General features: G+C 32.2%; 1 protein-coding gene across 1 annotated transcript; it reads right to left on the bottom strand.

Moving 5' to 3' along the window:
- Positions 1-35,092: 35,092 nt before the first annotated feature.
- On the bottom strand, positions 35,093-67,825 carry LOC108560289 (slit homolog 3 protein-like; the record flags this gene model as incomplete). The annotated part of the gene is given in 3 exon segments (XM_017917775.1): positions 35,093-36,482; positions 40,489-40,611; positions 67,777-67,825. Coding segments are annotated over 2 exon segments (1,215 nt in total). The 3' UTR covers positions 35,093-35,390.
- Positions 67,826-72,089: the final 4,264 nt, after the last annotated feature.

The raw sequence follows: 72,089 nt of genomic DNA, 5'->3' as shown, positions 1-72,089 counted from the left end.
ATTCACGTCATCATAATTGACAGCTAGTCAAAAATTATCAAAAAGTATTTGAATTAAGTGCTAAATTCATCATTGTCTTTTTTCAATAATTAGTGTTGCATATTATAACACAGGTGGTAAAATGTAAAAATGTTCACCTAAATCCGAAGTCTTCGACTTTAGAATTAGGTTACTTCTGGGGGAAACGTCTGAGTCAATATTATTGCAGATCTGAACGCGTGTTTTTATACATCAATGAATTATGCATGAAGCAGGAAAAGTTTAATTCCGCCGTTATTATTAAGTTCGTTATTGTTGATGTGGCCAACTCGGAAGATGATGATGAGGATACGCACCTTCGTGCATCCTGCTGCAAACTTCAACGGGAATCGCATCAATTTGAATAATACCTCGTTCGAAACGAGATTTTACGAACTTGAATTAATAAATATTTACCTTCTGCTCGTATTAAACTTTTAAGGACTCCTTTCGTGTTTGTCTCATTTTATTAATTTTATTTTGCTCATATTTTTATTAATTCCCAAAAAGGAAAATTCAACCGAAATCTTCATAAACTCGCGCCGGGAGATTTATGCGCCCACCCAAACGTTCATTGCGCCTTTTTTATTGCGCCCTTCCAATTCGGAAACCCAGAAAATGCCTAGAAATGTTTTGAAGGGCGGCACAATAATAAAAACAGCAAACGAGAGCAGAGGCAACGGAAAGGTACGACGGAGGTGAATTTATTATTGCCGCGTTCAGATTCTTTATATGGAAATTGTATAATTTACTGCTTCCCGCTTTTCCCTCAACCAAAATTTAATATGGGATTAAGATTTTCAACGCGAAAATTAATATGTTTTTTTTTCTTTATAAAGAAAGAAAGTTTATTACCTTTTTGTTGAAATTAAATTATAAGTAATGAAAATTAGACAGCAAACAAATATATACGTAATGACAACAAAAAATTGTAGATTTGTAATTCTGAAAAAAAATCATCACAATATGTTTGCTTTACATAAAAAGAAAGTTTATTACTTTAAGTAACCAAAATTAGACACCAAACGTACGCACGTTTGGTATAAAATATTAAAAATCCACCAAAAAAAAAACATACACGCAATGTAATAAACTCTAATGAAAATATACTTAACAGTTAAGTAAGAGCTATAGTTTTTTTTTTATAATAGTACGTAAATCATTCATTTTGCCTATTTGTTATTACATGTAAATAATTAATGTAACTGAGAAAAATGTTAAGTAATAAATAATATAGATTTACTTATTTAATTAAAAAGATTTTACGTTCAATATTTTTTTTAACTTGAACAATTATATAATTTAACGTAATTATATTATAAAAGTGAATGTTTATGAAATAAGAATAAGAAAATAAAAATAATAACCCGGCGCATCCACCAATTAATTAGATATTAGTTTTATTGTGTATTTTTTTGTTTGACTTTCGACACATTGAATTATTTGTGAAAGCTTGACGTAATTAACTGGCAAAACCAACGTCAGATTCGCGTGATCGAAATGCATTAATTAAAACTGGTTATCGATTTTTAAACCGGAGACACAACAGTTTTTCATTTTCTGGATGTATACATGCAGTTTGGTATAATGATGAGTGTGTTTGCATGGACGTGCGTATGCGGCCGCCGTCCAAACCATAATTTATATTATCGACGCAAATAGAGTTATAGCTTAATAATTGATATTAATGAAGTGTGGGCTAATTTAATTATGTAATAAATCGGGAGGAAGCAACAGCGGAAGCTCCGTGCGTGTAGATCTGTGTGTATGATAGGGTGTATGCATGTACGAGACAGAGAGAGAAAGAGAGATAGGGTAGGTGGGAACCACTTTGTACAGACATCTCCGGAATTTATACCGAAACTATAAATCGGGAACGTCGGCATCCTTATGTAACGCAAGGACCAAAGCTGTACGCTATCTACTGAATAATAGAAATATCGAAGTCTCACGGAGAGAAGCACAGGCTCTTCGGATGCGCATAAAGGATTGTGCACTTTATATAATGTATAAACGAAATCAATTGATCTATTAATTGAGAATGAAGTGTATGAATACAATTTGTAGATTTAAAACTCAATAGTTAAAATATTATAATAACACTATTTTGTGAGAAATCATTGTTTTAATTTTCTTATATATAAATTGAAGTTCAAGTTTCCATTGGTAGTTAAGAAGACACTGACACTCAATTGTTTTTGTATTATTCTTTTATTAAAGAAAAAGCCTTGGAATACTATAACCCATAGGGTTTATACAAAAAATAAACTAGAGAAAAGGGATTTTCACAACTTATTTACGTATACAAAATTTCTAGAAATAGAAAAAAGTCCCACTTGTTAAAGAATTGGGTTTAGAGCATTAAATAATGAACAAAAATATTGTTTTTTTTCTTTGTACCCTCTAATACTGAAAGTTCCTTTTTTAGTAGGTTGGGCAGGTTTTTTGCTTTGAAAACTTCACTAATTTACCTATTCGCACTTCCATTGCGTTACTTCAATTGCATGCAAGAGTCTATTCATAGTCAATAGTTTAGTAAAGGCAATAAAACAGGTGTGGATATTTCTTCTGAATATGTATTCAAAATTGTACCATTTTTCTTTCTTGAAAAGTGTATTCAAAAATAAATTCGTTATCAATTCAAGCTTTATTCAAATTCATGATTTGGAAAATATACATTTTTTGGAGATGATATTGAATTAAATAATTTGTAACTTCTTTTTCAAATTCAACCATTTGAGAATAATTTTCATTTTCATCGCCTCTATTTTATCTATTTTATCTATAAATTTACTTAGTTTAGAATGTAGTTGATGTCTGCCAAGTAAGAAAGTTTCCAATCATTTTTTGACGTCCAAATTTTGCTAATTTTGATTTTTTATCATTTAAAAATATTTCATAGCAATGTGTCGCACATATGTAAAATGCGAGGAATAAAAAAATGCAGATAGTAATTAAAATTTTCATTGAAAAATAAGCAAATTAATGTATATTTACTATAGTCTTTTTTTGTAGAGAAGAGGAAACCTCATATAGGGACCACAGGCAGAATTCAGTACCACGACTCTTACTGCACTAAAACCTCTCCTCTTTTTCCTCAGCATACAGGACCTGTATCACTGTACTACTCTGCATTACTGATTGTCTTTGCCAGTTTGGCATTTCCCATTCCCATCTTATTAATGCTGTCCTCCACTGCTACTGTCCTCGGCAGCCTCCGCTCGTCTTCTTCTTTACTTGTAGCACCTCTGATATGTACGCCGCTATAATATCCCAGATCTCCGCACTTTTCAATATTTCGCTGACAACATTTTCCGGCTCCAGTAGAACTCCCAATTCTGCCTCCGCCTCGAGCTTCCTTCCAAGCCATCTGCAGCACCTAAAAAGCGTGTGCTCAGGGCTATCATCCTCCTCACAGTACCAACACCTTTCGACTTCCTTCTTTGCGATAAAGTGCAGGTACTTTCCAAAGCATCCATGACCAGACAGCACCTGGATCAGCTAAAATGTTGTTTCGCCGTGCTTTCTGTTTATCCACGGCTCTATTTGTGGGATTAAGCGTCGAGTTTAGATTTGTTATAGTCTAAAGATCATAAACCTAGAATTATAGAAACTATTTTTATATGTAAAGATATCAAAACATTAACTGTTAAGAAATGCTGCTATAACCTTTCCCAAATGATTACTTTTGCGTAATTGGTTTTTCTGCTATAGCTGCTTAAAAATCTAAATATAGAAAAAATATAAAAAAAAGTATTAAATCTGGGATAACTAAATCAATTAAATTAAATTATAAATGAAGATGGAAGAAAAAATGTATAATCAAAGGCTACAATAATAATTACCAAACGAATAATGAATGTATATTAGTTAACGTGATTTAGGTAATGCCTGGAAGGTTGGATTCTCTTCGGAATTAATCTTGGTGGGATCGCAACGAGATGCGAAAGAATTATAAACGGGAAAAAAATTAAATGAAAGGAAACGTTGGAAAATATGGAAATTCTTAATAAAGGGAGAAGAATGCAGGACGGCTCCGGCAATCGCGAAGTGAAATGAGATTTATGTCGTTCTGTTTTGGGTCCGCGTTTCGTTCCCTTATTATAACTTCTTTCCTTTATTATTTTTTTGTTATTTTGTTATATTTTTTTTGTTCTTGTTTCTTTCGTTGTTTGTTTCATTATTTACATTAGAGACAAGAGGACGAGCATCGTTTTTAATAACATTTTGCTGCGTTCCCTTTGTGCCTTCACCTATCTCGCAGTTTGTTTTCATGTGAAAATAGTTTAATCAACGTAAAATAAATGAAATCACAATTAACAAATATAAATTTTTAATTATAAACAACCTTTTTGAAGAATTAATTAAAAACAAATTCGCTAAGAAATAAAAATATGTTTCAAATATATTTTTTGTTTGTTAAAAAAAACTATATTAACTTGAAATCGAAGAAATTATTTCAAATGTTAGTGTGTAAAATCAATAGTATACTTATTTTTCTGAACCATTTTTTGATAATTTATTTAAAAAATAGTAATAACTGAATTTACAATTTAGATATAAAAAACAAGGTCTTTTCACCCTATTTTTTTAATATTCTTCCATAATTTACAAATGAATTGGTAAACCAATAAAAGAAAATATAAATTATATAATTAAAATCTTCCTTCTAAATACCATTACTACAATATTTTTTTCTTAAATAAAAAAATAGAAAGATATGCTGAACTTATTTACATCATTGATAATTTATAAACACATAACGCTGCACATATTCATTACTGTAATTATATTTTAAGTTTCTATGAAATAAAAAATTAGTTAATATTTAGTTTCAGTGTATAAAGGTTTTAACACTACTTTATATAAACGAAGTTTGATTCCTATAGATTAGATTCAACTATTCACATTTAATAAATATCTCTAAAAATTGAATATTATTCATTCATTTTTATAACAAACAAATGGGAATACACGTTGTTTTTAAATTTGTTTTCTATATGAAAATATTCAATTTATAATATTATAAAAATTATAATTTATTGCATACATAAAATACACATAATTACCGCAGTATTTTTAGCCTTATAATATAAATAATTAAAAACAAAAGAGACTTTTAAATTAAACCATATTTTTTAAATATTTATTTATGTACATACTTTTTTTAATTGTTTATTAATTTTGCATAAAAAATATATAATTTAAAACAAAAAATTTGATTATTTTAAAAATGGTTTTATAATTTAATACATTATTATTATCATTTATATGATGGAATTATTTCAATGTACTGATAGTGTTTTTAATAGATGGATTTTATAGAATCTTAATAGAATTTATAAGATCATTTATATTATTTTTTGTATTTTTGTCTCAATTCTTAAAATAATAATATCATTTACTGCAATAATAAATTATAAAATAAAAAAAAATACAATAACAAAATTAAAATTCTACTGCTGCAAATTCTATTGACCATATGTCTTTCTGCCAACACAATTGTTATTTGACATATACAGTGGATTAAGGGGTTAATCGGGGCACTTTGTACATTTTGTCCCGATTTTATTCCGCAAAAATTAAACGGAATATTGTCCTGATAAAGCGAAATAAATTTGTGTTATTTCCTTAGTTTTGTTTTCGTTCTTTAGGATTTGTCACCAATGTCTGTGTCAGTGTCCCAAATAAGCGGAATCGACTTATGGTACCAAATGTATAAAAATTATTCATCTTAATACCAAAAAAATCAATTCCTTTTATGGTGTAAATTATATTAAAAAGTAATCATTGAAATAGAAAAATTATATTAATGAAATGTAGTGAGTTTGAAATTATGTGCAGTTAACGGATTGCTCTAACAGCTAAGCATTTTAGAGCTGCAGAGCAGAGTTCGGTTAGGTCATTTTTGACGTGTATTAGATGGAGCAGCGGACGATGTGCTTAGGTGCGAAGTTGGCAATTATAGCAATCCGTTGCATTTATAACTAATGCCGCCAATTTGTCGTAATTATTCAATGGTTACCGTAATGGGAGCTTGGGAGCCGTACAAATGGACATGTTGATTATCTGTTCGCTTCAGTCGCACTACTGTCAGTTAGCAAAGGAGTGAGTGAGATGGAGAGCGAGAGAGAGATGGCCTCACAGGCCCATACCTCATAGCTAGAACCCAAGCCTAGGTTCGAACGAAATTAAACTACACAACCCCAGAGCGAAGGCGAGATGGATCGTCCCGAGCAGATAAACAAATAAAATAAAAGAAGAAGGTTGAAAGATGAAGGAAGAAAGGTGTGTATGTGTGTGTGTGTATGCATAGAGATAGATGTATGATTTCGTGGAGACGGGAATCGATTTAACAAATACGCTTTCGGTGCATTTGAATGTTATTTGGAGCATAATAATGCGGCCGGATCTGCACGGAGGGATTTATTAGTTTACATGAGACCGGCGACTTTGGGCCCAGTGCAAACAGACCGGACCGCATATAAATTGCTAAGCCCACTCCTTCCTTCGTCTGATTGTCCTCGCGGTGGACGCGAATTAATATAATGGGGAACCGTTTTACGCTACCATTGCCCCCGGGCCACTTCCAAACAATGAGCGGCCAAGATTTAAGCAAAAGGAAACCGTAAAGCGAGTGAGTGGAAAGGAAAAAAAATATCCGCAGAAAGGAACAGGAAAGGCAAGGAGAATGAAAGCGAATAAAAAAAAACGAAGAGATTGGGCAGAAACGATTATGCGAAAGGATCGCCTCCTCTTTTATGCGCTGCGTCTTTTTGTCTAGAATCCTAAATTGCCTCTATCCCCGTTTGCAAGCCAGGATTCAGGATTACGCATCATACGCTATGTCATATTTCACTTTGGTTTTGTTTTTAATAAGGCTCGGGCCACCGGGGATCTAATAGTATAAGTTTGCGTTTCCTCTTACATCGAGTATATCCAGCAGTATTTAAATCACAGCAAACTACTACAGTTTTAATATACATGAAAGCTGTTTTGTAAGTTGGAACGTATATACGACGACGGGCAACTTTATAAACAGATATGAGAATAACATTTATGCACTGTTTAACTTTATACATACATTTGAAAAGGAAACTTTTTATTGACTATTATTCAAATATCAATAATTTATATACACACATTTTTAAATTTAATCGATCTTTAACAATTCTTGTAATGTTCAATTATCGCTTATTCAATAATATAGGTAGCCCTCGGTTTATACCGCACTTCGGTTCCTACGAAAGCCGACGTAAATCGAATCCACGTAAAATGAATCCATAATTACAGTGAGATAGGTATAGGGCTAGGTTTAGCATAAGGGAAACTAAGCAAATAATTTTGTATATTAATATAATGGCAAATTGTACCTTAATAAACCATTTCAGTATATAAAAAGGAAATATCTAAATGTCTTGGGAATTCCCGGGAAATTTAAAATCTTTGGGTGAGATTGTGAATAATGGAAAAATTTTAAACAAATAGTAAATAAGTAAACAATGTTGGCTATTCAATAATATGTATATATAGATTAAAGAGAAAATTAAAAAAAAAATACAAAAATTGTAATTGCATTTATATTCTCATACATTGTACTATAATGTATTTGCTTAATTTATTTAAAATATTATTGCTTAAGACAGAAAGACCTATGGTCAATAGCCCTGTGTATCAGTTGACTTTTTTTTTTAATTTATATATTTATTTTGTTGTTTTTTTTTAATTAATTAATAATAATAATTTATTGGCCAAGCATTATGTTCTCTTATCACTGCTTATATATAATAAATACTAACTATAAAAATAAAAATGAATATAAAAGTAAATTACTTTTGAAAAGTTTGTAATGTTAATAACACTCTAATGTTAAATAAAGTAGATTGGTTGAAATAGTTCAGTTCTTTGTGGTTTTACATATTATTATTTCTCTCTTCGATTCGATTAGAGTCAAGTATGGTATTTGCCTTTTTCTTTTCGACCTATATTTCCAAATCCCTATTTTATTATTTAAATGTTATATCAATAAGTGACTTGTTCGAACGTGTTACTGAATAGGATTGTTAATCCCGTTATTTCAACGTTTATCGACGAACGTTCTTATGCAAATGCAAGAAACGTATAACGCGAATAACACATGTTCAGGTATGCGCGTTTGTGTGCGACGGTGATGTAATCTGCTGTTTTTCGGAGGAGAGCTTTCGCTCGAGGAACAAATGGGTTTTGTGTTGTTCTCGAAGTGGATTTAAAATGGATTTGGGAGCGGAGACAATTTTTCTATATTTGCGATTGGAAAAGTTTCGCGCTCTACCTCGACGGCTTACGACCGTAAAATGGACGATCTATTGAATAACGTATCTAAAGTATACAGGTAACAAGAAAATATATAAATAAATAAATTTGGAAATGACCCAAAAACATGATACAAAAATGAAGAATTCGAAGGATAATTGATGTACAGCGTTAATAACCTAGGATGCACGCAGCGGGAGATTCGAAATAAAAGGAGCGTCTAGTGGGAAATCAGTACAATTGTATAGAAACCCTTGTGTGCATCGAACACACGTCGAATATATTGCATTTAACGTCCTACATGCGCCCTTTTATTCGTTACGTCTCCTTGGTATCACTTGATTTCTTTCAATAGTTATTCTAATACAAGTTCTAAAAATCTGATTGAATTTATACCAGATGATAAATGATGCAATTCGAATGTGAACAATTTCCTTCGATTTAATTTAAAAAAAATATATTTAAATAAGTAAAATAATGATTTTTTTGTATATAATTTAAACTAAATTATTAATATTGTTTCAAAAGATTAAAAAAAAATAAAACAAATGTGTATTTGTTAATAATTAGAAACTTTAGTTTTAAAGTAAATGTTTTGGAAGAAGCCGTTCGGTGTGAAACCTAATGGACTTTTGTGTACCCTTCTCCTAATTTCTTCAAACCTTTCTTCTGCTTCTTGTTTTCGCCCCCTCTTCTTTTCCTTGTCTGATGGATCAAAATTAATTCTTGAAGTTTCTGCAGTAATTAGATTGATTAAGTTGGTATTACTCGTGGAGAAGGGTGAGTCTTTGGATGCTTCTCCCCTTCGCCGTAACAGTTCGAAGCAGTTAATTTATCATGACCCGAAGGTACACCGCGACCCTTGTGTGTGTGCGCGTGGTGGTTGTAGCCTCTTTCTCAAACTCAAGGAGAGCTCACGTTTAAGTGGCCAGATTAAACACAGGTTAGCCGAAAATTATGAGCGGACTCCGTTTGACTGACATGTTGGATGCAAAATTTTCCATCGCAGTTTAAACTGGAAACATCGTACGATGGAAACAACGCAACCACACTGTTTCAATTACATGTATTGCAATTATTATGACTATTCCCTAATGGAATTTATAATGTGGAAAATTATTATTTTGTGATTATTAATTATTGTTAATGCGCATAGGAAATTTCGGTAACTGCACATTCGGTGTCGGTCATGGTGCTGGTCGGCTCGGCTCTTCTTTCAATTAAAATCGCACACAAACATTCACAATTATCCGCAATTTGACAAACGTGGAACGACGCCTTTTTCTGCTCGCAACGTGCCGATGCACCGAATCGATATTGCATGCACATCGAACATGAAATTTATCAATTGAATGTACACTTTATAAAATATTGCACATTTCAATGATCAATTCATATCAAGTACATTGAAACCTTGCTTAACGAGTTTTATACGTTCCAAAATTTCCGGATTTTTACTCGTACAGTCAAACATATTCAAAAATACACATAGTAATCCGGGATTTCTCTTCTCATCATTACTCGTAAAGCGAGTCATTTTTCTTACAATTAATTTTGTATGTTAAGCGAAATGCTCGTTAAGCCAAACGGATACAATTATTTGAAATTAGCAGTTCATGCTTATCTGAATTAGTTTCAGTCAAATTAAATAAAAAAAGTTTCACTAAAATCATGTTTTTTTATACAGTAAGACCTTGATTAGAGCTTAGAAATCGTTCCTAAATGTAAGCGCTACAAGCTTGCAAATGCGCACTTTGTTATATCGAAATTTCGTTATCAGGTGTAATATAAAGGTATTACTGTATAATCATGATATTGTTAACTAATTCAGTTATGTAAATTACAATAATAAGTAATTTTTAAATCACTTCCAGCGCAAATCTCAACGGAAGAAGTTGAAGTTTATTTATCTTTTCCGTTTCAAATGCTCATGTCAATCAAATCCAAGGAAATTACAGCGCCAGACTATGATTAAATAAGAGGAAAAGTATTGGAAGAACTTTCATTGAAAGAAGTTATATTGATTACCCAAACATTCAATATTATACTAAGTACAGGCTTTTTTCCAGCACTGAATTACACAAATTATAATAATACTAAATGCTGGAAAACCGATATTATCAAAAGTATTTAAAAAAAAAACTTTTTGCTAAAAGATTGCAACCTATAATAGCGCCAAAAAAAAACTTATACCAAACCAACCTTGATTTTCATTGCAAACTCGGTATAATTACGCAAGTAAATAGAATACCATCTATCAAGATCTAGAAAGAAAGAGATACTACTCGGCTACCGTTTAGAACATATCGCAAGAACTTGACATTTTGAAGTACATCTACTATACAAAATATAATGAATATAATGTTTCAGGTAAAGATTGAAGATGAATACTTTACACGACAGACATTCCTAAAACTATGAATTGCAACATTTTCTGACGATACATCAATCTTAGCATCCTATGATAATCTAGTACTAGCATCTTAATATCTGCATACTTTTTAGATAAGCTACATGAATTACTCATAAAATGTAGAATATCAGAATATTCGATAGAAAGTTTACATGGGAAAGGTCAGAATTATCAGTGGAGAATAAAATACTAATATACATACAATATTGGAATCCTGGTTCATCACGAATAGACAAATACTTGAAGATCATAGATCTGTTGAGGATACAATACCAAAGTTTAGTAGACTGATACCAATACAGTGGAACCTCGCTTTACAAGCATCTCGTTTAACGAGCAAAATAAATTGTAAAAATTACTCGCTTAATGAGCGACATTTCGCATAACTAGTGACGAGTAGAGAAGTCTTAGATTGTGCGCCTCCTCCTACAGTATTTTCAAAACTTGTGTTCATTATTTGTATTTTCATATGATATTTGTGATTCTTTTTGAGAAAAATTTAATAACACTTACCTTCGAAACTAAGTTATACTTTTTCTTCCGACATCGAACGCATTATCGTATTTTAGATTAGTTTATATGGCGAAAATTATTTCATTATACAAGTATTTCATTATACGGGTAAAAATCCGGAAATTCTGGAACAGATTATGCTCGTTAAGCAAGGTTCCACTGTACTAATATTCTGGCTATTAACCTGATTGATAATAGTAAAACAACATATAGGCATAAGCGATGTAACCTACTAGACATTGAATATAGATTTATGTAAATTATTGTTATTCTTCATAATGGTAAACATCTATTGAATATCACTCGTTATCAAATTTACTTATTGTTCACATTAAATAGATTATAATAGATTACGACATAAAAAATGTTTATAAAGTTTTTCTTTATTTCCATATTTTCAATTTAATAAAAATGCTCAACTATTTTCTTCTTACTGAAACTATATAGTTTTTTTTGTGTGTATTGGATTGAATCAAGTATACAATAAAATATGTCTGGAAACATTTTGTTATAAATCTTTGTATGATTTAAAATGTGGTTTTGTTGAATTATACGAGAATATAGGTCGAGATTGGTTTATTTATAACTGGAACAAAGTTATTAGCAAGCAAATTCACGGAAGATCAAAGACTAGACTATTAGTAAATGAAAATTCCTGGTCATGATGTAACTTATAATTTAGACGGTGCAATTCACAAGAGGATGCGGTGCCGCCTACCGCCGAGGATGCTATATTTTGCAAGACAGAGAATGTGAGAGAGAGTGAGTGAGCGAGAGCGAGGGGGTGGTTTCATGGAAAGATTTAAACCCGATGGACCAAACGCGGGCTCAGCAGTTGTGGTCAGGGGTCAAACTACAATAAAGAAGGAGCCTAGCCAGCCGTTCCTACCGGGCTTAACTCTCTCTCTCTCATCTCTCTCTAAGCTTAAATTATAGTGCATAGCCGGTAGTAGTTGTAGTACACACTACAGCTGCTTCTACAGCTTGAACGAGATCCGCCTTACGTTTCCTTCCTAATTCCGGCAGTTTATCTCGCGAATATCAATTAGCCATTGGTTCCGCATCCCCCGGCAAATTTATTTTTACGGCCGCACCGCAACAGGATTTCGATCCAGTCCCGAAACAAATTGCTTTTATTACCGTCTTAATCATTGCCTCGTCCTTAATTCAATTTTTTTTTAAGGATCCAACGATTATCGATCCGCCAGTCTCAACCATTTATAACTTCTAATTAAACGTATCTAAATCCCCTGAAACGAATTACAATACGGTTGAACAAATCCACAATATCGTTGAGAAACTACAATATTTTGCTATGGTACTTTTACAATACGGATAGAAATATTCAGTGGAATTCACTGGAAAACCCATCGCGTTGGAAATAATCCAATGAAAAAAGGAAACGCACTGGAAACAATACAAAATTCGCATTTATAAATGGAACCCTGTTTGAATGAACTTGTTGCAAGTTCATTAGTAGCTTGTCTATTGAATATTCCAGACAATAGATTCCTAATTGTTTGGAATTGCCAGGATCTGCTCTATTTTTATTACGTTTTTCGTTTATTCTACTTGTTTTACATATGTACGTATTCAAAATCAATATTAAATATTTCAAATTGAAAATGATATACATTTGTTAATGTTGAAAATTTTTGCGCGTTTTTGCGATAAATTGTTCTTAATTACAGCAAATGCGCGGTAATTAAGTTTAAGTGGAAGAATGTAGGAAGTAATAAAACAATGTACATCAGATAAAACGCTTAATGGTCGATCGCAGATCTGAGAAAAGGGAGACGACCTAAGAATGGGGGGAATAGCCGAAATGAAAAGTTTCCATGAATTAGCAAAGCTAGAATTCCATTATCATTTGCACTGTGCACGTTCTTTACTAATATTAACTGAAAATCCTCCAGCTCCAAATTGCTTACGGGATTTCCCTGCTAACGCCGTCGCCGCTGTTGCTGCTGCTGCCACTGTTTCATCCTCTTTCCTTCAATCTACAGATCCCATGCGAATTTCATATTTAATCATTCCGCAAATATAATATACACGTTTACGATTTCCCATCTTCATAACTTTTTGCATCATTAGTTTTCTCCAAGAAATCCATCCGTAATCTCTTGCACATTCTGAACGAGCGTCGCCGTCGGATTCTAGATTAGTTATTGCTATTAGTTGCTATTGGCGGAACTTGTTAATTGGATTTTCATAGCAAACATTTGGTTTATAGACTTGAGTATAATGAAGACAATAGTATAATTTATTGTTGACACGTGAATTTATGGAAATTGCAACTACGTAGCGAGAGTATTGAATGCAATTGGTTTTGGTGGATTCATAGCATAAGTGTCCTAGTTATACACGGCTTATAATTAAGAGACGAAGTTAGTATTAATCAATTACTACTAATTCATAAATAAAGCTAAGCTATTTCAATTGAATTACTTTTTAACGAATGCTTTTTTTTTCTATTCACAGAAAGAATCTACATCGACGGATCGTCTCAGATCGATTCGCGGAAACTTCTTTGAATGTAATACTTCCAATTCGCAGATTAATTTACAGCGAATCTTTTAGACTCGAACCTGTCGATAACAAACGGACAAAGCTCCTTTCCTCCAAATCGAGTTTGCTTTGTAACCGTAATCAGATTAAAACCAACGTGTTTTAATCGCACCGCCTTCGCTCCTCCGACGACCACAAAGAAACACCCTTAGACCTTCGTCCCTCGCATATAAAACACACAAATACAAATACCGGCGCATCAATGAAATCATTTATTATTAATATCATAAACTATTTACAGATATATAAGAGAAGCAGACGAAATATGATCGTATAAAGTAATTAATAGAATGGAATGAAGCGAACAAAGTAAGTTTATTTAGCTTTTCAGCAGTCTGCACGTACTTTCGAAGAATTATTTTCTTCAATAATCGGTAATGGAACTTAATGTATCGAAATGCTGAGAAGGAGCGTGACAAAAAAAATGTTAGTCAACATTTTTTTCATTTCTCCTACTAGTTAATTGATATATATTTCTTTTTCATTTCATGCTGTAGAACCGTAAATAATGATATTTATTAGCCCCACAAATTATGGATAAATATCATCTCTATGTTTTTAATAGATATGATCTGTTATGATATGAGCTGTTAATGACTCGTTATTTTACTTTTCCTGGTTTAGTTTATACCAGGGTTAAGCAATTCGTGTCTTTGTGAAAAAGTAATTCTGGATCTTTGCATAATTAAACTATTAGTTGTATTGGGTTGTTAAAAAACTTCTTCAGATATTTTTTTATGTCGACTAAAAATTAATCGTTTTTGCTGTTAATAGAGTTTTGTAAAGACCCAAATTTGTGGAAATCGCAAAGTGCATTATCAGATAAGTACTACGAGTGGACAAATACAACTATGTCCTACTCCAACAATTTCTTGAGTAGTAAAAGAAATATAAGGGCTGATATTGTCGTTATTTTTAACGGACAAAATTATGCAAAACTTGTATATCTTAACGTTTTATGTAAGAAAGCTTCAAATACGATCGTCGATAGTTGTTTTTGATATTTTGAATATATCTGGAATTGTGCTGGTTATTCTCGATCAATGTCTTGATTTCATCATTATTACTAGCAGAACTTTAAAGCTGAAATTATCAGCTCTAAGTTTAGAGAAATATGTTTCTGAAGTTGATTTAGCTAAAGCAACTTCTCCATAAGCAAAATATATCTTATTTAATGTTTTAGTGGTACTTAGTTTTCTTCCATCTTCACGCGGGTACTACGGTTGAAATGACACTTTTTGGAATATACACAAGTTCATTGGTTTTCACAACCCGATATATTACTGAGTGCGTCTCCCAGTACTGTACCAAGTTTATGTAATAAGTAAGCTTGCTAAAAGTTATAGTTATGGATATTATTTATATAATGAAAATGTGAAGAAAGTGATTTGAAGTTAAGTTAAAATTTGGAATGGGCATCAAATGTAATGTACAGTGTAATTGTATCAACTACAAAACTAATATTTGTTTAAAGTCGTTGGGGATGAGCTGACTTTATTGGAATGTATAATGCGCTGGAAAACAAAGCGCGGAACGCGGTTTCTGGGTCAGCAGTTTTAACGCGAAACACCAAACAGATAAAAAGAAGTGGCCCTAATAATCCTAATTCCTTCTTTAATTGCGCCAAGTTTGCAAGTGCTCTTCCGGATTATTCCTCTTTAAAGCGCCGTTAAGTCGTGGTTTAAGTTACATAATGCGTGGGCGGGCGGACGCCGAGGGTCGTTCCGAGGGTTCAGGGAAGGTAGATGAGTTCGAGGTGAGGGGTGGAGGTGGCGCGCGAGAAGAGTAGAGGAGCAGTCAGGGTCCTTAGCCTATATTGATGTTGATTAGTGCACGGTATCACGGGCGCGCTACAAACAAGCCTTTGTCGCCGGGATTAGAGGGTGTAAAGGGAGCTTATTGCTTATTCCGGACGGGCCTTCTTCGACGAGGGAGCCGCCACGCGTAATGAACCCGCGACGGCTACGCCCACCGTCAAAATATGCTAATCTAAGCTCATCCGACCACTACACTTTAATTGCACCTTTTCGAATTCAAAATCAACCGTGCTCAAACAAACAAACAAACAAAACAAAACGAACAAACACACACTTCCACTTTATCCTCACAGAGACCGCACGTACGCCTCTTTACGTTTAGTGCCAACTTTCATCAATCTAAAATGTCACAAGTCAAGTCAACCATGAGAAGAATTACCTATACCAAATAACTTCAAATAACAAAAACTACACAACTAAATTAAGTAAGTTATACTTATTAATAAAAACAAATTATAACGGTTTTTATGACAAGCTTTGATATGTTATTTAAGTAATGAATTCGCTTTTCTTGGTACATCCTTATATATAAAAACATGACAATTCCAGATTGTTCGTCGCCTCTTTTCCATTCATATTGGATGTTGGCATTAAACGAACACACGTCCATCTTAATTCTGCTCCGCTCAAGCGGAAACGAGTGTTGTGTCACATGGAGTTCCATTAATTCTCCTCGATGCCGCCGTCGCCTTCCCTCTTCGTTCGATCCGTTTTCACTTTCACGACCGACCACACACATTTTCGTGTCGGAAAATATTGCGGTTTCCTCTTATTGAAACGATAAAATGTAATATTTTATTAATTTTCAATAAGTGTAACCGCCTTCCGACGGCCGACGCCACTTCCGCAAATCGCACCGGGATCGTTTCCTACCCATTTTCTTAAGTGACAAACCTAATCTTATGTATAAGTTTATGAATCCTTTGACATTTTCTTATATTTTCAAATATCTTTTTGATTAGATATTTAAATTTGTTATGTTTAAATATAATGTATAGAAAATTCAACTTCTACAAAACTAATAAAATTTACCAATAACCTACATAAATTTAAATCATATATAGGTAATATTTTTTTAACAAAATAAAACTTATCAGATTGATAAAATTGAATAATCATTTACTAATTACTCTAATTCTATTAACTTATTTTAAAAATATGGATTGGAATTAACGGTCCGACAAAATAGATATTGACCGACATTTCTCTTAGTAAAGACATCTGAACTGGCATGTCGAAATAGAACGTTTGAACGTCAGGAAATCAGACGATTTAAACAATTTACCTCAAGTTTGGTTTTGGTTGTATTTAAAAAATATATAGGCAAAAAGTCTAACAATGGTAATATTTTAATCAGATCTTGTCATTTATGTAATACTCAACCCATTGTAAACTCACATTTGCACTATGCTTATTACGTTAACATAGTCTATTGTCCGCTGGTTTCATTATTTTGAGTTGTCCGTGAGGTCCAAAAGCTTGGCAATCGCTGGTATATATAACACTTGTTTAGATAATTTGGAGTCTAGGTTATATTACTATATTCTTGGTGTGTTTTGGTAACTCAAGTATCGCCTCTACAGAACTAAGGTTAAAGCTTAATCAAAAACAAAGATTTATAACCTTAACATAATGGCTCCGTCTAAAAAAATACTAGTGGCCTTGCTAAGTACTACCGTTAAACTAAGATTTGATAACTGCACCACCAGTGTAGCCACACATAATATTTTCATATGCTTATGTTCACTGCAGTAGGTAAAGTTTAACTTTATATTTAATACTCTTGGCACCTTCTCTTGTTTCCTTTCATTTCCAATATCATATAAAAAATATTGGATATGTTGCATGGATGCAAGATTTTCATGATTACAATTCCCTTTTTGAACCTCCACTGTTTGGAAACCGCTGGACTTCTAAGTCTACTAGGATTGGGCGGCTATTTGCCGGCACTCGTCCGGAAATGGTTTAATATAATTTTATATGTTTTTCAAGATTAATACACGTCATTTGTTGTCAAAATATGTTTAATATAATATAATTATGATTGTAAAACTAATTTTATAAATGTTCATAGTGTGAATATTCATAAATTAAAAGTACAATAGGTTTATAAACGCATTGACAACTCGAAAAGAATCGCAAATAAAGTATGGAAGTAATTAAAAGGCGAAAGCAAAACTGGCGTCATGTGTGTGATATACATAATTAATGAAATGCAAGTGTCGAGATTAATGAATAAGTTTCCGGCGTTGACGTGTAAACTGTTTTGATGTGTTTATGAAAGTGCATTGTACGGATAAAGCGCGTTAATTACAAAAAAAAATCAAGAGAGAGAAAAAAGTGGTGAAATTAGTGAAAGAGAAAAGCGTGGTTGAAAGCGTCACTTTCCGTAAGTCCGAAAGCATTTACAAAACACGGGATTCGGAGAGCTGCTGTTACGTAAGCCGTTCGATGATGTCGGTATGCGAGAGGCGTGGGGGAGAGGACGGTCGCTGTCGCTATCCAAAAACGAATATGAGTAACTGCTTGTATGGATGTGTTCTGTTCCATCCGAATATCATCGCACAGGACACGTGACCCAGATGCTGACCCGTTTCCGGTTCCGGAACGTTATCACCTCCCGGCCGGACGAGAAAAACGGCGGAACCACGATCACGGCTCATTACGGATATGCAGCAGCCGCTCCGCCGTTCGCGATATGAGGACAATACACAGAAACGTACATATGTACGTACATACGAACATTTATGATGGTATGGCATCATACTGAACAAAGCGTGACGCGCGATTTTTACGCGATTACGCGCAAACTGACCGCGACAGGGAAACGGTCGGTCTCTGTCATGAATTTATTGCGCAACGTTCAGCGAGACGTAAGTGTCACTATCCAACTGTAATGTAACAAAAAAAATGACACACAAACATTTATAAACACAAAATGTGCATATAGTATATGTTACCCAGTGTTCAACCATTATTTTACTTTTTTCATAATTAATTGTTACTGCCGTTAATAACATTAACATACGTAATACATCATTTATGAGAAATGATCAATAGCCCTTTGCAATAGTTAATCATTTTTATTTTATTATTATATGAATATGATTTAATTTTTAATTTTGTATATGCTCTAACTGTGATAATAAATATTACTATTTAATTGTTTTAATTGGGGTAAATAATCCAATATCGTCTATTTACCCCAAATGGGTAAATGTGAGTATTAGGAGCAATGAAGATGTTCAGCAATTAAAATTATACGCATGTATCCATAAAAATATTGGAATTCACTCAGATACCCTCCTTCGGTCATTATGGGGTAACAGAGTAACCAATAATCGTACTTAGTAACCACATGGAGTCATTAGCAACAGACATAGCATCCCTATAAACCGAGAAGCGTACTTAGTGACCATAAGATGTCATTATCAATAGGAGTAGTGTCCCAAATAAGCAAGAAGTGTTCTTAGTTTTATGGGACATAACATAAATCATCCTTAACAAGAGTCATAAACTCTTTACCAAGGAAATACATTAGATTCAGTAATAGATTATCAATTATATATCAACTTAACTTATATTCATCGAATTTGAGAATAGAAACTTTATAAAACATTAATTAAAAACAAAGACAACATTAAATAATTTCATAACAACCTGATATATTGAAATAATTAATAAATAAATTAGTAATTAAAATATTATTTAAATAAGTTAATTAAATATCAATGAATATTTACATTTAAACGTCAAATTAAATTATGTAATCCATTAAAATAGAGTTTGTAAATTATAATTATAAGCTAAACAAAACGTGTACATATTTTCTGTTATGTTTCATGTACATGATTACAGATGAATTGAGAAGAAACTGGAATTGAGCTGTGGTTAAATTTACATGGAAAACGCATTTGCATTCGAAGTTTTGATGGAGACACGCATCCCGAGCTGAATATCACCGGGTTGACTAATTATTTCGGTTGATTGATGATGAATGGAGAAGACGGAAATTCAGCTGCGAGCAACGAAGCTCCTCCAACCAGGCGACACCGCCACCGACAACACACTTGCACCTAATTATATTTACTCGTTGCTTCTTAAGTCTTCAATTAATTACTGCAGAGATAATCTCTTGAGCAGTTATCCGTTTCGGTATATGAAATCAGCTTTGTGAATGTAACCACGAAAATCCCACGTTTGTCATAATTAGTTACTAAAATTTTACTATACTGACAAATTAATAAATTTCCTAATTAATTAAATATTCTACGTTTAGTAAACAACTTAACTTATAAAAATGTAGATTTATGATTTAATTTCTTGAAGTATTCTCTTCAAACATTTTTTAAATTTTTGTCGTTGATTTTACTGTTTTTAATAAATAGATAAATTTTCATAAATTAAAGTAAGGCGACTAATAGCCGAATGGTTAAGTCGCCCTACCCACGTGCCAGTGGTCACAGGCTCAAATCCTGGTCAAGCCAGGACTCTTGTGAGCCCTCTCGGTGCTTGCAGCAATAGAGCCATCGTTCATCACAGATGGACAGTGAAATGAATGAGTTTCAACATATATGGACCTTCAGCCAAGTCGATAGATAATGACAGTGCTAAGGATAGCAGCAGATTCATAGTCAGGAAATAGTGGAATCGCAGAGCATCAATATACTACTGAAGTTAACCTACAAATTAAGAAATCAAATTACCATAATAGTAATATCCACCGGGAAAGATACAACCGCGATCTTAAATTTACTTAATGTGCATTGATGAACAGATTGTGAATAAAATTATTTGCTTTTTTCCTGCATTCTCTTGCAGTCATCGAATATAGTATGTTTTGTCATATCAATATCCTCCAAAATGTATTTTACATGAATAAATGCATTTAATACTGTGGAAGGAATTAATATTGGCAGTGGCGGATTAAGCACTTGAGAGGCTCTAGGCTCAATTTAATTGTGATGAGATCATCTAAATATTACCAATTCAAAAATTATTTAGTTAAACAAAAAAGGTTTTTGAAGGACATCCCGAGAAAGATCACAAGAAAAAAATGTGAGAGCGGGTAGGTATTTGAGAGACTCTAGGCGCGCGCCTTCTGCGCCTATGAGCTAATCCGCTAGTGAATATTGTAATAAAGAAAAGGGAGATTAAGTATTAACAGTAACGGACCCGGCGACGGCTTCCGCTCCCATGGGCTACTCAAAACCTGTCCAGATCGTACATTAGAATTGCATGCAACACACTTCGATAGCAGAGGTGAGATACATTTAAATGTGTGATAAGGACACTGACATTTGACGTATTTGCTACACTGTCCACAGGGCACAGGAAGTGAAGATGGTGAAGCTACAGCTGAAAAATGTTTATTCTTAAAAAATATAATTTCCCAAAAGATGAATTTGAATATGAGCAAGTCATTTGCTCTGCATGTAATACATTTATAGAACTTATTGTTTAATCCAAATACTTTCACGTGACTTTCTTGGCGGTGATATCCAGATAGACCTTAATCAAGACACAGATGAAAGACAAAACCATTACATCGTCTTACTTTGAATGCGTTTATTGGCAACCTCGTTGCTCTGTTATGTAGATGTTGAATATTATTTTAAATGGAAAATAAAACTCTAAGCGCACAAAAAAGAAGAATATCTTCTTCTGGTGTTGTCGTTGTGGAGTCTCAGTTGTAGGAATTAAATAATTCAATTGGTTTAAAACAAGTTTATTATAATAATTGGTACTCTTGGGGTACTTTCCAAGACAATGTAGATACTTTAAGAGATTTACTAAGACTAATTACAAATATTTATTGTACTAACAAAGTTAATTCGTATTAATATGGACAGGGTGGGTGTTTGAAGAGTAGGGCACGTTTTAAGAAAACGCTCCGCTTCAGGTTACTATGGGATCTGTCTATTCTGCAGGTTGGTCTTCAGTTGAAAATACAAAGAAGCGCCGCAAACGATCCATGTCTTCCGTGATATCTGTCTACTCTGCAGATTGATTATGTTAATGACCTATAATAGGTCAGTGGTACCCAAACTTTAGTGTTTGGACACAACAGCATTTTTCTAATTAAATACATACAGTTTATTAATATATAAATATTTCTTCGTTGAATATCGAATCCTTTTTTGAGAAAGTAAAATCTTATACTTTTTAATTACAATTTAAAAAACAAATTGTTACATAACCCAAGTTTCGTTAACTGTTTAGCAAACTTATCGAGTTTGTAATTTTATGAATTATTTAATTTACTTATTTCTTTCTTATGAAACTTAATTAATAAATTTCAATATTTACATGTGTAAGTTAAGTAAAGATCAAATTCAGTTATTTTTAAGTTAGCTATATGTGTTGATGATGGCTTTTGAGCAAAATGGAAACGTTTATGTTCTGGAAAAATATTTTTAATCATCCGAAATGTAAGAGACATCATTAAGCTAATTTAGTTATTTCATTAGTTTGGACGGGAAAAAGAGTGAGCAACATTTCGAGCATATATTAGTTTAAAACGGGGGAGCCCTTTCTGTCGCTCATAAATAGCTCTTGCAGCGGACGAAAGAAGAAATATAAAAAAAACGATAGCAGGTCGGATAGATGGTAGGAAAAAAAAGGAAAGAAAAAGCAGACACACCGTCGAGCAAAAAGGGCACGAGACACGCGGAGGGAAATAGAGAAACGTGCCCCAGTTTCCGCCCATCTGGCATCGCGACGTCGTCTAGTCAGCGATTAAAACGTACGACGTGCCGGTGAAAAAGCTGAAAACTTCCCCCTGTTTAATTAAATAGTTTAATAAAGCGACATCAGCACCAATTTTTTAACTACCCCCTAGACATGTGCGATCTGAACGAAGGGCAGCGAGAGCTAATTCCGTGTAATCGGAATTTTTATATTTTCGTCCTCTCGACGATGACAAATATTATGTAATTTGCGGTGGAGCGCGATGCATTTAAAACGGAGACGCTTCCCCTTGTTTCATCCTCAAAGAGCGTCACGAGGCGTAACGAGGAATTTCTCTTTTTTTCCATCGATCTCTCTTCTTCTCCCACTAACTCTAACTCTCTCACCCTTATTCCTTCGTTTTTCCTTCTGCGGTATGTCGTTACTCCATTTCGTTCCCCGTTCATGACCGTCGAAATAACAGTATTATTTATTCCGAGTACATTTCGTGATTGGAATGTCAAACGGTTGGGGAATATTCAATAATTTAATGTCTCTGCGAATAATGAGCAGCAAGGGTGGAAGCGTAACGCAAGGGTTTCATTTTTTCTCTCTCCCAACCGGCGTAAGGGATGAAAAAGATAGGCCGAGTGAAATTTATTATTTACAACTTTTTTACTTCAGATTTTACTGACATGACAATATAATAAAAAAAATATTGTCATTTTAATTACATAACAAATTCAAATACAATAATAACTCTCATAGTGCGGGTAATCGGTTCCGTCAATATGAGGACTTTAAAACCACATAAAAAAAGAAAGATATAAAATATATAATTTTGTGCACTAATTTTTTATAATTTCATTTTAATTTTGCTAAAAATCATTATTGTGTATTAGCATGAAAAAACTATAATGTTTAATAATATTAACATAAGGAACATATACCGAATTCTTGTATTTAACATTTTATTAAATGCCTGTGTAATGATTACTAAAACCAAAAAGAAAACAACAGCAATTAACACAAAACAATTCCACCTTTAAGTCCTTTAAGCACTAAATTGTTGTTTTTTATGGTTTAAACATTAAGAGGCGCACCCTTCATCTCCATTTAAGCACTAATCCTCATCCTTTCACGAAAGTACAGTCCTAAAACAATCTCTTGAAAAAAAAAATGGAAGTGAGGAAAAGAACCGTAACAAAGTAGCATTTTTCCATGCACAATTTTACTGTTCCACGTGAAAAGTCCTCGACTACAAATAACAACTTGATCAAATAATGCAAAAAGTGTAGTATCGCTATCGGTGCGAACTATAAAAAGTAGCCACAGCGAAAGAATAACGACGAATGTAAAAACGAAATGCAGTAACGAAACGATTTCTATTTATATTAAAATGCGATGACTTCTTGAAGGACTTTTTACTTCCGATCCAATGAAATGGGATAAAAACAAAGAAGAAAAAAGTAGAGTGAGAATTGGAAAGCATTGGTAAGAATGAAATTGAAGTCGAGCGGTTTTACGTGTTTCTGAAGGATCGGATCAGTATCGTATTTAACCAATTTCATATTTAAATTTTTTATTTCTTTTTACTTTACAATAATTTATGGTACAATTTGTTTGTATATTTAAAAGTAGTTAAAATGACATAAGTAAGTAAGCTTTTTTTTTCAAATAAATTGAAAATATATTTGTATTTATTACAAATATTTTTATATAAATAATTTATAATATTTTTTTCGACAAACATATTTAGCTAACTATAGCGCGAACAAGTACCAACCCATGAATTCAAATATAACGAATACTTCAAATACAATTTTGTCCAGATTCTAACCGTGCGCGAAGTAATATTGACTCAAGTAAAAACAAAATGAACAATGCGAACTAAATAAAATAACATCACGTAAATAATTATCGAATGAAAATGGGGCCGAAATGCAGGGTAGAACCGTAAAAGTCGAGCAATTTTCCGCACGCAATGCAAATATATATTTTATACATACATACATATATAGATGAGACCTCGAACCACAACAATGTGCGGTTTATTATTACGTTTTAATGGCTTTCGTCCCCCCAAAAATCGTTTATTAATTACGATGAAATACCGAAAATCGGAATCTAGAAAACATGCCGTGTCGTTATTAAAATAATAGTCGATACGAGCGCTTTATTATTGGACCATTTCAATTTATCAAAGTGTTTTTCAATAAATCAATCGGTTAAGCCACATCGTGCACTTGCCCTACGCAATTTATAAAATTGCACTGCTTCGACGACGCCTATGCCGACGTCGCAGGAGTTCAAGCAGGAAGTACAAAATGCAAATTCGAATGCATCCGTGTTATAAAGTAATCTCCATTTTAATGAATACCGCGTGTAAACTGTTTATAATACATGGAATTCGGTAGGAAGCAAGGAAACTTCGCCTTTCGGGCCACCTAATTTCGAATCTAATAGATGAGAGAGGGAACTGGAGGCTCCGGTACTTGATGGATTTGTTTACGTCTTGAATTGCCAGAAGGGCGTAATTGTAACTCGTGTTTCATTTATTTACGAAATCATTAAAATACGCGTCGTGAATTTCCTTCTGCTTTTGCCTTGAATTACTCTACGAAATATTTATTTTTAAACTGTAGCTGTTATTTCTCTACAACATAAAAAAAATAACAACGCTTGTAATGTGTGTCTAAATATGCTTCTATTAAATGTTTCTATTAATTAGCAGACTTAGTGTTGGATAAAATGTATAAATAAAAGTTAAAGTTTTGTTATCTTCTTTTTAATGTAATACTCTCGCCGTTCCAAAATAACTGTCCTATTTAGAAATTTTATTTGTTCCAAAATAAGTGTACAATTACATAAAATAATATCCAAAGGGACATATAACGTGTATTTTCATAACTAAACAATAACATATAATGGAAAACATTTGTAAATTAACACATATGAGTAACATTTAACAAATTAGTAACTATAAACGGTTAAGTTCCCTGCAAACGCAGTTTGTCCTTGCTCATGTGAGAAAGCTTGTAATCGTTTCCTCCTTTATGAAGCATGGCGAATTCCATACAGCAATATAATTAAAACATTCGTCCCATTTTTATACACGGTCGCAATGAGTTCATCAATACTGGAAGACTCTTTGTGTCGTAATGATTAAATGACGTTAAAGAAACCAAAATGCAGGACTTTAAAAGCGGGATTGTTTGGTAGTTGACAAATCATTCTTATGTTCCACTCATTTTTAATACCAGCGCGAACAACTTCCTTATCATTAAAACTGCAATGATGGTTTATTGATTTCACAAGTTAATAATAATTTCCATTAATAAATTATAATAAAAAATATTTATTTTATAAACAATTCTCGAAATAATTTATTTTATTTGTCTATTTTTATAAGTAATAACAATATTTATTGCAAATAAAAGTGATTAGCTTTTCGTGTTGTTCAGGTAAATAAAAGCTCAGAATTTTTTGTTAATTATCTTGACTCCTTATCTTTGTAGAGTATACGTATGCTGATTATTTTTTTTAGTAGGTGGAATGCGGTGTGAGTGGCGTGATAAAAGTGGGACCGCATTGTTGTTATCTTTGGTGCGTTAATTAAGAGCACTTCGTGAGCTGTTAACATATTCCGCCAGGAGACATAATCTCTGCCGGCTTATTTCCAAGCATCAGAATTCATTTCGCCGTGCAAGGGATGAGAGGGCTCTCACCCTCCTAGGGCGCGATAAGTAGACACGTCTTGGTTCTTCTTGCCTACTCTCTGTCTCCCCGAGACTACATGAATTGTATTCGTGTGCTTCTAGTTACGTGTGTAAGAGAGTGTGTGTTGGAGGGATGGGTTTTCTTAGGTGGGTGGAATGAAGTCTTGGAGGAGGCTTCCCGCCACCGCCGCCGCCTCTACGCATCTACACGCCACCATCAAAAGTTCTCTTAATTAAATCTTAACCTCAAGTTGTCAGAGCTTACTGACGTGTACCAACGCGATCCCACATCGCACTATACTCAACGAGCATACATATACATAAAGGACAACCGAATCAAAGCGAACGAACTGTGTACAACTTTTACATTTGATTAATTTGTATAATTCACTCTTCCAAATGGAAATTTTGCTGTGTTAATTTCATATGACACAGTAAAACCACATTAAAGAAAATATGTTCAATTTATTATCAAATCCAGATCTTAATAATTATTACTTTAGGGATCTTCAATTTTATTATCTAATCATTTATATTTTCAAATCAACAGGAAAAGGTATATGGAAAGATCAAATATGTTTATGCAACATTTCACAAAAAAATGCAGTAAATTACGAAATATTTTCAAACAATTATCTTCATATATAATTATTGTTTTTGTACAGAATACTTATTTTACAAAACAATTTCGAAATTATGTAAGATCAACTTATATAGTAAATTCTGATCTTAAATAATCAACATTTCAAGATTATAATAGAAAACAATATTTAAATTATAATATATAATAAATCTAAATTAAATAAAATTTATTGAACTTCCAAACCCATCAAACTTAAAACTAAAATCATTGAATTAATTGTTAAAAAAATAACAATAATTACATAATATCATACAAAAATAGATTGAAAAGAAAAAAAATCATGAATTATTCTTAAATGCCAAGATTTTTTTAAAACACTGCATTGATTGAATTGTTTGAAATTACTTTTGAATTATTCAACATATTTTTTTTTAAAGGAAAAAAATATGAATATTTTCTTCATGATATAAAATATTATAAACATTATCAAATTGTATTGTTTTTTAGAAATCAATAAAAATCTAAGTTCAAAATTGACATTATATTAAACTTTTAATTTTAAGCAATAAATTTGTATTAGTTTCATAATGGTCTAATGTATTATGGAACACAGAGTAATTCAGTGGAATTGTTGAAACTTATTAAGGATATTACGGGAAGCGCTATGCAATATGACTAATTATGAGGATTATGCGGAAAGTTACCAGCAACTAAGATTTCGGAAAGAAGGATTACTGCGCACCAAGACGCAAGTAAAGCGTGTATCCTTCGAACAATATATTGGAGCTGCCTCTCTCGTACACCTGGCGTATCCACCATAATTTCTTTATATTGCTTTGACTTTCGCATTCTCTTCCATCGAATCCTAACATCGTACACTAACCAAAATCGATAACTGCGTTATTATATAACATTTTTTTACTTCTAAATTTAAAAATGTTTTTAATTGTAATAAATTATATTATAGTTTTATTTGTTTACAAAACTTTGTGTGGAATTTAGAAATTATTATTAATAAGTTCACATTTTTGTTTCTTAAATTGCAACAAATATTATATATACAATTATATATAAAAAAAAATTAAATAAAACGAAACTTTTTTTAATTATTAGGTTGGACTCGCATTTATATTAAAATTAAAACTAATTTATTCAAATAAAGAATTATTTCATTCATAATTTCTTTATTTTATCATTCGATTTTATATCAATTTTTAAACCAATTCATTGTTAATATTTTATAATTTTGAATGACTATAAAATTTGATGATGAGTTTTAATTTAAATACTTTTTATTCGAACTGATTTTAGCACTTTCAAATTGTAAATAAAATAGTAAATAATATAAAATATATACTGTTAATTGATTTATCAATTGAAAACTGTGTCACTTATTGATTTGAGAATTGTTGGGACTTTAAAGTGAATAAAAATAAATAAAGGAGACGACCATCATATATGTATGTTGGTACGTGCATAGGCGATTGTATTTACCCGTCCTATGTAGGTTTGCGCTAACGCTCGCATGATTTTTTTATGAAATATATTTCATATTCTGTGCGAGCAACTGGAAATTTCTGCGATAGAATGTATGCATAATGAAATTCTCCCAGTATGTACATACTTCCTCCTCCTCTCCTACTCTTGTGCCGCCGCTTTCCACCGTCCCCCGTTTGTTGTTACTGCTATTATTGTAAATAATAAAAACAGTTCACTCCCCCGACCGCTTTTTATTTTCGTCGTCGAGAACCGAAAACAAGTGCAACAAAATACCGATGCAGTGGAATGTTGATACCGGAAACGGCTGCGCTTCAAAATGCATTTTTCCTATATCCCTGGTTCAAACTTCGCTTGTCTCATATATTATTTCAATTTTAAATTAAGCCGGACAAAAATGATTTTATAAATCTAAACTTTCTATAATATAGAAATATTACCAAACCTAAACATTTCATAGTTAACACATATTGTGCGGGTAGCCCGTTGCGACTTATCTTATTTTTATTGTTTTGATGATACTCTTGTACGCCTAAAAAAAACATTAAATTCGGTAATTGTGATGTGTCAACATATATTTTGTAACACGATAGCGCTCATGTACATAAAAAACAAGATATACAAATCTTCAGCCGGCTAGGGCGTGAGTCTGTGACGTGGGAAGGTTCAGGGCGCCACTTCCTTTTCTTGAGAGGAATAACTCTAACAACTGCTTCCAAATCAGCAACTTCTTCTCCGACGGTGGGCCTTAGCTCCTCTAGAGCACCAACACCGTCCTCTTGTAGATTACAAATATATCTGAATATCTTCTCAAACTGGAGACCTCAACCGTCTTCTTTCGCAGTTCGCTGCGGTCTCCTCGAATTTTGGAAACATAGTTGCAACGTGGAGCGCACTTGCAGCGTTGTCTATTTTACCACGTTACAATTTTATTATCTCTCGCTCACAGAACTTCTGATTTTTATCAGAAATTGCAGTTAAACTAAACCTGGTTCAGTCATCATTGAAGGATTTAACATTTAAGAAATTTTATAAGGCTCTGAACAAATGGTGCTAAGTCAGGGTTATACGGCGGATGTGACATAACCAAACGTCAGAGTTCATCTTTGATTGAAAAATGACTACAATATAATTTATCAAAGCAATTCTTTCTTTTAGAGTTTCATCATAATAAACATCGCTTAACTTTTTAGCAGCTTGTGTTGCGTTCTTTCCTTTTCGGAAATAATAAAGCAAAATATGATGAAAATGAACGCTTTTGTTCTCCATGTCAAAATTCAACAAAAAAAAACATTTAATTTGGTTTTTAAAAAAGCTAAAGTTCACAGCTGACAAATTCCAACCCTATGGGCAAAATCGGCAATTAATTTGTTGCCAACCCAATATATCTGATTGAACTTCAACAAGATTCACATTTTATCTAGTAATTTTGTTTGCATATATTAAATAAAGAAAACATATGCTTTTTTAATTCAATAAATTTTATTTTGTCAATTGCTAAAAGTAACTTTATTACAGAATTAAAGATTTCAATGAAACGCTGCAAACAATTGCTTTTCGACAACCAAATAATACCGTATGTACAATCAAATTATTATAGATTTTATCATTATTTTCAAATTTTCAAAGTAAATCAAATTTCCAAATTATTTAAATACTACTTTATAAGAAACTTCAATATACATAAGAAAGAAACTATAATATTTAGTATAAAGTATTGAATTAGAGATTTTTCTGTATAATTTTTTATGATTATTTTGATAATACAATAAGTATTTAACGGACATAAGTTAGTAAAAAAAAACCTTGTAGTAAATTGTATAATATAAACTTGACGAGTGTTTCGGAATAGGAAAGTTATTTTTCATCATTTGTCAAGGTTCTTTGCATTTATTGTATCAACGAACACGAACTGTAACCGTACAAGAAAATTCTTAATGTTGTTATTATTAGTCCCGAAATTAGTACGGAGAAATTTGATGTATTTCCGCTGGGGCAATTTTTCCGTATCCCTTTTATTCCCGTCAGGTTCCGTGTCTCCAGCCAATTTTATCCATTGCGATCTACACGAAAACCCATTAAAACATTGAATTTTGATTAAATCAATGCTCCAAAGCGAAAAGTATGTAAAAAATGAAAGAAAAACAATATTTAGAGTTAATGACGTGAGCATGCAATAAGAAGTTTTCATCAAATTTTCATAATAAAATCTCAATACAAAAAAAAATCTCAATAAAAAGTTTCATGTATAAAAACAATTGGTAATTTTCAAAGATATAGTCTGACTTCTATTAGTCCGGATTCACTACAGTCCGGTTTAACATTTAAAAAAATAAACATTTTAATTGAGCAATGAATTGTAAATAATTTCTACACAAAATTATTTTTTAAATAATCGTTTTTTTCTCCTTTCTATGCTGTTTATTTTTGTATATTTTTAGTTTCTCGATTAGTCCGGTTTAAAACATTAAAACCTTTTTATACAATAACAATTATAATTAAACAAAAAGTTAACTACTGGAAAAGTTTATTGACCATAGGTCTTCCTACCATAAAACAGTACGATTAGTACTTAGTAGAAACAGTACAAAACAAGATATTATCATATCAAATAAATAAATTTTATAAAAACGTTTCAAGTATCTCAGTTAAGTTAGAAATAATCAAGGACATTGCTAAAGGTGTACTACAATTAAAAAAAAATAGTCTGGTTTGAAACGGTACGAATACTCTGGTTTGAAACGGTACGAATACTAATAAGAATATTTAAAAACTTTTTCATACAATAACAAATATAATAAAACAAAAAATTAACAGCAAAAGTGCGATTATTTTGACTAAGTGAGATATTGTCATATCAAATAAATAAATTTAATAAAAACGTTTTAAGTTTATTAGTTAAGTTATAAATAATTACTAAAGTTGTTCAACAAATTTATTAAAAAATTGAATTAGTATTGTTTGAAACAGTCAAAATACTAATAATAATATTTAAGAATCTTTTCAATAAATATCAATTACAATAAAACAAAAAGTTAACTAAAGTAAAAAACTATTGATAATAGATCTTTTTGCCATGAAGCATTCGAATAAGCTTGACTAAATGAGATATTGTTATATCAATTAAATAAATTTAATAAAAAAGTTTTAAATTTCTATGTTAAGTCAGACATAATTGTTTGACAAATTTGTTAAAAAATTGAAATTAAATGATTTAAATAAATAAAAAGAAAATTTGTAATTTTTTGTATTTATTACATTAATTTTAGACAAAAATTACGTACTTTTTATGTTCAATACAAACATTTTGGATAATGCGATTTCTATTTTAGTGACTCTTTTAACTCGTACTTTTTAATTACGCGCGTGACGGGTTTAAACCAAATTTACGCGACTTTTAACGAGCATTGATGTAATATTGCCCCCATGAATTACAGAACCATCATTATTTCCCATTCAGTCTTTAACAAACAGTCATATAGTTCGAGTCTCAATACAAAATTTTAGACGATAAACAAAAAAAAATATTAATGTACATTTGAAGTGATACAATTTAACTTATTAAATAAATTTGAAATATTTCTAAATATTAACTTTTGAAATACAGTGTATAAATTAATTACATGTGATTGAAAAAGAAAATGTGTGAATTTTGAAAGAAGTAATGTACTTACCGGATATTTAAATTGAGTTTAAATCTGAAATAGATAATATTAAAACACTTATTTTTTCATAAAAATTATTTTAAATTTTATTTTTTTTTTGTTACGAAATATTGACATGTTTAGGAATAAATTTTGAATACATCGACATTAACGTTACATGTTAAATTCTTTTAAAAACGAACAAAACGATGTTTGAGGAGGATGCAATGAATAAAAACAAACACAGATAATGAATGCGACTATTTTAAATATTATTTTTTTTAATGTACAACAAACGGAACACATGGATGAGATGTCACTTATAAATTACATTATTTACAAAAAAGTTTATGTACAATAATTCTCATTTAATTAGGCACTGTTTACATTCATTTATATATTTATATTATTCCCATTTAATTAATTTAATCTTTTTTTACGTTTTCATTAAATCCTTATCTTACGCTGCCTCTTACTTCGTTTCCAATTAACTTATTTATATTAACGGTAATTCGTATACATATCTTCACTGTTTTCCCTAGTTTCGCACAAACATCTCAAGCATTGGCTTATTTACATTTCCTCCGTATATTCTTGCACTCCCAAAAATGCACAAAACGAGACATCTTATGCAACAGCGACGAGTTTATATAACAGTGGGCCGCCTCATTCGGTCGTTATTTACAATTTTTTGTAGAGAAACAAAAAAAAATGGGGTTAGCTTGTTTTTAGTTTATACACGAAAACCCGCAACAATCCATTCAGCTAATGCAAAACCATGCAAGAGTTATGAACGCGCCAAAAAATGATTGACTTTTCAATAAATAATAGGAAATTTGACAACTTTTTACGTCAAACAAATGCCATTTCGTTGTTAATTTTTTTATATTTTATATAGATTTTCTCTCTGTTTCTATTCGTTAAATAATTTTGGAGTGCGTGGAAAACTAATGCGGATTTGGGCGCGCGATTCGCGCATCGATTCTTTGCAATATTAATGTAACGTTTCGAATGCGAAAGGCGGTAAATTATTCAGCCGTTCCGGAATTGATTGCAAATTGCTTCTGTATTAAGTAAAATAATTAAAAGCATAATTGGCCGGTACAATTTGTATTTTCCCGCCGCTCCGCTTCAATTGATTCCGCCATGATACAATGCCGTGTTTCGTACGAACCGCGTTTTTCTTTCGGCCCTATTTGCGCTCTCCCTTTGTGCCTTTAAATAGCAGCTCCACCTAATTTTTTCTGCAAACATTTCACACGGCAACCGGCGCATTTCAAACGATCACTGAAACATGGACCAACAAAGCCCTTCGGTATTCCAACACGCGCTCACAAGCCATCATTAATTTAGACTTTGCTACTTTTCAAACATACCAATTAAAGCAAAAAATTACACACGATCAGTACTGTTTTGCAAATGTTCTCCAACACATCTTCATCAATCAAAAAATTGTAATTATTTAAAGATAAAATATTAAATCAGTATTTTTCCTAAACATAAAATGTTTAAATTTGGATTTAATTAATTTCCTTAAATACTACTAAATTTTAACATCTCCAATAAAATAATGTAGATCAACTATTAACAAATTCTAGAATGTGATTTGAAAGTATTAAAAATATTTGTAAACTTAATAATTTTAATTAAATTTAATTATATAATTATTTCTCTAAATTTTCCAACTTTTTTAATAAAAGTAACGCTAAAATTTAATATATTTTTAATTTAACGTAACAAAAAGTATTGATTATACAGTTTTTCATTGGCATACTAAATCCAATTATTGAGATAAATTATAAAACCACATTTATTTTGTCTTCAAACAGAATTAATCATATCGATTAGTAAAAATATCACAGAAATTGATGCTATAAAAGAAATATTTTTTTTAATTGATATAATTATAATATATTAGCTATTAATGTTTTAAGAAATAATATTCATGTTTGAAAGAGTTAAAACTAAATCAAAGATTGATTATTATAATGTTATGAATGAAAAGCAAATAGTTTTGAACAAAATCAGTGCTTTATCATTTCAAAGCAATCAAAAGAATACTGGAATATCTGTAGATGAAGCAGACGATTCATTTCATGTATAAAACAGCGTTGTTTGATAGTGTTGTATACACGTATGTACTTTGCATACATAATTTGTGCGATCGATTTTTAAGCCATTTTATGGTTCCTAGCAATTGACACGCCGTTTCATTCTCGTTCAAATAAATTGCAAACTCGCTTGCAAACCGCTTGCAACAAGGTGCATTCTATATTCGTCTGCATAGAAGCAGATCGATCAAATGGCCAGAACAAATCAAATCATATTCGCGTTGCATCGAATTATCAAAACATATTTCGAGCGCATCGCCTGAATTCCACTACTGACAATAATTAACGGTATAGTTTATACAAACGCGTCGCAGATTTATTGTTATATAATGGTAGGACGGCGCGCGCGCATTATCTACATGGCGATGGCCGTTTTCCATGAGAATTGAAGTTTTAATTGGACCGCGTTTAATTCGCCAGTATTCCCAAAACGAATGCATTTGATGTTATCATTTCAGATTACACTTTTTTTTGTTGCTCTTTTGATTGCCCCACGTTGAGCGCCAAATATATTGACTGTTTGAATTAAATGAGTTTAATTTAATTTAACATTATATAAGTTTTTCAGTGATTTGAAGACAAATGTATGCATTGTGCAATTTTTGTGCAATTGGCAGTTGTTGTTATTAAACGTTTTCCGTATTTAAGATTTGAAAATTTACATCAAATTTATATTATTATTCACCTGATTTAGATTAAATTTCCATTAACTTCCAAACCTGAAAAATTTCAATACTGAAAATAAATTTTAGATGAATGAGTTTTTTCAACACATCAAATCATTTTATAATTATTTTTTGCATGCTATAAAAATTAATTGATTTTTTTTTTATTTCAATTGTATTGATGGTCTGTAAAATCACAAATTATTTGTTAATCATCTTTGTGTAATTAATAATGTAATTACAATAATGTTAATTCAGGAGTAAATAATTGTGTATATTCAAAGCTTTTGTAATAATAAATAAATTCTTTCGTGACTGAGTTAAATGAGTGTACGGCGGTTGCGGGTAAATTGTACAATATAACAAATTAATTAATTAATTTGTTTAATTTATGAGGTCACCAAATTGCAACTAATTAAAATAATCAGGCTGAAGTGCAACGAGATCCGATGCAATTAGCCGCGCGGTTTTTTTTTTCGGACGATCCGCGTTAATTAATTGTAAAATTAGGTGGAACTCACTCGCAGCCACGTGGAATTCGTGAAATTTCTGCAGCGCATTTATTGGCGGCACGTTTTTTTTAAATGCATTTGCGGTTTCGATTTAATAGTTTTCGCGTTATTTCGGCTCGCCGCACATTTATTATGATGTTGTTTGCTTTTTTTTTCTTCCCACCCCTAATTATTTTTGTGGTGGAATAATTGTTGGAATCGGCGTTCAAACTCGATGGGATGTATGCGCGTTTTACATAACCGGTAGTTTAAAATTGTCGGCCGCACTGAACCACATGCATGATAAATGCGTATCGGGTCGGCTGGGGAATATCATATGGATATAGAGAGATAGTTTTAGTATGGATAGATTATTCAATTTAATGGTGATTAAACTAAACCGAGTTGAATTCGTGTCCATGCTAGAGTTGTTATGGTTAGAGTAACGATGAGCACTGAGTAATTGTTCTTGGAAGTGTTGGATGGTAAGTCTCTGGATTCGAGGTTGCTGCGTGTCACCTCCTCCTGGCACCTTCCGATCGAGTCGAAGTCGAGCTCGTTCATGGGTCGACCGTTGTATTCCAACGGGGATATGCAGAAGTTCCTTGCGGTGAACTCATAGACGCTGTCGTTGGTGAGAGGACCTTCGAGGAGGGCGTGTATGTGGCAGTCGCACGGGAAGTGATTCGCTATCACCGTTAATTTGTTCACAGCGAAGTAGATGGAATCGATTTTGGGTATGTCCAAAATGTGGTTCCCCTGAAATTTCACGTTCCGTATGCGCTGCTCCGGGCCGAACATCATTTCCTGTATAGAGTCTATCTTGTTGTTGAGAAAGTTCAAGTTGTTTATGAACGTTAAACCCTCGAAGGCGCCGGGCCGGATGACGCCCAGATCGGATTCCTGTATAGACAGCACCCCAACATTGGTCAGCCCTCTGAACGTGCCGTTACCAACGAACGGCAAGTCCATGTACGCCAGTTTCAGATACCCGACGGTGTCGAGACCGTTGAAACAATCAGGCTCCAACAGTCTAACCCCTGAAGGAAATGTCAACCTCTCGACAATGGATAAACCGCTGAAGGCATTCGATTCGATCTTCACTATTGGATTGTTGCTGAGCACGAGCAATTTGAGGTTCGTCGTCCCGGCGAACGCATACCCTTCCACCTTCTTGATTCTGTTGTGGCTCAGGTAAATAGCCGAGATATTTTGAAGACCGGCGAACGAGAACTGCGCCACAGTCGCCAAAGTCGTCTGCTGAATGGAGATCTCCTTTAGACGGGGCAAACCCCTGAACGCGAACGGCTTTATGATTGATATGTTGTTGCCATCCAGCGAGAGCTTTTTCAGCGCCCTGAGACCGGAGAAGGCGTCGCTCCTTATCACCGGGAAGTGGTTTCTGGTTAGAGACAAGTGTTCCACCGTCGCTGGCAGCAGCTTTACCGGTATTTCCCGCAATCCTCCTGAGTTGCACAGCACCTGCCAACAAGTAAAGGATTAGACTTAACATGCATATCACTCACAAATACACAAGATCCCAGAACCTCCTCCATTTATATCTTTAAATCCTCCACGGCTCTACTCACACACACACTCACTTACACATTCTCGTTCATCCCATTCAAACTCTTTTACATATGCCTTATCCTCCCTTGCTCAATATGCGCCAAATTTATTTTATCCTCGCGCGCGCTACTTTCTTTTTCAATAATTCATCAATCGAGGGAGCTCCAATACGCGCGCATTCTATTCAAACAGCTCGGAATTCAGCTCGATGTAAAGAAATAAAAATTGTGCAATGTGTGAATGCATCTCCAACTATTTTACTTTTTATTTTTATCCGCTCACACCAGCGCATCATTAATCTCTAGCAGTTCTTATCGTTCAATAGACTTTTTGAAACCCATCCAAACTACTTTTATTTACTCACTGATCCACTCTTATAACCCCATTTTCATATATTCCAATACAGTAACAATCAACTTTTTTTTAAAAGCAATTTATAAAATATTGAAAAAGTTTATATTATTTTATATTTATTGATAATTTCAAAACCATTAATTTTTACATAACTTCAGCTGATTGCTTTATCCATTATCTCATATAAATGTATTTTAACTAACACAAATAAATAATCTATAAGGTTCACTCCTACAAATATTAAATTATAAATTCATAGCATGATTTTCCTGAAATTTCTTACTGCTTTAACAGTGAACTTCGTCTTTGTAATTATCACAAATAAATTATTCTAGTGACATGTAATTGCAACAGTTAACTTTTTCTTTTGTTGTTATTATTTTTATATAAGTAATACTACTATAAAATTCATATTTTTTATATTTTCATATTTAATAACCATAATAATAATTTGTTAAAAAGATCTTCTTTCACAATGATTCATAATCAATCATAGTTTTCAGTCAATACTTTCATAATTATTCATTTTTAATGATATTGATTGTATTATGGTTAACATTAAATATGAAAATATAAAAAATATGTATTTTGTAGTAGTATTACTTATATAAAGATATTAACAACAAAAGAAAAAGTTAACTGTTGCAATTACATAACTATATTATATAAAAATGAGTGATTTCAAAGATGAGTAAATTGATTTGAATTGAGAGCAGATTTTGTGCAAAGTGCGGTGGAAAAAGAAAGAAGCGAAATTTATGGTGTACAATTAGAGACATCTTTTCATGTGACGGAGGGTGCGTGTGAAATTAAAAATGTTCTCATTAAGATTGCAATCTGTGCGAAAAGAGCTTGCGGCTGCGGAAGCATTACTGGCAAAGCAGAAAAAAGGGACGTACAAAAAGGAAAAATAAGGGAAGAAAGGAAGGAAAAGAAGATGGGGTGGCTCTGAGCAGGACCAAAGTGTGGGTGTGTGTGTATGTGTGTGTGTGTATCCATTATCTGGATATGCAAATGGGCCGACGCTAACTTATATTGCGAGATATGTGAGTTGCGGAACTTTTGCAGGACTTGGGGGGTAAAATCCCACTCGTGCTTTATTTTTACCCGGTGGTACGTGCTTATAATGTTTAGTTTGTAGTTCGCGGGAGATGATCGGGCAACGTCGCCTATTTATTTGCGCCAACTTATGTTGCGCGATATCCGAAGAGAAAACAACAGCAACAGCACGAAAGAGAAGAAAGACCGGTCGACAAATCATATCGATTACAAGTGGAGGGATAACAAAAGCCGCACGGGCATAGCAATAATAATGAAATATAATGCGTCCAGCCAGCCACCAACTTTTAATTGCAGAATCATAGAAAACAGTAATAAAAATCCGTTTCTGGTTGGTGGCGCGAGGGGTCCGGTGAGGAAGGGGATAGTGTTTCTCTGCCGCCCAACGAACAAGAGGAATGCTCCAGCAATTTCCACTCGAATGTGTTTCTGTTGAAATGTAATTGCCGAAGCGATTGTGACTCGAAATAAATGCGCGGCAATAATTTTTAATTGAACGTCAGTTTTGCCTGCTGCAGCGAAAATAGTTAAAAAAAAAATGAGGGAACAAGGATGTGTGTGTATGTATGGTAGAGGAGGAAAAGAGAGAGTACAAAAAATGGAAAACATAGTGAAATAGATGAATGGGGGCGAGTGGGGTATTAAATTGCACAGATTTCCTACGCGACCGACCGCGTAAAATAACCGTCGAATTGTATATTACCTAATGGAAAAATTAGGTACAGCTGTCAATAGTTTATTACCAATCTGATGCTCTGTCACATTTATCTAAAAATTTCGCATACTACCATAACAGTTTTTAAATATCATTTATTCATATTTCTAACTCATCAATATTATAATTTTCTATAAACTAAGAGAAATACTGTAATTGATGCATTCAATATGTCTATACAGTAGATTGATTGTTAAATAAGCCATGTAAAAAAATCGTATAAAATTATATAGTGCATATGAAGAATCGTAAGACCTAAATAAGTATAATTAATCAAAAAAAAATGTATGATATTAATTCACTTGAAAAGAGAATCAAATGTAAAAAAAGATTTTCCAATTCGCAGGTTGTAGTAAACTTGCAGTGAGCGAAGATTTTACCTCATTATCACTATGACTTTTCTTCCAGTACAACAGAAGATGATTCATCCGCAGATGCAATTTTAGCCTAATTAATGGAAACATTCCATTAATAATTATAGCTTGATTCGAAACATAATGATACAAAAACAAACTGCAATATTTATATACTAAATCCACTAACTTTGCCTCAATCACTACTTTAACTGTGAATGTGAATTTTCTTCTATAAAACTAACATTTTTTAATAAAAAAGTCAAAACTCAGGTTGATTTTCAATACATTTTCGGATTCGCATACTCAATCCACTGAATTTGCGCCACATATTTTTATATTACTACTTTCACTAAGAGTGTGATTTTTTTCTGCACATGTACTCGTTGTGTACAAATTTACGAATGCTACAAATATTCCAATGTTTCAAACTATATATGAACCCAAAAAACTGAGTTTATAATTAATGCAAAAGTTCTAATATTAAACTAATTTATCAATTTCAAGTTTATTAATAACGTTATATCTTTTCATTATTTATGTTTATATACCCAAATTATTAATAACGGTATATCTTTTCATTATTTATGTTTATATACCCAAATTAATAATTAATATATCTAACTTATTACAATTACTTGTGTAAATACAAATAGTTTATGATGTAACAAGAATATGGCATTATTAAGAAAAAAATAAAAAATTACATAATCTATAATGTACAGTGGTACCTCGATATACGAGTTCCCTAATATACGAGTGTTTAGAGATACGAGCCGCGATATTTTGCTTTGAGATACGAGCAATTTGACATACGAGCAAGGTTACGGAACGAATTAAACTCATATGTATAATACCACTGTATAATATCATCAATTAAATACATTTACATAGAAAAGATAAAATCTGATGTTCGTTCGCTATATTTCAAGAGATATCAATATTTTGTTATATAACAGATAAAATAAAGAATATACTGTTGGTACTACTGATCATATTTGCTTTGTTTTGACTCATATTTAGAAATTTAAATACTTCAAAGCGGCAAATGTTGTCCACTAAACTACTGCACTAAAATGCAAAATATTTGTATGTATATATAATATCATAATTTTGGTGTATTAATAATGCTTAAATATTCACTAATTAAAGTTTCAAACTGCGCACATATAACTCGACCATTATGCATGCATCTGCATTATTAAAGCGTTTTCGTTGCACTGTTCTAGCAGTTGCAAAAAAAGAGTGGAAACTATGTTTGTAGGTTACTAATCTACGAATTTCAGGGTTCATTAAAATTCATCACGGGACAGAATCGTATTCACACATAGTCCAGTACGGCAGAGCAATGCGGACATGTGCAGATAAGACCGCTGTATTGTGTGTATTTGTATATACCTATGTATGGTGAGGGTTTGGGGATTTGGTTTGTTTTTACCTGCGTTTGTGATAAGCAAATACACTCAGGTGGACAGGAGGGTGGCGATGCTATCATGGTTAATGCAGCCACGTGGACCAAAATTAGGGCCAACCCGAAGCGCCACACGACGCCGCTAACCATCTGAAAACACAATCACCATCAATATTAAAAAACATTACATTTCGTAATCTGAACATTAAAAAAAATAAAAAAAATACATCGTATAGTCCTGATTCACTATAGTACGGTTTGAACATTTCAAAACAAACTTAATTGAGCAAAAAAATAGTATACAATTTATTGTGTATTAATCTTTTTTTTTCACTTTATAAAGTCAAATCTCTTTTATTCCGGTATCCTCGATTAGTCCGGAATATTGGCGATTATCCGGACTATATAAGACATTGTATTACAAGTAAATACGACGGTATTTTATATTTCAAGCGACGATCTCCGCTTTCAGGAATGCCGCCATACATTGAGGAAAGTTGCATCTCGAACTTTTCAAATCAATGTCGCATCGTACGATTGCCGCAGTGTTTTGCTAAACTTTCTCGTGCACGCAAAAAAATAAATAAAATTGGTCCATATCGATGATTAACATGTTAAACGAACGTAACGTTTTTTTCTAACAAAAAAAAGAGATGAATTTATGTTCGCGGTTCGCAAACTTGCTACGAAGTTGTAAAATATTTTACATGCATAAATAATATGTAATAGTGCATGTTCGTATACGCTTTTTATTAAAGCGCATCATTCATCTCGTTTGTTTGAGTTTTCCTCTCAAAAATTCCCGATAAAATACAATTTCTTGATTTCAAGAAAAATCAATATTAATAAACATGTTTGGAATTTAAAAATAGATATGATAAAATAAATGTGATTATCTTTAATTATTAATATCAATACTAATTTTTTTTAATAATATAATATTCCGAATTTTCACTCAATTTATTTGGAATGGCAGGTTTTTTAATTTCGATTTTTTCCTTTTGTCATTTGAAAGATGTCACTTTCAGATTGTTTTAGAAGCCAGTTGCGTGAAATTTTGTTTGCAGTCGTTTAGAGCTAAAATTAACAGGAGTGCAAAATCGAACACTAATAGTCGAATGGTTATGTCGTCCTACCCACGATTTCGTGGGCGCCGGTTCGAATTCTGGTCAAGCCAGGCCCTTTGTGAGTTCTCTCCGTCAAATGAATGAGGTTCAGCATAAGGACCTTCAGGCAAGCCGATGGACAATAACAGTGTTAAGAACAGCAGCAAATTCACGGTCAAAGGAAATAGTGGAATCGCAGATCATCAATATACTACTGAAGTTACCCTACAAGACGACAGCCAACCAAAAAATTAAAATCAAATCATCATAATGGTAACTATCCACCGGGAAAGATTATCCATTTAATGTCAACCGCGATCTTAAATTTATTCAATGTTTACATTAATGAACAGATTGTGAATAAAATATTTCCATAAAGGCAAGAAATCTACTGAGACGTGAAGTTTACGATGTTGACAATTTAACATATTGCACTTGTTAAAATTGGTTAAAAAATCCGGTTTGGACGGATCAACGTTCTGGTCGATCTACTTAAGTTTGATGATCAAATCAAAGTCATGATTGAATGAGGAATTATTAAAATTTTCTAGGAAATGTTCAGGAAAGAGGAATTATCCTTTAATTTAGTTGGAATGTCAAAGCATGAATCTTGATAAGCCGAAGTCTGATTCAGTCGTCTAAAAATTTGTTGGGTCCAGAAATTTAGGAATTTCTATTCCCCCAAAGAATTAAAACACACAACTGAAAATTGCTGAAATGTCTTGTGCTCGTTAAGAATCAATGGATCGTCTATAATAATACCAATCGAAAATGATCAAGCACAAACCACATCGATAGCTGAATTGCATCAAGATAGTTTTGTGAGATTATAAGTGTTTTGAGATGAATCCAAATGATCAATTCAGATGTTTACTGTCAACAATTAATGAAACCTGAATTGGCAAATCCTGTTTCGCCAAAACATACAAAACCTCACACTCGTAACTCGTGACTAATGATTGGAACTTGTTTGGGAAGTGATCTTGTATCCCGAATATATCTCTGACCTTGTACCATCGGATTACCAGTTTACAAAACTCTTTGAATGGTAAAACTTTCAGTAATTATTAAGACCTGAAATAGCATTGATTCAGTTTTTCCAGAATCATGAAGTTGCTAGAAAGATGGTAAAAGGTCATCGGACAAAATGGTATTTTCTTGCCGATACATTATTTAAGAGTTAAGCATATTTGAAACAAACAAAAAATGTTTTGAATTCGAGAGGATCAATAATTCAGTTGATCCAATGTAATTGATAAACATATCCTATTTAATTAAGTTGATGATGTTTCCGTTCATACAACTATATATTTAATTCTCTTTGATACTTGCAATATTCGTACCGCCAAAGGTTGTTTTTTTTAACTAAATTATTAATCGCGGAATAAATGCGTCCAGCAATGAACGGAATAACTGTTCGGATATCAGGCATACCTGAACTGCGCGAAATTGTGTGTGTACGTATGGATGGCGTACATGTGAATGTGCGATACGTGTGAAATTAGTATTTTCAGGTGGAATTTCAGATGAGTGTGTGTATATGGTGGATACACGAGTGAATGAGTGAGAGAGAGATAGGTATATTTTTACAGAGTGAGAGAAGCGTAGAGGATGTGTGCGTTTGTATCAGCGTGCGAGGCTGTCGCTAACGATATTTAAAAGTCAAAAGCTCGGCACTATTTGCATATTAACTAAATTATGGTAATGTAATTAGTTTACTGCTGTATCGCTATGCGGCCCTCGCCTGCTATCAATGAATGCATTGTAAAATATACGACACATTTTATATGAATATATATACATACATGCATATCGAGAATTTACGTTCTGGACCAGAGAGAGAGAGAGTAGAAAATACTATATATATTTTTCGCGTACGCTCCGACACTTCCAGACTGCCAAACAGCAATTTAATACACTCTTTTTAATGAATAAATCATATAGATAATATATACAGGGTGTTGCTGGTTTATAATCACAGGTAATTCCATATTTTAAAATTCCCATTTAAATTCCTATTTTAAATATTACAGTGTTTTAATTTATAAACTTATTAAGAATTTCCTTTGGGTCTTCAATTTTGAATGACTAAATTGTTCATTTCCTTTTTGATCTTCAATATGAATTCTCAATTTAAAACTTCATTATTGCATTCAACAAAGTAGATTTGAAATCATTGTGCTTTTAAAAATGTCGGTTTTTTTTATCTTTAAGAATTTTCAATTTAAAATTTTGTTTTTGTCTCCGAAATTTCAGATCTTCGAAACTTAGTTTATTCGAAAATTACGGTTGTATTGTCTTTAAGAATTCTCAATTTAAAATTTTATTTTTATATTCAAACTAGCAGAGATTTGAAAGAATTTTTCTTTTAGAAATGTCGGTTGTTTCATCTTTAAGAGTTTTCAATTGAAAATTTCGAGATTTCAGATTTTCAAAACTAAGTTCATTTAAAAATTATGTGTGTGTCGTCTTTAATAATTCTCAATTTAAAATTTCGATTATTTTTATAATTTTGAATATTTATTTCAAAATTTTGGTAATTCATATTTAGGCAGAATTTTTATTTTTTTGGATTAGTTTCTCATCAATAAAGTAAAAATAAGATAATCTGCTTTAGTTAATGATATTTTTTCGAAATAAATATTAATATTTCGAAATAAAGTTTATAATATTTATAAGATTTCGAGAAGATAGAAATGATGACTAATTTTGTTAATTATTAGAAAATTTGTTATAATAAATATTAGAACATTTATAAATAAAAATCAAATTTCTTCATGAAAACAAGATAAAATGTGCGACAAATTTTCTTTTCAATTTCATTCGAAAACATTCGATTACAATATTTGTAGTTAACTCTTTACCATTTGTCTCGACGGAGGAAAATCTTCATAAAACTAATCAAGTCATTGCTTCGCTTGAACGGCATTTTCCCATCAAAAAGCAATGTTTTATCAGCACAGGAAATTCAGATTTTTCCATTGTTTTGAGAATTACAAAAGTAGCGTGACTAAAATCACTGTAACTTGTGAACTATACGTCAGATTGCCATCATAATTTGACAGACGTCGTCTGAAGGTTGGTACTTCCTGAACATCATATGCATAGAGGCGCCATCTATATGTCATTCTATGATCTTATTTTGTGAGGTGTTAAATATTCAACAAGTAGAGTATATTTATTTCTCATCAATTCATTTTATAATTTCTTTGCAACTTAACATATTAATACATAGATTATCTATGAAAATATAAAACAAAGTAGTGAAATATTCAATTAATTATAGTTTTTGAGTTAAGATTTATAAATTCTTAATGAGTTAATTTTACAAATAAATTGTACTTAATTCAAGGTTTAATACAAATAATGATAATTAGTTTTATTATATATGTTAATGAGAATTGTCTGGTGATAATGCGATTGGTTAAAGTGAAACAAGCCGATTGCTAATAACGAGCGGAATTGAATTGCATTGGTTTTGCGAATCAATTAAGATTTATTATAATAAACACGATATAATTGGTCCGAGATTGATGGTCGTTGGGGCTTCGGTGATGGATGGTGGACGGTGGTCAGAGAACGCGCGATTGGCGTGAATTATTAAAATGGTCGATGATTGTAGTCGGATATTTAGTATAAATAGGATGCACCCGGCTGCAACCATGGGGATTATTTAGTGGCATCCCGTAGAAACGGCTTGAACTCTCTCGCTCTCAGCAAGCAGGACCATCCAAAGCACTATGTCCGGTCACACCCCGAGAGGATTAGAAAGGATTTTAGCGCGGGGTCCTTTTACGACATTCGCAATTAACTACATGTCCTGGGGATAATTCACCCTCGCACATATACATACACAAGATTGTAGGAGAGTGATTAAAGTGTCTAATTTTTCCTGCTGCTTAATCGAAGGCGGTAATTGATAAACGCGCGTAAAGAGCGCACCGATCTGAGGAAAATGACAAACGAAGCAAATCAAATGAAAACCGTGTCATCCCTTTTTATCCTTTCCTCGTTCTCTTTCTCTCCTCTTCCTCTTTGGCGCGATCATCGAGATCGCTCGGAATAGTTTAGTGAGCCTGGCTCGCGCTTTCATATTACAAAGAGGTCGAGATTTATTATTTGAAAAAAGTACTTTAAGCCCTCATAAAGCCTGTATGGATTAGTTTCTTTTCCTTTTCCCCGGCTTCTGGAAATACATAAAATATGATTAATGGACGGTATTAGCTTATCATCTTCCACCGTAAAATATGCTTTTTTACGGACGGCCGCGAACCAATATCACCACCATCACCACCCGCACTTTTCTTCGTCCTTCTCTCCTTTCGTCGTCCGCAAGAAGTGCAGACCCGAATGAAGGAGGAGAGAATGGAGCGCAATATCCAGCAGAGAAAAGAATTAATTAACATACGATGGCAGTTTCTTTTCAGCTCCGACACAATGGGGGGATTGAATAACAAAAGTTCACCAAATTACTTGGAACATTACAATTTTCTCACATAACAAAATGCATTATTGTAATTGTTATATATATATATATATATATATGTATACATTTTGAATGTTCGTCTCATTTCGTTAAGTGCTCCAGCGATAATTGAACTTATATTATTTTAGTAAATCATGATGCAAATATTTCACTCCAATAAGTAAACAATGCAAATTACATTAGAAATAATACTGAAATATTGTGTTATATAAATACGGTATAAATTATTTTAAATACCTGAAAATATTTGGCATTCAATTATGTTTTTTCTTTTAATTTTATTTGTTACAAATGGATTTTTTTTAATACTTTATATTAGGTCATTAAGTATGAAATGTCCGATTACCGAAGAACCATCATTGATACGTTTGCATTCTAATTTTTATTTTATTGTAAAGGTATTTCATCATCATCTAGACAACTTATTCAGATAACTTCGCCAACTAAATCAACAACGGATGGAATGGCTTATTAAAATGCATCACTTGATATATCAACCAAAGTAAATGGTAATTCCTCTTACCTGTACATTTTAATTCCTCTTTCCTCAACAGGTTATTTTACAGTTTGTTAAACAATGCGTGTAAAGAGTTAAACAAATGTCATAGGAAAAACCGTTTCGAAGCTTGAATTTCATTGCTGTCGCGATACAAAAGCGAACCATTTGTATACTATATTGTTACGTTTGACAAATAATGTATTTTTTCGACAATTGCAAGCGTTAGGCACAATGATTTGATAACAATGAAGTGCCAAAACACACTGTCTTCCACTACAGCTTCATGAGACACAGTCAATCGATTACTCAATCACATGTCGCATAAATAAAGTTGCAAGAGCTGGACTTGGAAACTCTCTGTCACCTACTGTATTCCTCAGAACTTGCACCAAGTGACTACCATAGTTTGCAGACATTGAACCACTTCTTACAGAGAAAAATATTTAATTCCCAACAAACTGTAAAAAAAAACAATTTTACCACTTTTTTTAGGCTTCTTCGCTGTTTAGGCACATACATAATTTTGTTAATTATAGTACTTCTTAATTGAGAATTAATAAAACAGACTTTCAGTTCGACATTGGATGTTTCATACTTAATGATGTAATTCAAATAATGTTTAATAACAATTTTCCTCTTGTAATAACTAAAATAAACTAAACATTGAGCAAATTTGAAAACAAATGATTTTAATTATTACTCTCGCAGTAAATAATATACTATTGTTATAGTAATATATGATAATAGATTTTGCATCCATAGGGAAATGTGTATAATATAAATTATATTAAAAAATACGAATAATATTAATGTATAAGTTAATATCAATATAATGAAATTTTATAAATATTACCTGCATTAATATAGTTAATGTTTCCACAGCAAATATAATTTAATAAATCATAATAATAGCCATAATGTTTCGAAATTATTTCCCGATGTACCCGGTAACATTTTACACTAACAACTGTATATTACAATTAATAATAAATGTTTTATTAGAATCATTAAAAAAATAAATACAATTGTAACTAGAAATTTAAATATACATATTCAAATATATTAAATTGATGATTGTTGTATTTATAAAGCGGGTATTTAATAATAATCTGTACTATCAATTAATAATGCGTGGAATTTGAAGTAATCAAGTGCAATTAAACTAAATTTAATGAGTATGAAATTGTTGCGCTTTCTGATTAGCGCTAATGAGCGAATTGCACAGCGTGCAGGGGATGTTGGAGGAATGAAGGGAAATTTGCTGGCTGATTGAGGTATTCAGCATTTGTTGTGATTTAGCAAACCCAATAAAGTTTATTATTAATTCAGCGATAATGTCGAAACGAATTATGACATTAAATATTCATGAAAACATCGGTGATTAAAACGCTTCATTAAATCGAACAACGTTTCGCACACATTAATGTCTAATTTTTATTATGTCGTGTCACTTCAAAACAAATTATATAAAAACCCAGAGTGTATTATTTTTGTTTTCCTTTAACTTGGTTAAAACACAAAGTATTATCTATAGGTCAAAATCAACAAACGCAGATAAATTCTTATTATTTAATTAGTTTAACATAATTGATTTTATTGATCAAAACAGTCTGGGCAATTTTTAATTGAGCAAGTAGAACAATTTGGTCTTTTCCATATGTCACAAAATGCTACCTTTTGTGTTTCATAACCTGTATGATATTTTCAATCAGAATTCTAAGATTTCTGGGAATCCTTTGGTTACACATTCAATCATACACACATCCTACTTGTTTTTTTTTAAGAATATCTAGAATGCGATACCTGTATACTTATGAACTTCCGACTTACGAACTCCCGGATTTACGAACAAAATTCTAAAAACTCTAACTTGTTACAACTGTCCTAAAAAAAAACGATAATTTCTTTAATAAAATATAATATTTTTGAAAGATGTACTATCTATTTTGTTGCATTTGTTTCTTTTGTAGTTTTTTATTAAATAATTATGATTTTTACATCAGTATTTGTAAGTAAGTATTTTGTTTATTTTAATCTATTTTTTTTTTTCAAATTTATTCAGTCAATAATACGAAATTAACATTTATAAAAGTAAAAACTATGATGATATGTGGTAAGATAAGTATATTTTGAAATTTTTAAAATTCCCCAGCTTACAAACAACCCATTGGAACGAAATTAGTTCATAAGTTGGGGGATACTTGTATTTCTTTCTCAACTATACATCACAGTAATAGTATACTGGATAACAGAAAATCTGATTGATGATATTCCAAGGACGAATTTGCTATAAGCGGGTTACTTTGACCCAAAACACACACACGCACCTACAGAAGAGTGCACTAGAATAACTAGAAGGTCAACCCCCACAATTAAAGTACAATAGAATAGCAACGTAAGTACAAAAAACGTAAGTAATAAGGATGTGTAAGAGTGATCCCACCTGATAGGGTCACTTTGGTACTTACGAGTTAAACACCAGATTTCTATATATGTATGATTCCTACTGAAATAATTGATTTTTGTATATATTTTTTATTTTGTAGCTAGTATATCAGCATTTCTTCATAATTATATTGTTAATAAATTAAAAATGAACACGATATTTTCTCTATAATCTATATATAAATATTATTTTCTGACGGAAATATTTCTGTACTTCATAACTATTTTTTCCATTTATTTACAAATTGTATCCTTTAATATAACTTTCTCAGAAATTCCTGGAATTTTGCTTGTAACTGAAAAAAAAATCAATTTTTAAAAGTAGTTTCAGAATTTGTTTGATACACAGGCTCCGTTCCAAGGGGAATTATTCGTAAGTGGAGGAATTTAAAAAAATTTAAAATATACTTATTTTACCATGATTTTTACTTTCATATATGTTAAATTCTGTACAAATTTGAAAAAATTGTTTAAAATAAACAAAATACTTACTTACAAATACTTTTCATTGTAGACATGACAATTATTTCATAAAAAACGACAAAAGAAACAAATGCAACAAAACAGATAGTACATCTTCCAAAAAGATTATATTTTATTAAAGAAATTATCAATTTTTGTTTGGACAGTTAATTTTTTATCACTATATATCTCCTTGTAACAAGTTACAGCTTTTAGAATTTTTTTTGTAAGTCGGCGGATACCTGTATTTAGTAAATTAATTCCTTTTTAGTGAATTAATATTGAATAGATGTAATATATGTAAAGTTTAATTAATATTGGAATTATAATGAATATATTGCTTGAGACTAAGGGATGAAGCGCGCCCATCCCTTAGTCCCAAGCTTGAAGTTTTTTATTCATCCTCAAATTAGGTATTAATCAAAAGGTTAGATCCATTCATTATTACATCAAATTAAGGTAAATAGCTTTTGCACCAAAATTACGTTGATTAAAGTTTCCTGAGCCTCCCAGATCCGATGGAAACCTATCATATCATCCGACGGATTAAATTCCTAATCCATCGGATCATATTATATCCATGTAGGGAGGATTATCTTTTTTATATTAGTTTCGACAAGAATAAAGCTTCACATATTTATATAACATTCGATATTATTAAATAGCACATGTTATAAGTAAATCAGTTTTCGTAGATTTCAGCTATATTTTACATTTAAACTACGTCAGCGATGTGACATACAGACAAATGGAAGCATTAGAAAATGCATAAAAATAACTTATTTCTTATTATTAATTCAGATATTAATCAAATTAAATTGTTATAACTATGTCATATTGAATGGAGAATAATCAATTATCATTCATATTCTCATGCATAATTGAAAACTCGTCTGTGTGTATTTCGAGTCACGCTATATTCCGCATCAACGAAACGTCTATTATTCGCGTATCGACATAATGCACCATTAGCGTTTGCTTCATCCCTCTCTCTCCCTCTGTTTTCTCATTCATTCTAACACATTCCCTCTCTCTACACGCGTCTCTTTCAAACCCACATCTACACCTATTATAGATGACAATGACACGTTTCACTCGACACATCGCAATTAGTTTGTCGGTCCGCGAGTTTAAAGCAAAAACCATCAATAACAAACGTTCTAATAATATATTAATTATTTCCAGTGGAGGATCTAAAATACAGCCAAACCACGCAATGATGAAAGACGGATCTATAGGGGTCCCAAATAAAAATTTATTTAAGGCCCTCAAATAGTAAAACTAACTGGTGTCAAGGGTTCACGACTTTTTTAATGTGGTCCTCACCAATTTTTGTAACTGTTTTTTAAGGCTCTATGATTTTTCAGGGAGTACAAAAAATTGAATTTTGGCCACTGATTATTTGTAACTATATCAGTTGATAAGTCAGTAGTCAATCCCAATTAGTTTTAATGTTACTTTTGCATGACTTTTGCCATAACAATAACGTTATTAATATATAAGAAAATGAATTTGAAATAGAAGAAAATGACAACAAAAGTTAAGTAAAATATATATAATATATTATTTTATATTAAAATGTAGCGAGTGTAAAAGTTTTCCTTCAGTTTCTCGCATTTCATTGCATTTTGGAGAGTTTCAGTCGTTGCGATATATTAATTTTGCCTTGACAGTTTAGTTGCACAGTCTGCTCATAATAGTGTCACCAGTTACATGCAATTTAATTTCCCAAAAACTTAGTTTAAACCCTCGTGGCTCCGCGTAAATTTCCCTTTAAACTGTACATTAACACGGTCTTAAGATATTACCAGTCGTATCATTAGGTAACTTAATTTCGCCGAAGGAGTTGCACCACGAAAACGGACATAAGAAGAGAGAGGGAGAAGTAGGAAGAATAAAGCGAGAAGAAGAAGCTGCGGTAGTGGAGAAGTTTCGAAAAAGGAAATGTAATGATTTATTATATCGCCTCGGAGAACCACCGAATAGAAAAGTTTCCACTTTCACTGAACTTTCCGCGTGGAAATATTACGTGCTTAATGGACCCCTTTTTCTACTCTACACAATGTTACGTCGCTATTGATAATAAAGCCTGTGTATAAATATAAATAGTCCAACGTTAACAAGAAAAGCGTTGAGAAAATCAGTAGAATTGTATGGAGCGTTTTCAATGCACGTTTCTCTTAAGTGATTCTTAGTCAATGTTGTAGGCCGAAATATTTCTTCCAGCAAACATTATTAATAAATCTAAACTTTCGTTAATTTATTATTCCTAGTTTACTTTGAGTTTAGGTACAAAGGTAGTTGAGAACAGTTAATACTGAACAAGTAAACTCGACCCAATAACCTATTCTAATTTACACACTTATTACTTAATATATTCTTTGAGAATCTAGATAAATTAAGAAAAAATATATAGTCAAGTCTAGTTTTGTGCGGATGTGTTTAGTTCCTCAATTAGTCCGGTTTCAAACAGTCCGGCTAATTAATTATTTTCGTAAGTATTAATTACTTTTAATGTGTTTGCTTAGCTCCAACATCGAGGAACTTCTTTTGCTCAGTTTTTTGAAAATCCGGAAGCTTTAATTAAACCTTTTTTTTGCTATCTCCTTGCCAAAAGCCATTTTGAACTATTTAGACTCGTTCAATTACTTCCGAATTAAGTGTGAGCAGAACAAAAAAAAGCCCCAGACATAGCAAGCAAACGCGAGCCAAAAAAGAAGGGAACAAAAAAAAATCGGGCAACTAATTAAGGAAGATCACGTTTTTATTTCGTCGTGTTTTCAGTGCGAAGTCTGCGGAGGCGCCACCGTCGCCTCCAGAAACTTTTCGTTTCGAGTTGTAAAATCTTATCTACACCAGGGCTAGCGTCGAGATTGCGAAATAAAACACTTTATGATTTCGTAACAAAGATGTAACTTTGTTTGTTCTGAAACAATTGACTCTCGAGACCTGGAGCACGCAGAATGCAAGGATAATTTTCTCGGGGAAAATCGAGAAGGTCGGGCGAAAAACGGGAAGCACTACATTTCCTGGTTTCTTTCCGCAGTTTGTTTCGATAGGTAAACGACAGGTTCATAAATGAATTTTATGCTGGTCGTACTAGTAATTGAGGATATTTTAATTTAATACTATTACTGTTCAAAAAATAACAATATTTAACTATTAGTTTATTATTGGGGCGGATTTAGGCTTGGTCTTTATGGAATGCATACCAGGGATCAGTTAAATCAACCTACGCGGTTAAAAATTATTAAAAGAAAACACAACTAACCCAAATTATGGTTAATTTGGGGCCCTCAAATAGTGTTAGATACGCACCACAAAGGTGTTAGTCCAGGTCCCACGAAGTTAACAAATCAGAATGTATAAAGAAACATAAAAATAGTAAATAGTAAATACTGTCATAGAAATATTAAAATATTTTAACATTATTTAGTTTACTAATTTTATTATATTCTATAAAATAATAAGTAATATAATAGAAGATTTTGGCTCAAGTTCAACAAAATAAAATTTTGTTAACTTCCAATTGATAATTTATAGTATGAACCATATTATGTTCCTAATTATTATAACTTTAGGAATTGTGTCTATCATATACTAAATATTTTAGGTAATTACTGTTTTTTTTTCATTTTTAATTATGTACATATTAAGATATTTTATTATAATAAACGCGTCCCTGAAAAAATCCGCTTAAACTGTGTTTGAAGTTTTATATTACATCATATTATCAGGAAAAAGTAATAAGTTTGTATTTCAAATAAAAGAAAATAAAATGCTGCAGCGCTTTCATAGAAGAAATAAAGGAATAATAATGGATTGAATTACGTATAAATGTCATTGTATTTGTTTTTTTGTTTTAGATCAAAGGAATTCAAAGACGAGTTTTGGTCGTTTCGGGAATTGCGTTCGTCTCGTAATTTTAAATTGTTGTGGGAGAGTGGGTTTATAAAATTTATACGCTCCAAAGGATAGCGGCTTTTATTAATGCCCCTTGCGGTTTATTTTTTCTGGTTATTTTATTATTACGTCCTCCTTTTCTCCCTCTATCGCACTATATATCACGTTCTACCTATTTCACTTTCTAGTCGTTGTCGTTGGATGTCGTCCCCTGTGAAAGGTACAAGGCTCTATCCGTCTACGTCTTGGATGGCACTTACCCAACTGGGTAAGTGGCTGAGGCTGAAGTGAAGTGGAGGGCGTCCTGTGCGGCCAAATTAGGGTTGTAATCCCATATGCCTTAATATATTTACGTGAACAAAGAGGCTTCAAACGCCATGTACCGAGAGTTTGCACGGACATTACCCGTAATAATAGGTGCCGGTGATGTACGCCCCGGCGGGTTCCTGCAGGACAGCATGAGCGATCGTCCCGAATGGTGGTCCATCACATCACGTATACTAACTACACCCACGGCCTCCGACACCAAACCTAACGGTCGCTCGGAGACCAACATTCGGAGGGGGACAAAATAAACCTATCCTCCCTGCTTCCTCCCGCCTTTAAGCTCCACTCCTGAGCCCAAAAAGCCACATTTAATGCCAATTTAATTTTACACACTCGCTGCACCCTGTTCTTTAAATTGGTCCCGCTCATAACACCGCCCTAATTTGATACAAAACACGACTTTTCTTCCTCGTTCTCTGTCCGCCAAATTTAATTACAACATTTTATACAACAACTACAAATTAAACAAAAAATTAAATATTTTTGAAAAATAAAGTTAATTTTTAATAGAGTGTAATAGTCGGACATTTCTTTTTCCAATTAATAACTGAGAAGTTAGTTTGACCTTTTTAAGTCCTTGCTTGGTTTTACTTGGGCATATGAAAAATTGACTATGTATTTCAATATTTGTTTAATTAAAAAATAAAATTAAACCCGGCCTACTAATTAAACCATATTTATTTGTTGTCATAAATGAAGCTTTCCTACTTTGTTTGCTGCTATTCTTAATCTATTATTTGGTTATGTCTTATGGTTATGGTTATAAATATGGTCAAGATGTCAAGTAATTTGTAAAATCAGCAAAGCGCTACAAAAAAGTGTTATACTCAGTATGCGGGCTTGGATCTGCTTAAGTTTCATCAACAGTTTCGGTACTTCTCAGTATGATGTGATTTTTTCTGTTGGCACTGCCGCTTCTCGGAGCGCCCTCTGTTCACGGTTCAACATATTCCTAACACATGTTTTAATTCATAATTCAATAGAATGTATCATTAATTATAATTATTTTTATATTAATAAACTAAAAATATTAACAAAATAATATTATGAAACTTTAGTAATCAGATGTATGTAATGCGTTGAACTTAATAGAAATTATGATTATATTAATTCGTGAATAAATTTATCGACGGTTAAATCAAACATTGGAAGACGCGACAAGTGTAAATATTTGAAGCAATTCCGCTATGAATGATATCTAGATTTCAGTATCTACGTCGAGCACGCAAGCAATTACAAGTTTCAGTTGTAATTTTACCTAAAATAAAAATTAAGCTCTTTGTATGTACCCATGTACACATTATTTATTAACCTACAGTTAAAGTAGGAATTCCGTAAATATTCGTATTCCTTTTTCATAGAATATGTACAGTGTAAGTATACCTTTGAATAGTGCGGATTTACTACAGTTGAAAATTTCAATATATGTACACACAATTATATTTTTATACATAAATATTCAGTTTTTTATTTCACTATACAGTCAAATCTCTTATTAGGTTAAAGACCTCATTTAGTACGGTTTCAAATTATAAGGAAAATATACCCTGACTATACAATGTATTGATTGTATACCACTACACTTCTTGTATACGTCGTCAGAATGCCCGCTCCTCAAAACGTATTGCTTTTATATTTAAACGTAAATAATAACCAATTTATTACTGAATAAATTAGTAAATAAACGGCTTCCACAAAATATACAAATGTGTGAAAGTTGTAGAAAAGTTTGAAAAACGTTAAAATTTACCACTATTTATTTTAATAAATCAGATTTTAAATAATTTGAAAAATAACCGTAATATTGTATATAGGTAATAGACATTGGAAATTGTGTTACATACAATGTTCTATATTTATTTCATACATATCTTGTGAATTGAATGAAAATAATTGTAAAAAAAACGAAACAGTGAAACATTCTGTATTGATTTTTTGCAAAATTGTCAGACAAATTGGAAAACTGAACCATTTAGTGGAATAATTCAATTGAATTTTTGATTGATTAGCAATGGATACGTTGCGTGATTGATCAACGTACAATTATTGTTATTATCCGGAATCTCGTGTTCAGTTCTTTGATTAATATTTAATATTTTGATTTCAAGTAATGCCTAACAAAATAAAAGTAGATCAAGCATTAGGTAATGACAATGAATAAAATATTGTGAAATGTCTTTAATGTTCCATAAATAAATTGATATTAAGTGTTCAATTACCGATAAACGGGTTTCATCGGCCAATTTTGACAACAAATACCAAAAAATTCCGTAATTTAACTAACTTACAACTACCTTTTCGCAGTGAAACCCACGATTGTCGAGTCGAGACACACATAGTCAATATGTACAAAAATTATATTATTTGTATAAGTCTATTTTCAACATTTATTTATTTTTTAATCGTGTAAAAGCAAAAACGTGTAAAGAAAGTACCGTGTAAATCGAGGGATATACATCGAGGGTACTATACTAAAATTCAAGGATTTTGATTTCCATATTTTTTACGCTCGAGCAGAGATCAGAAGATCAGTAAACAATGGACTTAGGTCGTCCCTGTAGATCCTTGTGCTGAGACGACTGGTAGCTGTTTCCATTCTAACCACCCTCGATTTCATTCCATAACGAAACTCGGAAACGATTGTTACCGCATCCGTTCATTCGGATACGAGAACCTCCAGCTTATTACCCGCAATTTCGTCTGCAATCTAAATAACACGAATGGCGCGCATTATTTGCCCGACAATAAAAAGGGATGACACAGGTATTCCCCAAACTCCTGGGAACAAATGAAACCATCCACTCTCCAGATTCTCAGAGCACCAATCACGATGGCTGTTCCTTAAAACAGGATTATTTTGCATACTTATACTTGGTATTTCCCAAAGAATAATATTTCAATTTGTATTGTAATATCATGATATTTTCCTTCTTTACACACTAATAAACATATTATAGAAATAACTCGCATAATGGAGGTAATAGTCAAATTCCCGTACCGAACTAAATACATAAAAAAATTAAACGCACAAAATCTTAACTGTTTAAACGATCATTTATGTATAAAAATAATAATTTTGTGTACTAAATATTTAGAATTTATGTTTATTTTGCTCAATTGTAATAGTTTGTCTTCAAAGTTTCAAATCTAACTTTAGCGAAACTGTATGAAGCCGCACTATGTGAGTTATTCTTGTACATACTAATTTAAGGTACGTCTCTTTAATGCCAATAGGCAAATTGAAGTTTATTTATTCATTACATTTTTTTTCCGTATCTATTTGTATAATTGAAAATTTGAAATGAGTTAGTGCTTCAAATAAAACATGAAATCTTAGATACAATGGATTATATAAATTTGTATGCATTAAATAAAGGAAAGACAGAAACACAAATAAAATTATCGATAATATAGTCATCTAAGTAATTCAAACGCAAACTTGCAGAGCAGGCAAACGTAAAGGAAATATAAGAAACCGTAGAAGAATGTAATATGTATCACCCTCAATCCCATTTTTTCCTTCCTCATCCATCTCTTCGTCTCTCTCCATTATTTCTGCTCAGTTCTTTTCGACGGAGTAGGGATGATCGGGAAGTGTACTCGTTTCGGGCGTAATTAAAATTTAATCGAAGTATCGGCTTTAATTCGAATTTGAATTTCAATTCGGATGGCGAAAATGGCGGAGCAATAGAAAAAAAGGGAAGAAAAACTGGGGCAGACAGCAAGGCCACGTCGTCCCCCAAACAAATATCCCCAGTTATTTTTTTTTTGTTATGCCTATCGCATAATTTTGGTTTTTGTAATTAATATTTGAGTATTGCAATTGCGTTAAAAGTGTTATGAAATATTAATGTTTGTCTGAGCTGTCATGTATGCAGAGTGGTTGGTATGTCTGATTATCATTTATGTATCATGTCACGTGTGATGTGGATGCAGCTTTATATGCATGTATTTATGTTAGTGGATTGATTTCGGGAGGTAGAATTGGCCGGAATCACCTCCACAAATGTCCTGGAAACCTAGGGCCTTTGTTTCGCTGATCATCAGAAAGCGTTCTGATCGTGACGATTGTTGTCCGGGAGCGGTGTTCGCGTTTAATCCTATCTAATTGTCCGCATGCGGATCTCGCAGCGAATTAATGGCAATTATGACATTTCAAAGCAGATCTCGTTGGTATTGTTTTGCGACGAAAACACGCAAAATACACGATCCGATGCGATTCTATCAGCAACGTAAATACATTCGCGTTGTATTGCACTAGATTCGGACGTCATTTATTAAATGTTTTAACCGGAGGCGACGCGCGTGTCGACCATCCCTTGCCTCATCCTCATCCTTCTCCACCGCACTTCCATCCAGCTTTTGATGAGGGTTCAGATGTTTTGCAGACAACGCGACCCCGAAAACATGATTTATGTACGTGCGAAAACAATACAAGAAACACAAGGCTCCGTTTTGCTTCATATTATATAAGCACGGTTCGGCGGACAGCGTTCCAACCTCGTCCGCTTTTTGCTTCCTCCCATCTATCTCCCTAATTGTTACGGTATCAAATTTCAACATTTAAATATTGTTGCTTCCACATTATCCACTATATTCATCCTCGAAACAAATCAAATAATAACTACAATTTTAAATACTTAGAATCATCACTGTTATTCATTTGTCCTAAAACTTTAACCGATATTGTGTAACAAACACACATATTGTTTCATATTATAACTATTTTTTTGTATTTTAATTTGTCACTGTCATCCCATTTTTTTATGTGATATTATAACCATATTTTCAGTAAAAAAACATATTTTGATTTCAATTTATCACTGTCATCGGAATGGATAATAATCAACATAAGTTCAATAAAGCAATAAAAAAATACGGACTATTGTCCTTTATTGAGTTCAAGTAAAATGCATATAAATTTAAATAAATATGCGATATATAATATATTTAGTTTCGTTATTTTTGTGATAAACTTAACACAACGGATGTGAACTTTGTTTTATAATATAGGTATTATATGTCTCCTTTTTTGTGATATAAATTATATAATGGTCATATAACTAGCGATGAGAGAGCAACCGAAATTGGAATCTAACCGACGATGCCCATAAAACTTCAACACCGGGAATGTAAGTGTAAAATCGATTTGTGTAGAACATGCTCATGGAATTTCATGAGGACTCGACCCACTCACGATAAAACACGACAATATGTTTGTTTAATAACTTAGACTTGACGAAACGCAAAAAATAATCTAAGTTTCGAAACTGTAACAATATTAATTTTAGGATTTGCGTACAAATATTTAATAAATTCTTGAATAAAATAATTATCAATTTATCTATGTAATGTCAGTTTTGATGAAAATATGCAAAAGGAAATATTATTAGAAATACTATATTATTTCCATATTTCAAGATTTATATAAAGTAAAAGCATTTTAATACCGTAAAGAAAGAATAATTTATATAATATTTTATTTTAGGGCAGACTTACCTATGACCAATAGCTTTTTTTTTAATGGCATCGACAACACAGGTCAGGAGTCTCCAACTTTTTAGCCTAAGAGCCTCCTCCACTAAGTTCCAAGTGCCAAGACCTAGCTAGCTCACCATACCAATATACAGTAAGACTTCGTTTAGCGTTGCCTCGATTAACGCTGATTTGCTATAGCGCGTTTTTCTGGTGAAAACAATGATTCTGAAGAACTTGCTACAAATTTTCTTAGAAAAGGTTTTGAAACGATAACCGAAGTCATTGATCAAATTGTAGCGAATTGGATGCAATCGCTAATATTTGCTTAATGTAAGACAAATGTCTAGACGATTTTATCGCCAAACAAAAAATCAAAAATATCAGAAGAGCCAGGACGTTCATCACAAAAATAAACTTAATATTTCTGTTATAATGCAAATTACTATACATTTTGTTTAGCGTCTTGACTTCAGGAACGCATCTAAAGAGCTAAACGTGGTTTTACTGTACTGTAGTTTTGAATTACGCGTAAATGTATTATCGTTATGAATAAAAAATGTTTAATTAGGTTTTTGAATGTTGCAATAAAGATTAATATTATTTATTTAATTGGATATCTTAAAAACCAGAATCTAAGCGGAAAGATTGGTCGCTATCCCTTTGGTCCAAAATAGGCAATAAATAAAACATTGTTTCCTCCTGTTGACGACTTCGAATTTCGACGACTTTCAATTATATGAATTTTTATATAAAATAACGTATTTTATATAAAAATTGATCAACGATTTTTGTTACATAAGACGATCGATTGCATTACTATAATTTATAGGTAACATATATAAATCAAAGCACTTTAAATTAATTAGATCTGCAAATGTCTATTAGAGGCCAGAACTTGCAGTATTAATTACATTACCGGAATCGGTTAGAACGAAGACGGATGTCCGATATTATAAATTTATGAATTATGCTAAGCTTAGAAATACGGTCGACCATAATTTCAGTTCACAGGGAATTTGTTCCCAAACTGGGGTGGATGTTGGCAACGGCGAAGTTCAGCTTCACGGTGCTGCGGCAACGGCGAATAACCTTTGCACGGAATCTCCTCCCAACTATTTCGGTTATCTTACATTTTCGGACGAGTTTTATATGCAAAGAGGATTTTGAATAAACAGGGATGGGGGCCTAAAGTCAACACAGACCGCCACTTCACCCACTCGAACTGCACAACTTGCATCTATTTATTATTATTGCTGACCGTTTATTTTTCCCGAAAATTAAATTCCTGTTCTCATAAAAGTGGATTTTGTTTTGATTTATATGACAGAAAAAGAAGAAAAATAGGAGGGTAGACTCGTATTACTCTCTTTTTGTTTTTTTTTTAAATCTATATAACCGAAATAAAAGCGAATTAAGAAAGTGGATGCGATGGCCCGGATCGACGATACAATGTATAAAAACTGTTATTTTATCGATGGGCCGGGATAATAAGATAAATTCTTCGGGAACTCGTAACGTGTCAAGCCAATTTATTTGTTTCGGAAGATCGATTTGTTTAGAAAGTTGCGCCAGGGGCTATTCGAATATATCTATGTCCATCCCCTATGCAGATACAAAGCAAACAAAAAAGTAACGGGCAACGGATAGAGCGCAAAATAAAGGAGCGACAGTCAGGAATGTCCAAAATGACGAAGAAATAAACTAAACACTTCCAGTTTTTTAACTATTCCTTTGTTTTTACCATGATATTGAAACGATAACAATGCAAATGTAAATATTTATGTTTCATAATAAGTCACTAAAATATAACCACTGTTTGAGAACCCCTGTATAACCCTATTTCTCTAAGGATACGTGAAAAGTAGGCGACAGATTCTCCAAAAAATAATTAATAAAACAATCAATGTTAGTGTAACAAATAATGTTAGTGCTAAAACGGTCCATAAAACTTCATAAAATACGTTTCAGTATAATTGACTACTTTCTAAACCTAAAAATGCGTATGTTACAAAGTTTCCTGAAATTATGAAGATTTAAGATTTTCATAATTACGTTCTTTTAGGTTTATCAAAATTGATATGTATTCCATATTTCTGATTTAAAGATGTGAATTCTGTATGAGTGAACACAAAATATTCTATTGTTAAAATAATGAATAATCGAATTATTCCAAATATTTAAACATAAATAAACGATTGTACTGTGAAGCCTATAAAAGGAGCATAAAGCTGAAGAAAGAGAAAAAAAGGGAATATAACAATTCAATTCATGGGGTAATACGGTTAATCTTTTGCTACCCTTATAAAATTCTTGCGGGTCGAATAAAATATTGCCGCCGTCGAAGCAGAGGCGGCAGCATCAGCCGCAGCCGCACTCGAGAGCCACTTTCTTAAACATCGCTTCCGGTACATTTATCCCGTTTCCGGCCCATATTCTCCCGCCCTTCTCACTATCGCTTATCACTTCCTCTCCGATTATCACAACAACCCCACGATCCGAACCGCCCCACGCCTTGCAACCTCCCCGACGACCGCACGTCACCGACTTTATTCTTCTCGGAGGGTGTTCAGAGAAAATTCATAAATACCTTCCTTTTTTTTTCTTCTGAATCCTCGCACGGAAAATGAGCTTCCACCGCAACGGCATTACCATTTTTAAAGTATTATAAATCGCCTTCGATTTTATCAGAAAGAGAGATATATATCCACGAGTCTTTCAAGTACACTTATCCCATAAATTACATGTATTCTGAAAGTTTCGGAGTAAGCAAAATAGTTGCTTTTTAAACGCAAACCTTAAGATAATCTATATACAATTGCATGAAATTTATTTAGTTACACAATTTTTCATTATTGATATAATTATATTAATAGTTTGATAAATATCAGGAATTATCATTACACAGCTAATGCCAATAAGTCTTTACGCCTACTTTCCCAAATTTATTTTATTTTCCCATGAAAATTTTAAAATAAATGTCCAGGGAAATTATATAAAGTTAAATGAATGAGTATACAAAAAAAAACATCAAGATATATAAGCAAACTTTTTATAAATAGATTTAAGATTTTTACTTATTTGCAGATTTTTAAACATTATCTTTTTCACCTCGTTTAATTTATTTAACATACAAACTGTATAATTACAAATTAATACAAATTCGAGGTAAAAAATGATATTTGAACATCTTTTAAGACAACCTAGAAATAATTTATTATTAAAGTATTTCATATTTTTATTCTAATTATGTATCATTTTAAACTTTCTTTTTAATATACATACGTCTAAGTTATGTTCGCTAAGTAGGCGCTATTTCATTTGTTTCTGAAAAAAAAAACATTGTCGATGATACAAATGTAGCCCTGGTGAAGGCAAAAATTGATTAAATATATTAAAATAAAATTGTTTTTTTTGCAGCCAACTTAGCGAACTTTTATTAGTATGTTAATGATGCAATAACATTATTATATTTATTTACAATTTATAATTAAATCATTAAATCAAGTTTTCTCATACATATTTATATCATAAATAACTTGTATTTTTAAAACTGAATACGTAAGCCAATCTTATAATAATCTTCATTTATGAGGTATCATTTTCTTAAACTTTTTTGCTATTCTGTTAATCCGTGTACTTCTCACAAAATATCTTATTCCTCCTTTTAATGAAAATTTAGTTTTAGTTATACAATTTTCCAAACTTCATGTAAAATCAACAATATTTCCAAATATATTTATTAATTTCCATTTCTGCAAATAACAGAATGTTAAAAATGACAACCAAATGCATCGAAATATGATAATTCATCAATCCCATGAATGCATCAAACCTAAGCTTATTATTGTCAAAAAATCCTGCACCGATAATACAGATGATCCGGCATATCTGCATTTTCAATTACACGCCATAAATAACAATGCTGTTATTTGATTGTGCCTGATTTACTTGTCAATTTGGTGTGTGGTTCGCATTATTGATAGAGCACATCGATCCGCATTAATATTTTACACGTGGAAAATGGTACCCGGATCACTGAAAGGGATTAAAACACACACACACACGCACATGACGTGACCATTTTCACGATTCGAACATATTACAAGACTAAATGATTCAGACGCACCAAAATAAACCTAAATGAAAAAAATAAACGCAGCGAGGAAATCTGAACGTCACTTCAGAATGCCACTGCTAATTAAACCTCATCGGAATACCGGAAATTGAAATTGGTTTTCTGGCGCGCTGCGTAATCTGTTCTGTTTTTTTTTTATTCATTTTATATTTTTTTTATTACGCTATATTCGTAAGATTGTTCTGTCTCTCACAGTGATTTTTGTGTAGCTCTCCGAACAAAAACCCAATTTATCAAACGTCGCGCTGCGGCTGAGTAAATTGCCCCGTTTTCATATCCACCTAAAAAATAAAATAAGAATGAAAAGCTCTTGAAAATAAATAAATAAAACGGACACCGAGAAAAGCTTCCTCGAAAATAATAACAGAAACGCGATTAATTATTAAATTCTTCTCTTACTAACATATTAACAGATAGGACAATAATAATACGAGTTTATTTAATTAAAATCTGCGTTGTGCGAAAATGTAGATAATACAATAGGTGCAATTCCTGCAAAAGTGCACCTTTCATTAGTTTCGTACAATATTTTCATATATATATATATTTCTCTCTTTTCATTCAAGTCAAGTTAAACAAAAGTTGGACGACTTTATTAAAAGCTGAAAGGGTCGGCAAGAACGGTTTAGGTGCACTACCTATGCCAACACTCACTCGTTCACTTAACGTGTACGTCAAGTAATTCACAAGAATATTTCGCTTCGGGATGTGGATGACGGCTCAAGCGCATTCCACTCATTACGAATCCCGAATGAATTAAATTTAAAGTCTAATGTGATTTGCTTCCACTCTGCATATACACTCAAATGCTGCTTTTTTCGTCTTTGCACATCTATCCAATCCGGACTTTTATTTGCTATATACTCATTCTGCAAAGAACCGAAAAGCGATTTAAATCATCAATAACAAACCGTCGATTTACATCAGCTAAATCGATTACTTAGTAAATTCGGTAAGTTAAAATGATTTGAAAACGTTTTGCGTTGAGTTAATTCTCATGAAAGTTAAGCAATGTGTTCCGGACAGGTTACGTAACTATGATAAATTATCAAAGTAACAAGACTGGAAACGTGTTCAATATTATTAAACCTTTGAAAAAAAATTTTTTTTTCAATTAAATCTAATTGAGTGTAAATTACACATATTAAAGAGACAAAAATTAGTAAATTTGGAAATTTAAAATGATATACAAAACGATTTTATCTCTAATTTTCATGAAATAGTTCATTTAATTAGGGTTAAGACACAAAATTGCAAAATATTTAATCTTCATGAAAGAGTTTATTGTCATGAAAACTAAATAGGCGTTAAATTACAAAATTATATTTTTTTTTAATCGTTTGGAAACAACACATATTATATGACAAGGAGAATAAAATTAATAAATCATCCAAACATTTTTTTACTATTCTATTTATTCTATTATTTTTTCTAATTACAAATATCAATACAATTAGATGTCGTATACAATGTTCTTTCTTTTGTTGATCACTCAAGCTATAAATAATAATTTTGCAACGTACACTCCAACATCATATGAATTCGACTAATTGTTTAAAATATAAATAATTTTTACTTTCATAATATTCAACTTACATAAGATTGTCAGCATATCAATTAAATATTTGTTTCATTTGAACTCACATCTAAATGATTTAATAATTTCAAAATCAGATTGACTGCAATTTAATGTTGATCAACTTAACACTCTAATTTTACTATGCACCCTCTGATTCTACACTTTTCACTCTGCCAAAATTTCACGAGATCTATTAACAATATATTTAAACTTATTAATTACAGCTCCTTCACCCTTAAGTCTTCCTTTATGCTACAAGCTACACAAAATATTTACCTACTAATTTGTGTAGAAGATCTAGGAGCTATTAGATCTTGTGGCTTAGAAATACTTAGATTTATTTTTCAGTAGGTTGGTCTTCCTCGTTAGATGTTAGATCTAATCTCCTTTTAACATTCCCTTTAAATCTTTTCCTTCCCTCTCGACCCTCGGAGAGAGATTCATCTCCTGGCGCAGCTTGGTTAGCTACAAAGAGGTTCCTTCCTTTTCTCTTAACTGCACGCCTCGGTGTAGAAGTTGGTGCAGGTGTAGAAGTTGGTGCAGGTGAGCAACTTGTGCTTAGTGAAGTTGATGTATTTGGCATACAATCCACATTCTCGTCATCTAATAATATGGTTGTAGTATCCAGCAACTTGGGATAAACGCGTTCAAGAGTATTAACGGTATCCATGATATAGACTAGAAGTATAAGCTTGAAATAATATCTGTGTTGTTAGTTTCGTTGTTAGAAGCTAACTGATGTTTCTGCACTGCAAATCAAGTTTATGCATCCCCGCCACCTATACAAAAAGGGTCGCAAGTTGAAAATCGCACGCAATAAACTTAGTCGGGTAACTTTCCCGGAATCCGAAATATTGTTGCAGCAGGTATCAAAATTTATGGGGCGACTAATAACCGAATGGTTGAGTCTCCCTACCCAAGTGCAAGTGGTCTCAGGTTCAAATCCTGGTCAAAATCTGGGCCCTTTGTGAGCCCTCTCTCTCGGTGCTTGCAGCAATAGGGTCATCAGAGATGGACAGTCAAATGAATGAGGTTTAGCATATGGACCTTTAGCCAAGTCGATGGACTATGACAGTGTTAAGGATAGCAGCAGATTCACAGTCAATGGAAATAGTGGAAAACATAGCATCAATATACTACTGAAGTTAACCTATAAGACGACAACCAACCAACAAATTATAAACTAATCATCAACCGCGATTTTAAATTTACTCAATGTTCACATTGATGAACAGATTGTAAATAAAATTACACGATATACAATTTGTATCAATTTGTTATTAAATAAATAAAATTTGCTGATATAAGAAGTTTGTGAGCTAATTGATTCGTTCCCTGTCAGTAATAGGGCCCCCAATTCCATGAGGATTTGAATGTTACACACCTATTTTTCAATATTTTGCATGAAGAATTAAATATAAAAAGCTCTGTGCAAAATGATTGCCGCATTTACTAACAATTGATGACAAACATATTCTCAGCGTCTATGGATTGTTTTAATAAAAATAAAACTGTTTTTTTTGTCGATTCATAACTATACATGAAACTTGGATTCATCACTCGGAAATCGAAACAATGGTTCAAGTGCACAAAAGAAACCAAAGACTGTTCCATCAGCAGGGAAGGTTATGATGGCTTCATTTTTTTGGAATTGAAAAGAAATTTAGATCTTGTGGCTAGAAATAATTAGATTTATTCTTCACTGCTGTATGTTATCGGTCGCTTCTTGGATATCTTTGTCAGAAGATTGATCTTCCTCGTTGGATGTCAGATTTAATCTCATTCTAACATTCACTTTAAACCCTTTTGTTCCCTCTCTATTCTCAGAGAGAGATTCATATTCTAGTGCAGCTTGGTTACCCCCAAAGAGGTTCCTCCTTCTTCTATTAAATACAAGCCTCGGTGTAGAAGTTGGTGCTAGTGAGCACCTTGTGCTAAGTGAGGTCGATCAATCTTCTGACGAAGATACCCAAGAAAGAACTATAAAGTCACCGACACGGATTATTTTGAAAATACTCCCAATGTATTAAGGAACCTGCCGAGTACATCGACCGCACTTAGCACAAGGTGCTCACCTGCACCAACTTTTACTATTAATAAATACCTGTGTGGTGTGTTGGATTAGTTAGAGGATCAATTGAACTTTCATATAGTTTTTGATCGACAAAATTAGGACATGCTTTGTGGAGGCATTTCAATATCTTCAGATCATCTTTAGCACTTATCAATACACTCACAAAAACCTTTAAATGGAATGATTCCACATTCATTGTCTTCAAATATTTTTTATACTTCAAGTGGCAATACCTATAATACGTCGGTTACTTTATAGTCTGACCATCTCCATTATGCAACTATAGGCAATTTTCACCGAACCCGAAATATTTTTGCGGCAGGTATTAAAATTTACAAAAAATCTTAAAAGAGAAAGTATTAGCAATAAACGAAGATTTATTTATTTAATCTTCTGTATCAATTTGTTATTAAATACATAAAATTTGTTTACATAATGTTGCTGAGATAAGAATTTTGTGAGCTGACTGCTGTTTTCTTACGGTAAATAGGATGTAATCACTTATTGAGAGCTTCCAGAATTTGCGAAGTTAAACTCGTACGTCCCTAGCGGCGCAGTTGTAAACTTCAAAAAGAATTTAAAGCAGATGAATCAACGAAAACTTTTCTTTTTACATATAAATTTCTTTATATATACTTTATTTACTTGCAACTTTTTACATAAACAAGAACTGATTAAACTTAACTCCAACTAATCTTATATAAACAACAAAAATATTTTTGTTATTCAGATATTTATTATTTTTCAATAATACTAATAATTTTGCACTGCTAATATTGAATCATTAATTTAATAATGTTAAGAAAAATTGATTTACTTACAATGGAAAATTCTTTTCATAGCCGTACGAGAGATTCGTGGGTCGTCATCCTGCAAAAGGAAATAGAAGTTATATCAAATTATCCAGTGTTAAAACGTGCATATTATATAATTTGAAGTCATACTTCGTTTTAAAAAAAAGAAAATGATAGTTTATTTCAGATTTTCATTAACTAATATTTAATTAAACGATTTGACAATATTGATATTGTTTTATGGTTAAATAGATTTAGGAAAATAGATTTTTCTAAACTTTCGTATGGTTATAATGAATAGTAAATGAAAATGGATGTTCCCCAGTAGAAATAGTTTGGTATTGTTTTTTCCGGAAAGAAGCGCAAACGAAATGGAAGTTCGGTTATTAAAGCTTTTTGCAGAAGTGTTCTCTGAAAGTTTGTAAAAGGTTGCAGCGAGCATCAAGCAGACAGCAACAGTCGCAGTCGTAGTAAATCGTAAACATATATATTACACATATCCTTAGGGAAATGGATAAAGAGAAGAAGAGAGAGATGTACACGTCCTGCTTTTTTTATTCTTCATCCTAAGTTAGATTGATTGGATCTGTCTTTTTAGCGCGATAAGATTATTTCTCAGAGTTACTCGACTGAAATGCGTGTTATATAGGACTCTTTATCACGCCCCGAAGCTCCGAAGGAAGATAAAATTCGATGCGCGATCGAGGGGAGGACCTCCAAGCTCATTTTTTCTCTTCCGCCCAACGGATACAAATTAACCACGAAGGGTCAGTTACGCAGACACTAAATCTCCAAACTCTAGAAATTTTTCTAATTAAATAAGCAGTTCAGCCGTAACATTCTTCAAGTTCTTATAAGAACATCGAATATCTATATTAAAATTTTACCCAAAAATGTAACACTAATGAATTAGATCCTTATTTACCGTAGGAAAACAGCAATCAGCTCACAAACTTCTTATCTCAACAACATTATGTAAACAAATTTTATTTACTTAATATAATTATATAGAATTTATTTTGCTCGACAAGCGAAATGCTCGTTAAGCGAGGTTTCACTGTACTTTCTCTTTTAAGAATTTTTGTAAATTTAGGAACCTGCCGCAAATACATTTCGGGTTTGGTGAAAGTTGCCCGACTAAATTTATTTTGTGCAATATCCAACTTGCGATGAGGGAGTTAATATTTTGGTATAAATATACAGTGGAACCTCGCATAACGAGCATTTCGCTTAACAAGCAAGATAAATTGTAAGAAAAGTGACTCGCAAAATGAAACGCATAATCGTATATTACATTAGTTTATATGGGGAAAATTGTTTCACTATACGAGTAAAAATCCGGAAATTTAGGAACGGATTAGCTCGTTAAGCGAGGTTCCACTGTACTTGTTTGCAGTGCAGAAACATCAGTTAGCTTCTAAGAACCAAACTTCAAGCTTATATTACAAGGAAATCAACATGCATATATTATGTGGGACTGAAGAATTTTTTTAGTGTGGCGCCGCGTATCGGAAGAGTGAGTAAGGAAATCCGTTGCATATCCTAGAATACTTTGTAAACAGTAATTTGGGGTGTTTGTTGTTGTTTGTTTTTTGTAATCTAATTGTATTGGATAGGGTAGATAGGATTGGATAACATAGACTGAAGCATTCTTGCATTTTTTCTAAGTAAATCTTTCTATATAAATATGTTTATTTACAATGGACCAAGTGATACTACTTTTAAAGAAAAATATAATAATGAATAACTGTACATTTGTTAATATGGATAATAAAATTATGTATGTATAAATTACCATTTGTCTAAACTAAATGCCAGGTTTATTAATTTCGATAAAATGTATCGATTTACAGTAACTTGCTTGCTTGCTGTGCGATATTTTCTTGAAATTTTCCAATTTTCTTGAATTGTAAGAATGAGAGCATTCATGTTTCTTGCATGCTTTACTTATGTTGTTTAGATCAGATTATCTGTATTTAGTCCAGTCACTGTTCTTAAGAAAACAAAATGTATGGATAACAGAAGATTTTTGATATTTTTTTTGAGACCGAATACTTAAGCTAATTGTACATATTTGGTGGTATTAAAAATATTTTGTGTATTTTGATCTGTCTAAGGAATCAAGGATCAATTCAAATGTCTACTGTCAACAACTAATTAATTTGAAGGTAGCAATCAAAGAAAAATGTCCAGAATTTGCAAATTGCGTTCCACCAAAACAATGCAAACCCACACACATCTTTGGTAATAAGAAGAACCTTGCACCATAATATTACCATTAATTTCAAAGGTTGCAAAATTCTTTGAATAATATAGCTTTCAATAAATACGACCTGAAATCGCACTTGGTTCAGTGTTTTGCTGATAAGAAAGAACCAGTAGTTCTATGAACAATAAACCATGAAGTTGCCATAAAGATGAAAAATGGGTAATATGTCAATATAATATGTGTGAGCATGTACAATTCAATATATTAATATTTTTGTCATTAATATAAAATGCAATTATATTACTGTTGTGGTGCTCACTCCAGCCCGTTTATATGACGTCACCTACAAGCCCGTTACGGTGAGCCCCACTCCAGCCCGCAGCTGGTATTCCAGGAAGGTCTGATAAGGGTACTACCTGGTTAGGGTATATAAGCTGCAACATATCTGAACCCGGCCTCTTCTCTTATATCCTGTCTTCTTTATTTTATGACCACCATAATCATTATAGACATCAATTTGTATATAATTAAAACAAATCAAAAATTTTATATTTAATATTAGAACAATATTTATTTGAACAATAACATAAAAAAAATAAAAACGCTTATAATAACGTAAATAATTAAATAAGAATTTGTATCATTTATTTTTATTAAATGAAAAATAATTTTACTTCCAAATGATTAATGATGTTTTAAAAAGTAAAGACAATTTTGGTGTATCCAATGTGAACGAAATAGACTGACATACTGTAGGGCAACTACCTGCATTTCTTTTTTTCGATTTTTTTGAGTGTGTTTGTAGGAAAAGCAACATAGTTGATACATACAAGAACTCTTAATGGAGAATAAGAGAATCGCAACAGAACTCGTAAAGTTTAATCTCCGGACTTAAAGGCGAAGCCGCCGGAAAGAAAGGAAATCGTTAATGTGAATTTAAGGATTCTATCCGTCAGGATGCAGGTTGTACATCGGGTGTTATGTGCACAGTTGGATGGGAATTCTGGGCGAGAATGATTTTAATAATAGAAAGATAACACGCCGGGATTTCCATTCATGTAATAATGTGCGTCTCTTTCACTGTATGTGTGTATGTGGTTGTGTGTGATTTGCGAGTTGGGTTTTAATGAAATCATTTTCTTTTTTTGCTTTTTTTCTTCCGCATTTCGCAACGGAGCGCGCGGATCCTCTCCCCAATCCCTTGTTATTCTCTCTCTGTTTCACTCACACTCCGTTTCCTCCTAGTTAGTAAAACGTGTGTTTGGGTTTCACGTTCCGTATACGTCCGCTCGCTCGTTCGTTCGTTGTCTGCACATTCTATTTGATAGAACAGGTTGAATTAGGTCTGCGGAATTATAGCTACATTCCACGAACTTTTACGTGTTTCCCTTCGCCATTTAGGGGATGTTCTTTTCACGAGCCAAATGGAAGACGCCGTTGCTTCTCCTTCTGGCAGCATTACACAAAACCGGAACTACCGTGGCTACTACAGCAAAGGCCAACTATTACCTCGTTCCAACTCTTTCTCTCTCTTTCTTCCGCTCGCACCGGATGAAGAATTGCCAATGCAAACAAAAAAACAGCATATAAATTAAACGTAATTCATTAACTTTGTTGCTTTCCCCCCATTGTTGTTATAATACGCGAAATGTTACACAAAACTCATTAAACGTCATGCAAATATAAAGCTCAGTGCGCCCCCAAACCATATTCTACATTATTTTATTTAATTGCTGGCTGTTTTTTAAATATATATATAATCTATATAATATATAAAATGTTTTGGAAATATAAATAATCACTTGTTTCATTTTATCTCTCGCAAAAGAAATATTTATAACAAAATGTAATTGTATAATCCTTAAAGTAAATATAAGAATAAACTTCGTTTGTAATGGTAGCCAAAATAGAAAATGAAAAAATTTATATTTCGAAACCTTTTAATTGAGCCATTAGGATAACTTAATTTATAATTTCTTGATATATTTTGTCGGATGATTTTCGGACTTTGATTTTAATTGGTATATCTTTTTATATTAAATAGTCATTATATCGAAGCTTTGTTATCTGAGGTAACATTAATCTAGGTCGTATCAAGTCATGATTTCATTCTATTAAGCTACACAGCCAT

This window comes from Nicrophorus vespilloides, unplaced genomic scaffold (assembly GCF_001412225.1).
Source record: "Nicrophorus vespilloides isolate i.1.1-1 unplaced genomic scaffold, Nicve_v1.0, whole genome shotgun sequence".
In the NCBI taxonomy this organism is placed as follows: domain Eukaryota; kingdom Metazoa; phylum Arthropoda; class Insecta; order Coleoptera; family Silphidae; genus Nicrophorus; species Nicrophorus vespilloides.
Note: the sequence above shows the minus strand (reverse complement) of the source record. Positions and strands in the feature narration are given on the sequence as shown.